At 44.9% G+C, this 72089-nt stretch overlaps 1 protein-coding gene across 1 annotated transcript; it reads right to left on the reverse strand.

Annotated features, from left to right (window-relative positions):
* Positions 1–4968: 4968 nt before the first annotated feature.
* LOC137371789 (uncharacterized) lies at positions 4969–41711 on the reverse strand. The gene is made up of 5 exons (XM_068034663.1): positions 40479–41711; positions 32409–32550; positions 22685–22763; positions 7542–7700; positions 4969–6378 (listed from the first exon to the last, which is right to left on the reverse strand). The coding sequence occupies exons 1-5, from the start codon at positions 41392–41394 to the stop codon at positions 6319–6321; spliced, it is 1356 nt and encodes a 451-aa protein (XP_067890764.1). The 5' UTR covers positions 41395–41711; the 3' UTR covers positions 4969–6318.
* Positions 41712–72089: the final 30378 nt, after the last annotated feature.

Below are 72089 nucleotides of genomic sequence, written 5' to 3' on the forward strand. Positions count from 1 at the left end.
AGGGGCGATTACCGGGACCGCCATCCAATTGAGGATGCGGCCTGTCTCTTGGAGCTGCTGGCCCAATCAGAGTGCTGGCAGCTTGTCAGTCTCAGCAGCCACTGCTCAGGATGCAGGCAGGAGAGGGCGCTTCCATGCTGAAGTGCCCTTGAAGGGTGGGTAGGTATGTTTTTTCATGTGCTGGGGCCAGGCAGGCTGGCCCCGGCGAGAGGCGTAAACCCTCCAGCGACAATGTCGGAACTGTTGGGGGGGGGGGGGGGGGGTGGCTGCGCCCATTGCCACTGGGGACCCCTCCATGGGCCATGGTACAGCCAGAAAGGAAGGCCTCCCTCAAACCCCCAGGAACCCACTGGGAAGCCATCAGTTACCTGGCAGTCTCCCCATGCGGCAGGAGTCCTTCCTGACACCGGTAAAATGGTGGCAGGGGTGGAAAGAAGCCATTAATTGGCCACTTAATTGAATTAATTGGCCACCTGCCTCTGGTTGGTGAGCAGCCGTGCCGTTACCATTCCCGCTTCTGGGAATATGCCGCCATTTGACCAGCCTTCCTGCTTCCCAACCCATCTCCAGAGAGCTGGTAAAATTCTGACCATTATCTCTGTTTCTCTCTCCACAGTGCTTCCAAATCTGCTAAGTATTTCCAGCATTTTCTGTTTTTATTTCACATCAGCTCTTAGCTTGCAGGAGTTCTGTTGAGGCCTTATAATGGTGTTCTTGCTCAGGTCACCATCCCCAGTAGAATGTGAAAGGGACATAATCCCAGCATAACCCAGTTTGGCCTGATGCACCTGAATTATGCCCTGGGCCTGATAGGACATTCAGGCTCATTTTGAAAAATTCCACCTTGGCCAATGGAATCAATTGCCCTGCGATCAACTGCAGAAGACAAGGCAGCCATTTACATTTTAAATCCCCATTCCTCCCCCAAGCAATCTTGATTGTCAGGAATACATCAATGTTCCTAGTGCCCAACATTGCCATGTGTATGTGATGGGATATATACACATAATATATTCATGTTATTTGTATATTTTGGGGCGGCACAGTGGCGCAGTGGTTAGCACCGCAGCCTCACAGCTCCAGCGGCCCGGGTTCAAATCTGGGTACTGCCTGTGTGGAGTTTGCAAGTTCTCCCTGTGTCTGCGTGGGTTTCCTCCGGGTGCTCCGGTTTCCTCCCACCGCCAAAAGACTTGCAGGTTGATAGGTGAATTGGCCATGATAAATTGCCACTAGTATAGGTAGGTGGTAGGGGAATATAGGGACAGGTGAGGATGTGGTAGAAATATGGGATTAGTGCAGGATTAGTATAAATGGGTGGTTAATGGTCAGCACAGACTCAGTGGGCCGAAGGGCCTGTTTCAGTGCTGGATCTCTAAATCTAAATCTATATCTTTTAAATACATCTGCCCATATTCCCCAAGACCTCTTCAACAGCACCTCCTCTGGAAGGACAAGGGCAGGAGGTGCATGGGAACATCACCTCCAAGTATCCCTACAAGTCACACACAATCCTGACTTGGACATACATCATTGTTACTTCATTGTTGCTGGGTCAAAATATTGTTACTTCCTAACTTCACCACACAGACTGCAGTGGTTCAAGTTGCCCTTCTCAAATAATGAGTAATAAATGCTGGTCTTGCTAGTGACAAACATATCCCAAGAATGAATAATTAAATATTCGGAAAGACGTATTCTCTGTCTTTTGTCATATCCACTGTAACTGCCAGTTAAGCACACATCTAATCAGAAAATCTAGGTTCATGGCTTAACCTCTGAACAATTATGTCAATCAAAGCCATTTGTACTTGAGTCAGCATTCTGTTTTGCTGTATCAGGAATTCTATGTAACATGAGTGCACAAGAATTGCTGTGGTACATTAGAATTCTTTTATGCTGGTTGAAATAGGCTTTTGCCTGGAGTGAACTATTGTACCAAAATGACAAGAGAACTTGAGTGCTCTTTTCTTAAATGGAATCAGAGTAACTGAACCTCTTCCCATGATATACTACCACTGTGAACTGTCCTGGCTGACTGATCATCAGTCAAAATAGTGGATAGACTGCCAGTGGAATAAAATGCTGCTCTCAGCACAGAAAGCAATACATCTAGATTCTTGATGCCAATGTCACAGTATCACATCATTCCAGCCATACGCTGTGAGACCAAACTGCAATTATCAGGACAGCACAATAACAGTGTTGGTACTGACTTGTCATATAACCAAAGAATTAATATGTTCAATTAGTTGCAATAGCAGTCCTATCTGTAGAATCAGTAAAATCCTTGCAGTCTCGCTACTATTTGGACAGATTGCCACAATAGGCTGACACTCCAAATAATGGCTCAGAATAAAATACAAAAGAATAATAAAGTGCTTTAAATAATATGCATGCATAGCAACCAAACGTTAGCAGCTGCACTGATGACTGGCGTAGCTAAATGGGCAACACACTGAATTCAAAAGGTGTCACTAAAATTCACTTGGGTAGATGGTATCTTGTAAAATGTAATAATGTTAAAATGGGTCGGCGAGTCAGCAGCCCGCTCTACATCTCTACATTGAAGCTAATGGAAATAAAAATTGGCAGAGATGCAAAATGGGCTGTCAACTCACTATTATTTGTTTTACATTATCGAAAAATTCAAGAGCTATCCCACCAGGTGTTGTATCATATAATACACCTTATTTGTAACAAGTACTTTACATTCTAGTGGGTAGAAATTGATCTTTGTTGGATCCTTGTTCTGGGTGAAAGCCAGGGCAATTTCACACCCGACTTACACCTGCATTAGGGATGGCGTCGTTTTGACAAAGGCAGATTTCCAAGTGTCCCTGGAGCCCCCCAGAAACAGGCATTCGGTCCCTTGCATTTCCAACTCAGGGGCCTCATACCTGTTTGATGCCCCTGCTAGAAATCCATCCTGTCCAAAACGGACATGCAGCCTAAACTGCAGTACTTAAAGAGACTGTTCAACAATCTAACAAAAATGTAAGTTTTTTTTATGCTTAACGTAATGTCGAGCTAAAGGAGTAGGCGAACTCCACCCAGTTCCTACTAGAGCCACTGCAGACAGCTGGCGGCCCACACAAGCCTTTCTCTCATTCTTATTTCCCTTGCCTCCAGAACTTACCTGAGGGCTGCTGCTGGCCAGCCAGCTACCTAAATTGGAAACATACACCATTGCAGGCATGATGCCCATATCCTAGTCCTTTAAGTAATCTTGACCCGGCGATTTATCTTGTGTCCTCAACTGCAGGCTGTCATGAGCAGAGCAATGAGAATTTCGGGGCCAATGACAAGAGATCGGAAACGGAGGAAACTGATTGTTGAGAACTGTCAAGTTATCACATATTCCATTGTTCAGCAATGCTTTGTTCAGACTGCCTTTCTTAGATCTTTATCTCCCTTTCTTGGTGGAGATCTTGATACAAATAAGAGTGTTATTTACTCTTTTCAATGCTTTCCAGAGGTATTTACTGCAGGAAAGAAGCAAAGTAGCAAAGTCGTACCCTGGCCACATCTGCCATACTGCAGCTTATTTACACTAGGCTCATTGGACCAATTTTCACCTGGCTGATGCCCCATTAATGCCTGCAAATAAAATGGGAGCAAGATGAAATTCTTGGGGAAAATGTTCTAACTTACCATTGGAGGTTCACCCGCTCTGATTTTCAAGCAGCCCACAATTTAAGCAGGCAATGTTCCCACCAGAAACAGACAGGGGCCTAAAATATTGACACAAGGGTCAGATGACATAGTTAAGATTGCGTTTTGTCTGTCAATCACGGCTGCTGTTGATAATCCTCAACCCACCCAGGCCAGCAGGTAAACATTTCCAGTGCTACTTAAAAGGATACTCAGGAAGACGACAGACCTCTCAGATTAATATCTGTTGTGGGGAAATTGTTGGGACTGAATGACTGCGCATTTGAACAAGAATGACCTGATCAAAGAGAGTCAGCATGCATTTATGAATGGTAGGTCATGTCTGACTAATCTAGTTGAATTTTTTAGAGCTGGTAACAAGCATGGTGGATGACAGAGTTTCTATAGATGTTGCCTGCACAGACTCCAGAAGGCATTTGATAATGCTCTGCACAAGAGATTGAGGAAAGTTCACAGAATTAGAGATAACGCTTGTGACATGGATTGCCAATTAGTTGGAAGCTAGGAGGTAGAGGAGTAGAAATTCACGTGGGCCTGTTTCTGGACCCAGGCTTGGTGCTGCATGAGCAGCATGTACCTAATCACGTGGGCAGGACTAGGAGACAAAACTAGGGTATGGGCCTTCATTACAATTAAACGGGCTGCCAGCACCAGACCTGCTGGTGATTGGCAACTCACCTAATGGGAGGCTTGACTATCCAGCATTCCTGAAGATATTTAAAGGGAGCGATACAATTCTTAAAGGTGAGATGCACTTTGACTGCAAGCAACTGAAAGGCAGCTCAGGAGATGACAGGAGAAGTAGGTGCTTAGATGACCAGGGAGTAATAATTCCTCTTGCAGTTAGATAGAGGGCATTTTCAGTTCATGAATTTCATCCTTTTAGGTTGTTTGTTTAGTAACTGTTCTTTAGCCTAATGATCTGATTGACAGAGAACAAGAATCACATGGGCTGCACATTTCAGGTCTTAACATAAAGGGGTAGCACCCCGGGATAAGAAAACTGACAGCTGCTGTCAAGGTGGACCATCTTCTGATGCCTCCCAGATTTGATAACTGTCCATCTCTTCAGTTCATGGACACAGCTTGTTAGGTGAGGAACTTTACTACACAGACGTAATATTGCAGGGATATTACACCACGTATTACTTTGTAGAATCTCTTCTATAATAAATATGTAGAATTACTGTGGACTCTATAGTTTGAAATAAAGCAAAACCTAAAGGGAATAATGTGTATTCTGTGTTTCAATAAAGGTCTCAAACAGAAGTAAACCAATAGTTTAACATTACTCTCAAGCTCAATATCCAACTCAAGCTTATTACGATTACCATTTGTAAGATGTTGCCTTACTGCCATATTGTGAACTAATTTATTGATGTCACTCATCAATGGCTGTGAAAGCTGGAATTGCAGGAAACCCGGAGGTCCTACTGTATTTAATGGCAGGACCATATTTGAACCTTTTTTTCTGATTTTCCTGGCCAACTGCTAGCTAGATTGAGCGGCCTGCTAGTTGTCAGGCTTGTAATAGAATGCTGTAGCTGGGGAGGGAGAGATCGGGATGGGGATGGAAGACAATGCATTGGGGCGGGGGAGACATGGGGTGGGGGGGGATCTTCAAACGGCAGGTTAGCCTGGAGATTGGAGGAGACCGATGGTTTGGATCATGGGTCAGTGTGGGGGGAGAGATGGGGCGGGGGGGGGGAGTGGCTTTGCATCATGGGTTAGGGTGCTTCTGATTGTGGCGTGGATTGGGGGGAGGGCTTCAGATTGCAGGTTAGGCTCAGTTAGGAGATCCGGGTGTTGGAGAGGTTGGAGAGGGATTCAGATCAACGTTTGGGGAGAAATTGTGGGGCTTTTTGGATCATGGGTCAGCCTGGGGATGGGGACAGACTTCAGATCGTTGGTAGGGGGTCGTAGATCAGTGTGTAATGGTTCAGATCGTGGCTCAGCTCAGAATTCATGTGAAGGTTCGGATCATGAGTCAACCTAGAGATTGGGGGAGTTTAGATCAAGGGCACGGCAGTGGTGCGAGAGGCTGCTTCGGATTGTGAAGTGGGAGCTGTTGGCTGATTGCGGCAGGTTAGTTTGAGGGGCTGGGAGGAAGCAACAGATTGGACTCAGATTTCACATTTTTCAGTATTTAACCTTATCTGTCCCTCCATTGTCCCAAAAATAATTTTGAGTAAATTCTAGTAATTTATTGCCATTACAACTTGTAGAGAGTTAAGAGATGTGAAGGGGAATTTTACTTTGCTATTCCTGGTAAGGCCAATAAATTTCTTCTTGCACTGCAGTCAGGTTCTGGGAACTATATTGCTGCATTGACCTGCCTAATTATCTCTCTTAGCTATTGCTGACTAACTCATTGGAGCACTTGTCTCCTATAGGAAGTGAAGAGGACCTCCTTCCTTCTGCTCCCTTGTTCCACAGCTTTATCTGAAAATCAGGGCAGTCTGCCCATGGTCGCTGGGCCAGCCGCCTCAATAACACGCCGCCCACTCGCCAGCATCGAGACAGCATCTCTCCTTTCAGAGCTCCAGGCTGACTTTCATCAACAAAAGTCCTGGCAGATTTCCAGCCCTTCAAAATGACTATAAGCAGCGCGATGCAGCTTGTCTTCAGTATTTATGAGAGACTCGATCATAACATCCTGCCACTGTGGTGGGGCGGAGGGGGTGCAAAGCAGATGCCCTGCCCGACCTGTGCCACAAAATGAAAATCAGCATCATGTTCCATTACATTATCAGCAACATTATTTGTTTATCTTCTCATAGATAAGACTTATAAGTATAATTTTTCACCCAAAAAGGGTCCAAGCTGTAAAATATGATCCTGAAATACTGGTGACATATCCTGGAATCCCATATAATAAAACATATTTATTAGGGTCAAAATTTCTTGGACCTCCTCGTCCATGCCATGCACTAGACAGAAGCAGTGCACCTGAAGTGTGCAGGCTTGCAGTTGTTCATGTGGTCATAGTGATTGGGACCATTTGGGTGCTGATAGAGATCGACAACTAGAAGATCTCAATTTAATCTCAAGATCTCGGGGTGGGAGTGGAGCAAAAATGAAACGCAAGCCTATCTGCAGTTCTTCAACTTGTCCTGGAGACCAGTGCAGATCATTTGGTTGGTGGTGGGGCTTTGGGGACAGTCACAATGCCATCCTCCTCTGCCTAATTTACATTTGCAGCTGTAGGCTAGGAAAGACCCTGAAATTCTAGGGCAATACAAAAGGGCAGAGACTTGGCAGCCCTGAAAATCAGCCCCAAAGTAGTGGCCCTGATCATTGGTCTCATTGTTGATTGTTATTTAAATTGTCAGCTTTTTTTGCACCTGGTGTCAGGTTTTGTGAATTCATCAGATTAGCATGTATGTTACACCAGGTATTGTAATAGAGAATGCTAGTGATTGAGAATGACCACATAGAAAAGATCAAAGATATCAACACATTATTTACACAACTCCAACTGGTGCACAACAATGGAGCCTTAATGCATGCAGAGTGCTAGGAATTAATTTGTATTCACACCCATGATTCCCAAATAACGTTGAGCTCCCAATCTTAGCTGAGTCACCATGTGAAGGTATTGAACAGGTGGACATTTCCCTGTGGAAAAAAAAACAGACAGAAGCTCACTCTAAGCCACTCTGTACTTCCCAGTGAGAATAGCCTTGGCTGACTCTTATTCTAAGTATGCCAGCAGGAAAGTAGTCCTCCCCCTCAGCCACTCTCTCAGTAGGTAAGCATGGCATGGGAAGACACAGAAGAGGGTAGAAGGAGAGAACACCATAAAAAGAAAGCAAAAAAAAAACATATATAAAGAAAAAAATTCTACCCTTAAGGAAAAATGTTCTTACTGCTTGCTTCCTGTATTTGACCAGCACTGGATGTTCAGTGAGCATCTTACTGTCTGTGGTGACTGTTCCATAATCCCTTTCTTCCTGATAAAACTGCTTGTTGAGCTGCTTCGCTAGCTTTTCATCGTGGGTTTCCCCCAAGGATTCGGTGTCCTCAAACTGCAGGATACAATCATACAAAATTAGCCCACACAAGTTCTCTTTCAGACTACCTTCCTTAAAGCTATGGTACTGTAATCCTAAAGTCTACCACTCCGGCATGCTTTAAGGTGAATCTGCTGGAAAATTGCTGAAAAAAATCAGGGAGAAACAAAATGGAAGCATGTCCACTTATGGGTTAAATAGCGTCACTGAAATAAAACAAAGAATGCCTGAGGAACTCAGCACATCAGGCAGCATCTGTGGAAAGAGGAACAGAGTTAACAGGAGGAATTTCAATCTTGAGCAGCACGTAGATTCAGGTGTAAATGAGGGATTTTAAATCTGGCAAAAATGCCAGCTCCAAACCATTGACTTTCACATTTAATTCGTTATGTCGGTTGCATACAACCCCTTGGGAAAGGCAGGTTTCCAATGAACCTACAGTAATTGCTCAATTATAATGATAATTTAATACAATTTTAAGTTTAACATCGCATTCCCAGGTTTCCAGAGCTTCCTGAAACTTGCCATTGTAAGTGAGGTGAGAACACTCGAGGGGGTTGACTAAGATTCATGGAAATATTGCAATACTCAGTACTCACATCTGTATTATTACTGACAACAACAATCCAGTAAAATGTCCTAAGGTGCTTCATAGGAGCATTATCAAACAATATTTGGCATCGAGCCACATAAAGGGATATTAGGGCAGATGGCCAAAGACTTTGTCAAAGTGATGGGTTTTAAAGAGAGTCTTAAAGGAGGAAAAAAGACATTGAAAAGTTTGGGGTGAGAATTACAGAGATAAGGGCCTTGGCAGCTGAAGGCACGTCGTCAACGGTGGAGTAATTAAAATCAATGATGTGCAAGGGGCCAAAATGGGAGGAGCGAGATATCTCTGATGGGTGTAGGGCTCGAGGAGTTTACAGGGATAGGGAGGAGAAGGACCATGGAGGGATTTGAAAACAAGAATGAGAATTGTAAAACGTGGCATTAATTAGCCGGGAGCCAATGTAGTCAGCGAGAACAAGGGTGATAGGCGAACAGGACTTGGCGCAAGTTGGATACAGTCAGCAGAATTCTGAATGGCCTTAAGTTTATGAAGGGTGCAAGATGGGAGGCCAGCCAGGAGTGCATTGTAGTAGTCAACTCTAGACGTAATAAAGTCATGGCTAGATCCTTGCAGGGGGGGGGTGGGTGGGCGTGGGGGGGGCACCAGAGATATTAGTGCTGCAGCAGAAAAATCCATTGCAGCTGATTCTCTGCCTGTGGCTGGATAGAGAAGAATGGAACCAAATGAATGCAGTAACACCCAGCTGGACAACAGTGGAGAGATATTGGAGGAGGATTCTGTGATCAGCCATATCAAAGGCTGTAGACAGGTTGAGAAGGAAAATTACATACATTACAATTACATTCATTTGTAACTTTGATATGAGTTGTTTCAAAACTGTGGCAGGGAAGGTATTCAAGCATTGAGTTCCAGGCACAGATTTGGGAGGCAACAGTACAGTTAAGGACTGTGGAGAGGAAAGGTTGGAGATGCGATGGTAGTTTGCAAGAACAGATGGGTCAAAAACAATACAATATTCCCTCCAAGTTCCCACTTGGCAGTCTACAAATACATAAGACAGGTGACTGATGGATTATTTGTCAGGGCCATCAACTATGCGTACTTTGCTTGCGGTGACCCCAGCCAGAACGAGCAGGCACTCGGATTTGTATCTCAGGCTAGTTATCTACAGGTGCTGGGCATCATTAGCAGCACACACGTCAATCCGCGCACCCCTACCTCAACCAAGAGCGTTCATGAACCGCAATGGCTTCCACCCCACAAATGTGCAGCTGGTGTGCAATCACAGAAAGATATTTCTTCAAATGTGTGCCAGATTCCCAGTGAGCTTCCATGATACTTTTTTCCTGCAGCAGTTCCACCCTCCCTGATCTCTTTGCACTTGGAAGCAGAGTTACAGGCTGGTTGCTAGGAGACAAGGGATACCAACTTCAAACTTGGCTGGTGACACCTCTCAGAAACCCAACAAATGATGCCTAAGTGTTACAATGAATGCCATATGACCACCAGATGTGTGATCAAGCAGACCATCGGCATGTCGAAGATGCACTTCAGCGGCCCAGAGAGATCTGGAAGTGCCCTTCAGCATGCATTATCCAGGGTGGCTGGAATGGGCATGGTGTGATGCTCTGCTCAACATTGCAGAGCAGTGAGGTTTACGCCTGCAGGAGGAACAAAGCACAGAGCACAAGTCATCTCTGAACGATGCCGAGGAGGAGTACGAGGAAGACAAGGAGGAGCACCACCTGCTCACATTGCTGCCCTGGATGCCAGGGATACCTTTGTTAATGCAAGATTCACTTAAGCTGCACCAGTGGATCAATGTCAAAACCACATGCAACAACAGTCTTCCCACACACCCTTCTTCATGCCACTGACACAAAGCAGTCCTGCAAACAACCAGCCACCCATTGCACATCCACCAATTGGTCTCCGTCAATTCATGTCTTCCCACTCATCATCAAGCAAGTTAAAATACGACATTCTGTCCAGCAAACATGAATGGGCAAGTTGGAAAGGTGATGCAAACCAATAAAATTTATATGATTCTACGAAGGAACTGTTAAGTTCACAACATGACATTTTCTCATACACCCAAGTGCATATCCTTTTGCAACTACAAAGCCTTACTCTTTATCTTAGTGCTCCTACCTAGAGTAACCCCGGTATGGCTTCAGCAGAGGTACAGACAGTCTGCTCAGATCCCTGCTCTAACTGCTAAGATGCACTTGGTCAACAACCTTTGGTTTTGAAGGCCGTGAGGGCCCCTCCAAAGACTGCTCCACCTGCACCTGTGGAACAGTAGTGTTGACCATCAGGAGGGGAGACAGCAAGTGGGCTACTGATTGAAGTGGGCAAGGGTGAGAAGTCTTTGAGTGGAGTCTCCACTTCCACATCCCCTTTCAACAACATCCCTCTCATGGGCCAACCGCACTTCACTGCTATCTGTGCTGCAGAACACTTCAGTGTAGATCATTGTGGCACTGTAAGGCCAAAGCTAAGGTTAAGATCATCCTAATTTAATGGGGCAGACATGTTGGCAATCAGAGTGTGCATGGCCATGGTCAAAGTGTGCATAGATTCAATTGATTGCTGCATGTGATGTTCCACGGAACTGGTCCTCTATCCAGACAAGAAGACATCACTGCATTGCCCTGTGACATTATCCCACTCGTGCTTGAGGCAGACTGCTCCATTCTCTCTGCAGTCGCAGTCAGTGTGCTTGGAAGGCCTGTCAGTGCATCGTACATTCACTGCTGCTCTTCATTGATTCTCCTTTTCGTCAACGGCCCTCAAGGTACAGCATCTGTGTCCAGCAGAGCAGATCTTGGCACCCTCTGACGCAGACTCTCCACAGCTGTCCTTGTCTCCATCTGCACTCTTGCTCACCAGGTGAAGATCCAACTATCTGTCTGAACGTCCCCACCAAAGTGCAAGTATCTGAGCTGGTGCGTGGTAAACATGAGTCCTGTGACGGTGCACGCTCAAAAGGATTCAGCTCCTCTGAGAGTTGATCATCCATGAGCTCCATGGACTCCCGCTGCATGTGAGAAGGTCTTGGTGGACAGAAAGATATGAATTCGTACTGGCAAGGTAAGAATGTGGCAACTTATCATTATGAAGATGATCATATTTTACTCACTGTTGGAAACAAGTCAACATGACCTGAGTGTTGCATGACATGTGGCCCACTGATATTTAATTGTTTCACCAGGTAGCTGAGAGGTTCCCAACTCCCAAACACTGATGGTTAGGGATGCCAAAATGCCACTGATCTCCATCCAGAATTTCCTCCTCTGCAGATGTTAACTGTGAAATCTGTGGAGGACCACCTCCAGTTCTCTCCCTCTCCCTAGTGTTCTACCGTCACAAGACTCATGCTTACCACACACCAGCTCAGATGCTCGCACTTCGGTGGGAACGGTCAGACGGATAGTTGGATCTTCAACTGGTGACTCTTACTTTGTAAGTGAGCAAGTGCATAGACAGGGACAGCTCTCTTCTTCTGCAATGGGGGAAGAACAGACCTATGGGTGACTGTAATGACATGTGTTTACCCAATGGATGCAGTGCATTTGGTAAGGGTGATTATCAGGGAGAGGCATAAAATTGCACAAGGATGAGTAGTAGTGGTGGGGGATAAATGGAGATGTGAGGAAGTCCATAGAAAGAGAAGGATAGGTGTACTTGCAATGTAAATGGGTGTGAGAAGTAATGTAATGGATTAGGTGTGACAAGGCAGAGTGGAGAGGGGTGATGCACACAACAGGATGTAGGTGAATGTGCAACTCTACTTAACTTCCTTTCCTGGTTAGGTCATTAAAGTGCTTCCTGCACTGAATCCAACATGGCAAAATTCTGCTGTTGACCTCCAGGCCGCCTCCAGCCATGGTTTCTTTGTGGCAACAGCAGGTTTCTTCCTTCTGTTGCTGGGGAATAACGGCTCCTTGCAGCCCCAAGCAGTACATCAAGAGAGGCATCACTGAGTGGACCCTGACCTTTCAGCATCATGAACATATTGTCACAGCTTCCAACTCCAAACTTCTCCAAATTCCATCTTTAGATTGACCCTTTAAATACTGGAGTTGAGATCATGTCATGTGGGTCCTCATCACAGCTGCTGCCATGCAATCAATGTCAAACCCAGAATTAAACTGATATTAAGCTGGCTGTGTTAAAGTGCCACTGTCAGACATGCTGAACGTACTTCTGGGTTTTCCATGTGATATTGAACACTCCCACTCGAATGTGCCTCCATATTCATATCAGGGTCACTGTTTCTGGTCAATGATCTTTTAAAGTCACTGAGTGGCAGAAGGTGGTGATGTCATGGTCACGTGCCTACCACGTGGAGTTGGGGTGCATATTATGGGGAAGGGCATAAATGGAGCAAAAAACAGAGGGACAGACAGTTTCAATACATGATTGCCCTGCTCGCCAAAGGATTGGGGGTAATATCCATCGAGGCACTTGCTGCCTTTATTACTTGTGTGTAAATAATTGAACTTGATCATTAAAATTAAAAATGTCACATGCATTGGTTGTCCTGTTGATCTGATCTACAGTATGCACAGACAAATAACCTGTGAATCAGCTTCAGAATTTTAAAATCAACCAGAAAACTGCTCATGCTGCGTTAAATTCATTTTCTTGCAAGCAAAGTTTCACAAACTTAAGACAACTGTATGAGTAGTGACCTTATTGAAATATATATAATGTTTTCGCAAATGATGGTTGTTGTTGTTAACATAGTCCCAAAGGACCACAGACATCACTCCCATTTGAGAGAGACATTTGGTAATGTACAGCTTGAGAGTCACCACTCCACAAATGTGGGGCAAGGTAAGGAGGTAAACAGGCCTCAATGAACTACCACAGCTGGTATGGGGATTGAACCCACAATGTTAGCATCTTTTTTCATCACACACTAGCCAACTCAGCTAACCAACCCCCCTTAGCTCAGGGCATGGAAAAGCTAAATCTAGAAAACTGAGAAAGCTGACAGGTTCAAACTTTTAAAACACAAATTTAGGCTTCCTGTAAAGAGTGATCAATACAGAGTCATAGAGTTATACAGCACAGAAACAGGCCCTTCAGCCCATCGTGTCTGTGCCAGCCATCAAGCAGCTATCTATTCTGGTCCCATTTTTCAATACTTGGCCCATAGCCTTGTATGCTATGGCGTTTCAAGTGCTCATCTAAATACTTCTTACAGAGAATGAGTTTCCACAAAGCAGTAGAGGCAACAGCCCTGGAATTATTTGATGTTGCCAGGTCGGGGGGTGGGGGTGGTGCGTGGAAATGTTGAGTCATTCTGTATGAGAAAGAATGAAATACCTTTCCTGTTTGTAAATATCTTGTGATCATAGATTTTTGAGAAGTATTCTGTACTTTTAATCATTTTTAGATTCCTACAATCAGGTGAATTAAAAAAGGGCACTGCAACCTTAAGATGCTCAAATACTCAGGCTGTTGCATGCCGTGTCAAAACACAGTAACTCTGAAATTCATGCATTCAGTGCTTATGCATATTTTACCATCCTGAGACAGAACTGATTGCTTGTTAAATTGATGCATTTCACATGATGGTTGACAGGGATAAACCCCTGAAATGGTGTTAACAGTCAAGGGTTATTGTCATCAGAGTACTGAAAAGTTCCATTAATGGCTGCTTGTTAACTTATGCAGTGCAGGCCTTTTTAGCTTTTAGACAACCAATCATTCTCCACTAATGAGCCACCAATTTTAATGCCAATGTCACATCCACAGCAAGGCATCACTAGTATAGAAAAAGAGATAAAAGAAACCTGTGGAAATTTAAACCTGGTCAGTCTTACTATCCTGATTCTGTATAATGAATAGGAAAATAAAATATTAATGTGATTTGGGAGCATTTTATTGATATAACATGGAGACCAAGTGTAAAATGTAATGAATCTCCTGTCTCTCAGTGGTGTGATTATCATAGTAACACTGAATATACTTCCTCAAATGATTGTGCAAATTGGAGAATGGATTGCTAATTTCACCATGGGTACTGGCAATAATACGTTCAAGACTCAATGAACTAGGAGTGCAACAAAATGTGTGGTTTGGTATAAAGGTAAATAATTTGAGAGAAAGACTTGCATTTATATAGCGCCTTTCATGACTGCGGAATGTCCCCAAGTGCTTTACAGCCAATTAAACACTTTTGAAGTGTTAGAAATGCAATATATAATGTTGGAAAATATGGTAGCTAACTTATACACAGCAAGCTCCCCCAACCAGCAATGAGATAGTGACCAGATAATCTGGGGGGTTTTTTCAGTTACTTTGGTTGAAGGCTAAGTATTGGCCTAAATTTAGTGTAATTCATCATTAATGGAGATAGAAGCATGGAGGGAACTCAGGGACACCAATGAAAGGCCCAGATAGTGCTCAGTGACATCAAAAAGACGGAGTTCAGCAAGACAAAGTGGTACCACTGGAATCTTTTGGTGTCCCTTTAATATCCTACTGTCCCTGGAGACTCAATTGTAGATATGAGCTCAGTGACAGCAAATCCACAGCAACTAGGAGTTCAAGTGAAACAAATTCAAGTTTTGTACTTCACAAAAGAGGCTTTTGATACAGCTATTAGGGGCTTTCAATATATCTGTGTGTTGTATCTACATACTTCCACAAGGAGTTCAGAGATATTGATTTACACCTGCAATTGAAACAAAGGGAAGAAGGGTTTGGAATGCTTGGTGGCTTTTCAGCAGAAAAAGCTAAAGAGGTACATATCTGTCAATGGAATTCAGTGACCAATATACCTTACAGCAGAATTTGATGCCATTCATCACAAGGCGTGGAATGATACTAAACTACAGAAAACAAAAGGTATTACAAAATATATGAAAGACTGTTCGATAGCACTTAGAGCATTGCCACATTCCGACACCACGCTCAATGCTAGAAAGACCTTTTGCCCATTGTGAGTGATTATACAAATTATCTTTCAAAAGTAAATTATAGGGTGATTGAAACCTTCTTCTTTGGCCTCCTTGTCTCGGGAGACAATGGGTAAGCGGCTGAAGGTGGTCAGTGGTTTGTGAAGCAGCACCTGCAGTGGCTATAAAGGCCAATTCTAGAGTGACAGACTCTTCCACAGGTGCTACAGATAAGATTGTTTGTTGGGGCTATTACATAGTAGGCAAGACAATAATATATTCATAGGAACAACTTTTTTGGAGAGAGAGGGTTCCAGATTTTGACTACTTTTTGTGAAGAAATGTTTCCCGACATCACATCCCGAACAACCTACCACTAATTTTAAGATTTTGCTCCTTGTTCTGGGCTATCCTACCAGAAGAAATAGTTTCTATCTACCCAATCAACTTCTTCAATCATCTTAAACATCTCAACTAGATTATTCCTTCATCTTCTACATTCAAGGAAATACAAGCCTAATCTGGGCAATCTATCCTCATAATAAACCCTTGCAGCCCCCTTATCATTCTGATGAATCTGCACTGCATACCTTCCAAAGCCAATATATCCTTCCTGAGGTACGATGTCCAGAATGGAATTCAGTAATCCAGATGGGGTGTGAGCAGACCTCTACAGCTGTAACTTACCCTCCACACTTTGGTATTCTATTCCTCTTGAGAGAAAGGCCAACAATCCATTAGAATTTTTAATTATATTTTGTACTTGTCCACGATCTTTTAGTGATTTCTGTAAATGGACTCCCAAATCTCTCTTCACAATTTTTAGCTTCTCATCAATTGGAAAGTACTCTGATCTAGCTTTTTTAGGTTCAAAGCAGATGACCGTACACTTCCCCATATTGAACTCCAACTGCCACAGTTTTTCCTACTCATTTAATCTGTCAACATCCTTTTGCAACTTTCTGCTCCCACTTACACTAGTTACTGTGCCACCTAACTTAGTGTCATCAGCAAACTTAGATATACAGCTGCCTACTCCTTCATTCAAGTACTAATTTAAATATAATGAAAAACTGAGAGCCCAGGACAGATCCCTAGGGGATGCCACTAGTCACATCCTGCCAATTTGAATAGTTACCCAATATCCCCATTCCCTGTCTCCCTACCTCCTAACCGATTCCCTATCCATACAAATTGGTTGCCTCTAATTCATGCAGTCTCATTTTTGTGATTGGTCTCTTATGTAGAATCTTCTGGAAGTTTATATAAATAACATCCATATATACCCCCTTATCGACTATGTTAGTTATCTCTTCAAAAAATCCAACTAGGTTTGTTAGAGGTGACTTATCTTTTATAAATCCATGCCTACTCACTCTGATCAATTCATATTTGTCCAAATGCTGAATCACTCTGAATAATGGTTTCTAGTAACATTCCCACAACTGATGTTAGACTAATAAGCCTATAATTTGTACTTTATCTATCCTACCTTTCTTAAACAATGGAGTGCCACTGGCAGTTTTAGAATCCAAGGGGACAAGTAATGAATCAAAAGAGTTTTGGAGGATCATGACTAATGGATTAACAATTTCCTCACCTATTTCTTTTAAAATCCTAGGGTGGAAACCATGGGTCCATGAGATTGTTTTATGTTCCAGGATTTATGACTATATCATCACAAGGGATCTTTCGTGTAATACATGTTAAAGATTCTACTAAGTTATAAGTTCAAAGCTAAATTTATCTTTCAAGGGATTAAATTCACAGGACAACAGCACTGGCAGATATGATTCATCAGAAGATTCGTACAAACCAGCATGCTTAAACAATAAAAGTTAATTTGGACATTTCAATGATAATCCACATGTATTCTCTTTTTAGCACAGTCACGATAGGCTGAATGGCCTCTGTCTGTGCTGTATGATCCTATAATTTATCTGAGATTATCAGGGGCAGCAGCCATGTTAGTCTAATAATATTCTGTTTTCTAGGTTTAGAGTGGACAATAATAGAGGAAAACCCATGTCCAGAGTCAGCTAGGTCTAACAAAGGCTTTCAGAAGGCAGATTTTAGCCAAGATGGGAATTGTCTGGCGCAAAAATAAAACAGGAAGGGTGGCTCAACAGTGGCTTACAAAAGAAATTAGGGATAGTATTAGGTCCAAGGAGGAGAAATATAAAGTGGCCAGAACAAGCAGCAAACCTGAGGATTGCGAGCACTTTAGAATTCAGCAAAGGAGGACAAAGGGATTAATTAAGAAGGGGAAAATAGAGTATGAGAGTAAGCTTGCAGAGAACATAAAAACTGACTGTAAAAGCTTCTATAGGCAAGTGAAGAGAAAAAGATTAGTGAAGACAAATGTGGGTCCCTTACAGTTAGAAACGGGGGAATTTATAATGGGGAACAAAGAAATGGCAGACTAATTAAATACCAACTTTGGTTCTGTCTTCACAAAGGAGGACACAAATTACCTCCCAGAAATGTTGGGGAACATAGGGTCTGGTGAGAAGCAGGAACTATATGAAATCAGTATAGTAGGGAAATGTTGTTAGGGAAATTGATGGGATTGAAGGCTGATAAATCCCCAGGGCCTGATAATCTACATCCCAGAGTATTTAAGGAAATGGCCCTAGAAATAGTAGATGCATTGCTGGTCATTTTTCAAAATTCTATTGCCTCTGGAACAGTTCCAACAGATTGGAGGGTAGCTAATGTAACCCCACTATTTGAAAAAGGTGGTAGAGAGAAAACAGGGAATTATAGGCCGGTTAGCCTGACATCAGTAGTGGGGAAAATGCTAGAGTCCATTATAAAAGATGTAATAGCAGAGCACTTGGAAAACAATGACAGGATCGGACAAAGTCGTCACGGATTTACGAAAGGGAAATCATGCTTGACAGATCTACTGGAATCTTTTGAGGATGTAACTAGTAGCATAGATAAGGGAAACCAGTGGATGTGGTGTAGTTGGACTTTCAGAAGGTTTTCGATAAGGTCCCACATAAGAGATTAGCGTGCAAAATTAAAGCACATGAGATTGGGGGTAAGGTACTGATATGGATAGAGAACTGGTTGGCAGGCAGGAAACAAAGAGTAGGGATAAATGGGTCTTTTTCCGAGTGACAGGCAGTGACTAGTGGGGTACCGCAGGGATCAGAGCTAGGACCCCAGCTATTCACAATATATATTAATGATATAGATGAGGGAAATAAATGTAATACATCCAAATTTGCAGATGACACAAAGCTGAGTGGGAGTGGAAGTTGTGAGGAGGATGCAGAGAAGCTCCAGTGTGATTTGGACAGGTTGAGTGAGTTGGCAATTTCATGGCAGATGCAGTACAATGTGGATAAATGTGAGGTTATCCACGTTGGTGGCAAAAACAGAAAGGCAGATTATTATCTGAACAGCGAAAGATTGGGAGAGCGGGAGGTGCCGCAAGACCTGGGTGTTCTTGTGCACCAGTCGCTGAAAGTAAGCATGCAGGTGCCGCAGGTTGATAAGAAGGCAAATGGTATGTTGGCCTTCATAGCGAGAGGATTCGAGTACAGGAGCAAGGATGTCTTGCTGCAATTTTACAAGGCCTTGGTGAGACCACATCTGGAGTATTGTGTGCCGTTTTGGTCTCCTTATCTGATTCCTGGGATGGCAGGACTGACATATGAAGAGAGATTGGGTCAATTAGGCTTGTATTCGCTAGAGTTTAGAAGAATGAAAGGGGATCTCATAGAAACCTACAAAATTGTAACAGGACTGGACAGACTAGATGCAGGCAGGATGTTCCCGATGGCAGGTGGGGGGTGGGGGTGTCCAGGACCAGGGGTCACAGTCTAAGGATAAGGGGTAAGCCATTTAGGACTGAGATGAGGAGGGATTTCTTCACCCAGAGAGTGGTGAACCTGTGCAATTCTCTACCACAGAAAGCAGTTGAGGCCAAATCATTAAATATATTCAAGAAATAGTTAGATATAGTTCTTAGAGCTAAAGGGATCAAGGGATAAGGGGAGAATGCGGGAACAAGGTACTGAGTTTGGATGATCAGCAGTGATCGTATTGAATGGCGGTGCAAGCTCGAAGGGCCGAATAGCCTATCCTGCTCCTATTTTTCTATGTTTCTATGTTAAGGCAGAGAAGGCCAGATTTCCCAACTAAAGCTGACGCAAACGAACAGAAAGTGAATATTCCATTCACTATATGATTTTGTTGTCTGCCACAACCACAAAAAGCATTGCAGAAGTTGCAAAAAGTCTGGACTTGCTATTTTTGGTCAGTCACATACATTCCACAAAATAACCCTCCTGATTTGTATTTGATCTCATCTTGCGAGAGAGCTCATCAGTTCTGCTTATTGAAAGATTGGAAAAGTGCACATGGGGCTTGTGTGATTTTAAGGTATCCATTCATACGATAAAAGGAGTACATTGCTCCATCCCTTGGATTACATTTTATAGGTCGATGTTGTGCAGTGCAAGTTAACTTCAGAACATAAGAGAATACAAAATTGGCTTACGCAAGTAACCTGCACCACTGAACATAAGAGAATATGTATGGCAGACCCAAGTTTGTAACAGAAGGTGACAATGACATAATAAGCTGAGTGTGAAGCTAGAAAATCACTAAGTAGTCCATTTATCCTTACAGAATTTTAAATTATTATTTTGAATTCTCAGAAAATAATTCCATTACTGTAAGCTAGAAGTCATACAGGCTCATGTAAATTATTCACAGTAGTGCATAATATTAATAATAATGACTCTTTCTGACATAAGCATTGAGGATTAAAGTATGATTCACACATAAACTCAATTATTTATTGTACCGGTTTGCTGTATTGATGATATCTAAGATTTTTGCTTTAAAACCTGTAAACAGATTATTGAATATCTGGTAATATGATTGGATATATACATTTAAACTATTTGGTTACAGTAGGAACCAAAACTAAATTTCAAAGTAAGCCACGACTTGTAATTTCAGGCAAATCTGATTGCCTGCTGTTAATTGTTAGTCCACAATGAGCTGGCGAGAAGCAGGAACATTTAGCAAAGTATGGAAAACTATCAATACAAACGTTTCTCATGAATGTACAAAGTACCTCAAAACAGGCAACTGAGCTGAGACCAACAAAACTGCAGATAGCTAAGTTTGAACAGCAACTAAAGCTCCTTTATTTTATCACACTTTGGTACTTTAACTAATGGGCAACTCTTACGTTTTAAAGTGTTTTGAAATGTCTTTCAACTAGGATAAGCTTTACATTTAATTTTCCTGGTGTATCACAGTGATAGAGAAGTTGTAATAAAGTTAGGAGCAGGAGTGGGCTCCTCGAGCCCGTTCTTCTATTTAATTAGATCATGGCTGGTCTGTATCTTAAGTCCATCTATCTGCCTTGGTGCCATAACACTTAATACACTTACCTAACAAATATCTGTCAATCAATTTTGATATTTTCAATTGACCCTCAGTCTCAACAGCTTTTGGCGGAGAGAGTTCCAGATTTCCACTATTCTTTGTGTGACGACATGCTTTCTGATATATAAATAGGAAAAAAGTAGAAACCCATACATAGAGTCATAGAGTCATGTATGGCACAGAAGGCATCCATTTGGCCCATCGAGTCCATGCTGGTTCTTCATGGAGCTATCTAATCAGTCCCATGCCTCCGCTAATCCCCGTAGAATATAATGAATTTATTTTATTGAAAAAAATTGAGAAATGCAGAATTGCCTGATTGAATTCAAATCTTGAATTTAGCAGGAGAACAAGTTAGAAAGGAGAAAATGTATTTCTGGTTCCACAGTTGCCATTGTCCAACCAAAGCTGCCATGGCAAATCAGAAACTGATCAAAACATCACAATGCTCAATCGCTCCTGTGCATGCACAGAATGGTAACTGAGAAAATGCTAGAGCCAGATTTTAAAGAATAAGCATCAGGAGGAGAGTAGAAGTGACACAAAACAGAAGATCAAAACATTGGTGGCTCACTCAGAAAGGGAGAGGTGACAACTATGACCTCCCTTACCCACTTGGCAATGGGGCCATTCATTATCTTTGCATTATTAATAATTTGTGATCCCTGTTAACTGAACATTTTAACTATGCTAGGAGTTTAACTCTACAGATTGAAAAAAAGTTTGTACAGGATATTTTGTAAAGATATAGTACTGTTTTATATCCATACTTAACACATGTATCAGCTGTAGCTCAGTTGGTAGTACTCTTGCCTGTGATTTACAAGATTCTGCATTCAAGTCCCACTCAGGGCTTGAATGCAAATCGAGGCTGATGCTCTAGTGCAGTACTGTTTGAGGTGCCAACTTTCAGGTGTAATGTTAAACTGAGGTCCCATCTGCTTGCTTGGGTGGGTGTAAATAATCCCATGGTACCATTTTATCCCTGGTGTCCTGACCAATATTTATCCCTCAATCAACATCACTAAAACAGATTATCTGTTCATTATCACATCACTGTGGGAGTTTGCTGTGTGCGTCCTGGCTGTTGCATTTCCTACATTACAACACTGACATTTCAAAAAGCACTTCATTGGCTGTAAAGTATTTTGAGATGTCCTGTGGTGATGAAAGGTGCTTTTTAAATGCAAGTCTTTCTTTCTTTTACACAATTTAGTCATGCCAGTACTCTTGCCTCTGAGTCCTAGAAGATTGTGGGTTCAAGTCCCACTCCAGGACTTGAGCACAAAAATAAAGGCTGACACTGCAGTGCAGTACTGAGGGAATGTTGCGCTGTTGGAGGTGCTGTCTTTTGGATGAGGTGTTAAACCAAGGCCACGTCTGCCCTCTCAGTTGAATGTAAAAGATCCTACGGCACTACATTGCAGAAGAGCAGGGGAATTAGGCAGATACCCTCGCCAGTATTTATCTCACCTAACATTTCAAAAGCAGATTATCCATTCATTATCACATTGCTGTTTATGGGAGTTTGCTGTAGGCAAATTGGTTTCCATGTTTCCTACATTAAAACAGTGACTACACTTCATAAGTACTTCACTGGTTGTGAAAGCAAGTCTTTCTTTTCAATTAAAAATCAGTCTTGAGCAACATTCCATGTGGAAACTCCAATAGCTCATTGTTCATCATGTAGAGCTGGAAATCCCAGTTGTATCTCTGTTCTATACTGAACGAACTAATCTCAGCTAGGGTAATTATGAAATTATTACAATTGGCTCTGTCACTGAGCTAGAAAGGGGGAAATCAGCGAAATCAGAAGTTGACAGGCACATTGGAAATAAACAGGAGCTTTTTCAAGTTTCTCAATGTGAAATTAGTTTCAATTAAACAGTTGACCATATGAAGATTTAGATGGATTAGCTGATTAAATTATACAGCTGCGCAGATGTGTGGCAATTTTCTTTACAGTTTCTTTTTAATTTGTGCACTCAACAACATGGTATCCCAGGCAACCTTTCAAATAAAAGCTAGCACTCAGAATTTTAAACTTGCTGTGCTGCATGTCCCGTATAGCCCCTAACCAAAGCTTTAAATGCTCTTACCGTTAATAGATCTCTTGGGGCTTTCCCTGTTGCCTGGACCTTCTTTTCTTTTATAGTGACATTATCCATGGATTCACTCCTGTAAAAGACATATTATTGAACAATACTGATGAGGAAATAGTTGGCTAATTTAGAGAATGAGCATGCAATAGTAAAATTATTTGCTCCATATTTTGTCAAGCATGCAATAAAATGATGAATATTGGGTGGAAACCCGCCATTGTAACACTTGTGCACAGTAGCTGTGCTCCATAGCTCTCCTCCACCCCAAGTGAAAATAGCACTTTGCCGAACATTTTTGACAAAAGACTGAATCCTTTTCATTTCAAAACACCCTGGAACTGTCACATTAAAATCTGATGCAGTAAGAGAAAACTCACAGTATTATAGAAACAAATAGCATTTAGATGCCACTTTTTAACTCAAAGCCAGTATGACTCAAAAACAACAACTTGCATTTATTTAGCACCTTTAACCTAGTTAAACACCCCAAAGTGCTTTACAGTCCTGTTGAACTTGAGTTATAGAGTGATACAGCACCGAAACAGGCCCTGCGGCCCAGCGAGTCCACACCAACCATCAACCACCCATTTATACTAATTCTACATTATACCCAGTTTCCCTCTCACATCCCCACCTTCCTTCAATTCTCCAACCTACACTAGGGGCAATTTTTACAATGGCCAATTTACCTATCAACCCCCAAGTCTTTGGCATGTGGGAGGAAACCAGAGCACCCGGAGGAAACCCACGCGGTCACAGGGAGAACTTGCAAACTCCGCACAGGCAATACCCAGAACCAAACACGGGTCACTGGAGCTGTGAGGCTGTGGTGCTAGCCACTGCGCCATAGTTTTAAAAAAATGTTTGTACAGAATATACAAAAACAGACCATTCGACTCACCCAGTCTGTGTCAGTGTTTACCCTTCACTCAAGAAAATAGTTATCGGATCTACCCACCCTGTCCTCATTTCCTTTCAACCCATTTTCCTTTATCCACCTATCTGAAATAATCTTACATGTCAACATAGTTTCTGACTTAACCACTAACTCTGGAAGAGTGGATTCCAAAGCCTCACAACTCTGTGTGATGAAATTTCTACTGCCCTCAGTTCTAAATTTTTTGACATGGAGTGCATAGTCTTTTACATTGGAACACTTACCTGACTCCAGAGAGATTAGGTTTGGTTGGCATCCTTCCATCTGTGAAAAATGATGGACCCGCAGCAAACAATCCATTTAGGTGGGGTGTCTTCTCTTGGTGCACCTTCACTGATGGCTGTGAAGGCTAATCCTTAAGAGGCAGAGTCTGCCACAAGTGCGGCATGTGAAGTTGCCAAGTGATGCTGTGAGTTGTTCTTTTTGACATTGGCGCATATTGCCACACTGCTGTAGCAACTGGTTGTCGTGGTAGTATACATCAGTCCACAGGATGTGTCACCATTTCCCTCTTTTGCCAGTTAGTTACTCCCAAGTGTGACAGGTTCAGTGGGTCTCTTGGAGACAGCGATGCGGATGATTTCCTCCAATGGGGTTCCTGATTGTAGCCAGAGTATGCAAAGGTGGTCAGTCAACAGGCAGGATTTGAAGCTTGCAAGCTGGAATGGAGAGAGAGAGAGAGAGAGAGAGAGAGAGGAACCCCCACTTGGGTCTGCACGTGTCGGAGTCCAGAAGCTTCTCCTTGCTGCTGCAGAGAAACACAAGATTAAAACCACAGATGGGAAGGGGCTTGTCACATGACAGTCACTCTTTGATTCAAGCACAGTAGTTAGCTGTATTTCTTCTTGATAAAAGAAAAGAACAAGCAGTTCTCCTAACCTTTTTGGGTCTTGGTTCTTGCTGGGATGAGCAGACATTTCATTTCCCTACTCACAGGCCTTGCAATGTAGGATACAGTGTTGCAAATTAGGTGTTCATCTTAAGCTGTTAGCAAAGTCATCTTTTATCTGTTCTTTTTAAAACTTTGTTAAATAAATTCAGACCTCCGGTCAATGGCTTAAAGAAAATTATCATTCAACAAAGCGTTGGCATGACATAGTCGACATTTAGGGCCTTCATGTCACACTTGCAAGCATCCTTGAAGCAGAGCTTTGGATGCCCCACGGTCGTCTGGCCCTGGCTACCACACCATACAGAAGGTCCTTGGGTATGCGACCATCTTCCATCCTGCAGATGTATCCAATCCACCGAAGCTGCCTCTGTTTGATTAGTGCCAACATACTTGAGAGCTCTGCCTTTGAGAGGACTGCCACATTTGTGATTTTGTCCTGCCAAGATATACTCATAATGCACTGCAGACAGCGAAGATGTAAATTATTGAGCTTCTTTTCCTTGTAGCTGTAAGTTGCCCATGTTTCACAGCCATACAACAAGGTGCTGAGAACACAGGCCTTATAAACCATCGCCTTGATCCTAAGGGCTAGCTTGGTGTTATCCCATGAGGGGTTCATGAGTCAGCCAAAGGCGGTAGCTGTTTTTTTGGGCTGCCAGATTCAAGGTTAATTAGCCCCAAAAATATGCACTGTGGAATTACTGGAATTTTAGCAGCTAAAACTATGCAGTATATGAATACTGGGCACAGATATGCTTCTATTTGTCCAGGTAGAATCACCCTACCTGTGAGGCATTAACTAGTGAAGTATCATGAAAACCCTATATGCCAAATGGGAAATATTAATTTCATCGGTTGGAACTTTGCCTTAGATTTTTACTGGAAATTCTTACAAATAACCTTTGTAAAAAAGTAGACTGGCAGCCAAGATGGCCACTGCAATTTACATTTGAAACACCAAGAGATTAGACTAGAGACAACACCACTGACTCAACCTAGCCAGAATAATGGGGTACTCTCTGATTAAATTACCTGAAATGGCCTTATCAACACAGTCATCAGGGGCCATCGACATCCATTGACTTTGAAAGAGCCAACCCCTACCAAGTGTGATTGGACAACTTGAGGGGTAGATCCTTGAATCTCACAGAAGATTCCAGAAAAACCTCATCAAAACCATAAAGAGGTTTTGGTAATGTCATGTGACTGCTTGTACAGCTCTGAAAAGACTGTAAGCTCTGTCAGACAGAAAGCAGAAGGTAATAACTGAAAAGCCATCCAACGAGCAGCTCTCTCTCTCCAGTAAAAATCCAGAGAAGGCCCGGCTGCAACTGGTAAAGCCTCAAGCCTACAGACCACCACAGCCAACAACCAGAGGACAAGAATGGAGCCCCCTCTTCTGCCTTCCAGAGCCCTGAGAAGCAAGCCCGCAACCGTGCACGTGGCCAAGTGAGGACTTCAGGACTACAATTTCAACTGAGGACTCTGGGACTGATATACCTTATTTGAATTCCATTTATTTCAGACTCTATTGCAACCACCAAATCTGTTTTCCCTCTGTTATCTATTTGTGTGTGTGTGTCTGACTCTTGTGTGACTGTGTGTATATGAATGCGTAGTGTATTTTAGTAATTTTAACTGTTTTAAAGTTTTAAGAGTAATAAACTCACGTCTTTCTTGTTTAAACTCAAGAAAACCTATATGAATGGTTCTTTATTTATATTTAGAGATACAGCACTGAAACAGGCCCTTCGGCACACCGAGTCTGCGCCAACCAACAACCACCCATTTATACTAACCCTACAGTAATCTCATATTCCCTACCACCAACCTACACTAGGGGCAATTTACAACAGCCAATTTACCTATCACCTGCAAGTCTTTGGCTGTGGGAGGAAACCAGAGCACCCGGCGAAAACCCACGCGGTCACAGGGAGAACTTGCAAACTCTGCACAGGCAGTACCCAGAATCGAACCTGGGTCCCTGGAGCTGTGAGGCTGTGGTGCTAACCACTGCACCACTGTGCCACCCATAATTTTGCAATTACATTACAAGAACAGGAGAAAGCGCTGACTGAGGTAATAAGTTCGATCGCTGTGCTAAAAAAGGATGAACCCTGTTGCGGTCAAACCAGAGAAGGAGCAAAAGGGGAGCCTGAGACCCCCTCCTCAACTGGCCATAACAGAAGCCAAGTGGGAGAATTCCAAGTCCCTCGTAAACAAATGGAGGGCAGCAGAGCTCACCATAAGATGTGTCAGCACTTTGTTGCCATCCTCCTGACCATATTAGGGCACACACAACATCCCATTGAACATTAGTTCATATTCTCAAACCTGACCTCGAGATACCTTCCAGATGTCTCACAGTTTCCTTATAAGCTTTGTGAGAAGACCTTTAGCATATTGACTAGTGGCATCCATTGACTTTTGCTGAAAAATTCATATGAGGCTATCAGGGGAGGTTCACGATTGGCTATGATGCTCCCTACAGTCAAATAGCCAGTTTCTACACACACACATAAAGGAAAGGGAATTGTGTGTGTTACCAGCTTTTGGAATCATACCCAGTACAAGATATCACCTTCAATAGGATAGGAGAGGTAAAACCTGAGAAGGTAACAGTGCACGGTTCTTATTTTGGTGTTTTTCTAAACATGGCTAAAAAAAAGTGGTGAAGGTTGTCAGTCTAATGGCTGCTTGCATTTTTATGGTCTTGAAAAATGATGGAAACTCACCATAAAGACAAGTCACAGAATCACAGAATTATTGCAGCTATGAAGGAGGCCAATCAGCCCGTCGTGTCTGCACCGACTCTCCAAATGAGTAATTCACCACCTTCCTCACCTTCTCCCCGTAACCCTGCACGTTCTTCCTTTTCAGATAACAATCTAATTCCCTTTTGAATGTTTCGATTAATCCTGCCTGTGCAAGATAGTTCACTGCTTGGTGTAATGTTTTGAAATGTATAAGCTTAAGTGGAAGTGATTATAATAAGTAATAATGCTTTAAGATACTGTTAAAGTAATTGTAATATGTGTAAGCTCATTTAAACATGCTATGAGGCTGAGAACGAAGCCTGATACTGAGCCAAGGTTTTAAAAAAAGCTGGCAGCAAAAGACAAACCTTGAGTTAAATATGGAAAGGATGTAGTGGTATGTTAAAACTAACAGATAATGAAAAACAGAACATTAATTAAGTTACAATTAAAGCAGAAGGTTTAAAGCTTCTAAGATCTGTTATCACTAGAGTAAAAGACATTGTAACTCATGTAACAACTGTTTGTATGAAGTATCTAGATAAGGAATAAATAAGTTGCAAATAAATGGAACAAAGTGATGTCAGAAAATTAAGCATAAATTTAACGTTAAGGTTTTTAAAAATGATGATTAAACATAGAAACATAGAAAATAGGAACAGGAGAAGGGCATTCGGCCCTTCGAGCCTGCTCCGCCATTCATTATGATCATGGCTGATGATCCAACTCAGTAACCCGTTCCCGCTTTCACCCCATACCCTTTGATCCCTTTAGACCCAAGAGCTATATCTAACTCCTTCTTGAAAACATACAATGTTTTGGCCTCAACTGCTTTCCAGTGAATTCCACAGGCTCACCACTCTGGGTGAAAACATTTCTCCTCATCTCAGTTCTGAAAGGTTTATCCCGTATCCTTAGACTATGACCCCTGGTTCTGGACTGCCCCACCATTGGGAACATCCTTCCTGCATCTACCCTGTCAAGTCCTGTTAGAATTTTATAGGTTTCTATGAGATCCCCCCCTCACTGTTCTGAACTCCAGCGAATATAATCCGAACCAACTCAATCTCTCCTCATACGTCAGTCCCACTATCCCAGGAAACAGAATAAGTGAGATAGCCCAGGTGATAGTCAGTTGCCACGTAGGCTCAACGGAGAAAAAGGTATAATAGAACAGCTATTGAACATGAGAAGCAGCATGAAAAATCCAGAGGAAGAAAGAAGAGAATCTTCAGTCAACAGAACACAGCAAGAGAAAGAGAGACTATGCCACAATTACTTGCAGAGCTACTGCCGAGGTTTTGAGGAACAAACTGTGACTATTGTCTTTAAGTATTACTTCTTTGCATTGAATGTAAATACTTAATAAATCTGCTACACTTATAACCTGGGCCCATAGTGGTTTGTTGTACTCACGGACAAGTCACCCTTGTTGGTTTAAATTGAATCCTGAAAGCAGCAGGAAAGCTACCCCTGCACCACACTCTCAGGCCGTGCATTCCAGACCTTAATCACTCGCTGTGTGAAAAGTTTTTCCTCATGTCAAGTGCTTGATTTTGTGAGTGGTAGACATCAAGCAGCATGTTCTAGCACTAAGTGAAGAACAAATGTTGGGAAATGTCAGAGCTAATCGTTATTTCTGGATTTAACAATTGTCCACAAAATCCCTGTCAACACCACTTAAAACATCAGCCACTAGAAAATTGTTTCAGTGATGTATTTTGTCAATATCAGTCTTTGCCCCTATAATTTTCTTTCCTCTTCTATTTAAAAGTGCTAATTCCTTACCCTGGGTCCTTGCCCAAGCAGTCATTCTTCATGTGTGAACCAAGAATTTCTTCCTTAATAAATTCCAGTTCCTAGTAGGCATGGCTCACAGCAAAAAGTGTTCCAAATTTGGTACAAACTAGCACTAAATTGGCAATGTCATTCAAAGGTTGTAGAAATTAAAGTAGGAAGCAATTTTCTTTGATTGTTGAGGCTGTGTAGAGAGTGTATTACTGTGCGCGTATTTGTGAATTGCCCATATTGGGAGCACTTGATGCTGACACTGGCTGGCTAAATGATAAGTGTTCATTTCCTGGCACTGACACCACTTCCTGAATGAGCATCACATTCATAGAAAAAGGACATAAAAGAAACAGGTTAAGAGAGATGGCACACTGGTGCAGCAGTTTGGGAGTTCAAGCCAGCAGAATGTGGCAGAATATGGAATTTCTTCTACAATCCTCAAACAGTGAGTTGTTGCTGTATAAAGATTTCCCTCTGGTGCAGAAGGGAAAAATGAAGGGTTAGTTGTTGTGGCTTGCTCTCGTGTGCATCTAATTGATTATTTATAGATAGAGGAATGAGATTAGGTCACAAATCTCCACCTGTAGGCTAAACATGGAAGGAGGATTCTGGTGAAGGAGAAAATTGATATGCTTTAAACCAGTTAAGATGAAATTAGTCATGTCTCAGTGGGTACCACTCTCACCTCTGAGTGGGAAGATCAATGATTCAAGTCCCACTCCAGAGACTCGAGCACATAATCAAAGCTAACAATCGAGTGTAATACTGAGGGAGTGCAGCACTGTCAGAGATGCAGGGCTGAATTTGTTCTGGCGACCGGGATTCCGGCGGCAGGCCAGAAGGTCGAGGAAGACCCTGCCTTGGTACTCCATCAGACCATAGTTGATATTTCATGGCTGGCAGGCAATTAACTGCCTGCTGTCCCTTTAAGGGATGAGTTCCCACCTCCCAGAGCTGCCAGTCAATCAGAAGGCTAGCAGTACCACCGGGAGCAGTAGTCACTGCCTGTATTGCAGGAGGCCCTGCAGTACAGAGGAGAGCGAAGACCCCGGGAGAGATGAGTGGGATCAAGGTCACCGGGGCAACAGGCAGGCTCTGGCAATAGGGTGGGGTTGGTGAGGATGGTGGTGGGGGGGCGTCTTCCTGTGTGGGAGGGGTGCCAGCCATCGCCACGGGAGGAGACCTCCGGGGTCCCTAGATTGCCTCCAAAGGAGGGAAGCCCCTAACCATGTGGGGAGGCTGCCAGAATTTACCTGGCGGTGTCACTGTTATTTCTTGTTCCTTTGGTATGTGAATGGTCTAAGCTGATTGCATATCCTACCCCCAACCTCTGCAGGATACCATGTTCCCGAGGCATGATTGAGGACTCTGATCTTCTGTCCTACTCACAATCAAGTTAATTCTCTTCCTGTTTGCCTGTCACGATGCCTTCATCTTCCCTTGTTTAGAAAACTTAGAAAAATGATGACTGGCAACATCACTAATCGCCAGCAATACCTCTGGCTTCCGGGTACTTGCTGCACTGACCGGAAGCCCGAGGAGAGACTCCTGGTCATATCGTCTCATCGTGTCAAGACTTTCAGCCTTTGTGTTGTCCTTTGCATGGACCAATCCAATATACTCATCCTGGGTATTTCCTACCATCTTTGGTGCATTACTGAATTCATGTATTGTGACAATTCGTAAATCTTGGCATATTGGAAGTCCCGTGACAGCTGGTCCAGTTGTGTCTACAATATAAAACATTTGTGGTAGCCATTCGGTGCTCCCATAACTACACTGCAAGGTTATCGTTCCAATGCACTTTATTGGAGAACCATTGTCGACAGTCAGCCTAGCCGTGGTGGGTTGTACCATAGATTCTGATTTCTTTAAGTACATGTTCTTCAGTAGATGGACGGGCAGAAAATTTGCGCTTCCTTCAGTGTCAATATTTACTCTGAGCTCATTCCTTCCACTTTTCTGCAGACATATAATCCCAATCATGGCGAATGCCTCAGATTGTGTGATCCCAATTAACTATGTGAAATACTCGCGTTGTTCGCACTAGTGCATTCTTCATCCGTGTCCTGACAATCAATCTATCTGAAGACCTGATGTAACTTTTTGAGCTTTTGTTTTGTGTTGGCACACCTTTTGTTGCATTTGCCATCCTGGCTTGTAGACTTTCTCTCTGCATGTGGTCTGCCACTATTCCTGTGCACAGTACCTGAACTCGACCTTCTACTATATCCTTGCATGCCATAAACTTTGCACAGGTCCTGGTACGCCAAACAACTGTGAATTGAGTGAGTCAGGTCACATTTGCCACAAGGCTTAGCAGACTCTTGACCCTCAGTTACCATATTAATTGTCGTAGCCACCCCCAATGTTTGTAACTGTTGGCGCCCAGCCATGGTGGCTTCAAATTTCCTTTCAACATTGAGTAGTGTTTCTATGGTGTGCCCTTCATTCGTTTCTAGCAGGTGTTTTTGAATGGTCTCTATTGGAGTAGACACGATTACTAGCTCTATAACTCATTCCGACAATTCAATATCTGCAAAGTCGCATTCTTGAGCTTTGTCTTGGCACCTTGCAACAAACTGGTCAATGGATTTATCTTACTTTTGCCGGTAGGTCAGACGCTCAAGCCTATGTACTTGGAAATTTACTTTCACCTTGAGTTGCTCCTCCAGGAATGTCCATGGCCTGGTAGGATCGTTCTGATCCTCAGCTGACAACCCTGATCTGTAGATCCATTGCAAGCCCTCGTTACCTAATGTGAACTTGCTTTTGATAGCTTACTTCTCTGGTTCACTCACTTCTTAATCCAGAAACACAGTTCCATTTATTGTCGAAACAATTTAAATTCAAACGCTTTGTCTGACGCCTTCCAGTCCATAACTGGATACCTGAAAGCCATTTTCTGAATGATCCTGCTGTTTTATAAAAATAGGACAGTTTTCTGTTTCTTTTTTTAGACAGGTTTGTTTTTGCAGACCTGCCCCTCTTAAGAGTGAGAGGACAGCAGCTGGCTTTTGTTTACACAACTTGTTTTTTTTAAACTGAGAGAGCAGTTCTTTGGTTACACAGCTTGTTCACTTTTTTAAAAAGAGAGAGCAGTATTTTTGCACAGGGCTGCATCTTGCAGTACCAGCAGCCGCCACAACAAGCCTTTTACTTTGTGCTGGACAACCAGTGGCGCTGTTGAGCTCTTCCTGCTCTATTCGGCTTAAGCCTTGCCCACAAAGCAAAAAAAAAGGGAAAGCTGAAGTAGTTATGGCTGTACTACTTTTTTACAAATGTTTTGACCCATTGCCAGATTAGTTGAAAGCTCTGATCTGGAAAATGGCCTGCTGTACTCACAAAATGTCATCATCTCCCAGGGTCCTGTCTGTGGTCCTTGCTCGCTGCACTGTTTTGGGGTCTCCTGCCAACTGCTCTCCTCCCACATCTTCAGCCACTCCAGGTAAGCAATTAGCTGTTCCTTGTTCTCGCTTGATGTGTTCTTCAGAAAAAAATCAAACATTGCCACAATGTAATATTTGGTGGTCTTCAGAAAAAATATATCCCAAATAGTGCCACGATGTAATATTACTTGTTCCTTTGGTATGTGAACGATTGTAAAATTCAAAGAGCTGCAAGCAATATCCAAAGAAAATATGGGTTTTCATTCTAACTTAACTAGAACATATGCATATATTATATATATAAAGCTACTGCAAGAGCATACCAATACACAGTTTACTCTGTTGGGCTCCATCCACAACCCCCTGGTAATGTATGATGTGACACCAATTTCTTTGGTGATCTTCTCTAACAGCTTCTTAAGGTGGTCCTCTTAAGGTTGTCCCACATGGTCTCCACATGGTGGCAGGCCCTTCAGCCTTCCATTAAATTGAGGTGGAGACAGGAAGAGGTTTTTAAGTGACCATTAATTGGCCACTTAAGGGCCTCAGCTGGCCTGGGGCAGGAAGGCCAAGAACAGCCTTTCCCTCCCTGGACTAAATTAGAAGGTGTCAAGAAGGCAACGGGCACTCCGCACCCCTGCCTTCCCGCACAATTTTATGGGTTCACCCACCTCTGTTCCTGTCCCTATGGGGCATATAATATTCAGCCAGCACACATAGAGCTGGATTTTATGGTCCTCTGGAAGGCGGGGTTTCAGGTGGGGGAGTGGCCGGACAATCTGCTTGGAGATGTCAGCCATGGAACCCGATGCTGTAATGCTACTTCCCAATTTTGTCGGAGGCAGTGAAGGGCTATGGCAGCCCTGAGGTGACAGCGTGATCATTGACACCTGTTAAATACTATTCAGCGTACATTTGAATGTCATTCATTGCGATCTTACTAGGAATTCACAATCTTGTGTTGGATGCACAGCACTCACATGCCTTCAGTTTTGCATCTTTAAAAAGTTGGCATCACCGAGACGAGAGTCCTCAGTGCCCCGAGAGGGTGAGAAAGTTTATCGGTGTTATCTGGGAGAAGTGGATGGGTAGGAGGACTCTGCAAGTGGTTTGTTTGTGAAGCGGGTTGGGTGAGAACTGGGCAAATGGCTTGTTTATGGGGGAGGGGAGAACTCAGCAAGTGGTTTATTTATGGGGGAGGGGGAGAACTCGGCAAGTGGTTTGTCTATGAAGGGGGTGGAAAACAAGGCGGCTGCTTGCAGAGAACAATTTTTTTTTTAAACAACACAGAAGTGAAGCCTCAGGGAGATATTGATGAAAGCACACTTGTTCAAATGCAAGGCTGGCAGCCTTTAAAAGATGGCGCCAGCACCTGCTCCAACACCAGGTGAAACCTCGAGCAGCATCGCCATTGCCACCCCCACCACAGGATTGGGGAGGACGACTGCCATCATTATGTTAAATGGCCATGCAGCTGTTTACAGGCAGGAGTGCCACCATTTTGCACACCTGCTGCTGCTCTCGGCAGTGGGATAATAAAATTCAGCCCATAGAATCGAGGCCCCATCTGGCCCTTTCGGTGAACATAAAATATCCCATGACGCTATTTCAAAGAAGAGCAGGGGAGTTCTCCCTGCTGTCCTAGCCAATATTTATCCTTCAACCAACAGCACTAAAACAGATTACCTAGTCATTATCACATTACTATTTTTGTGACCTTGCTGTGCCCAAATTAACTGCCCCGTTTTCTACATTACAACAGTGACTACAATTCAAAAGTACGTCATTGGCAGTAGAGCACTTTTGGATGCACTGAAGTCATGAAAGGCACTATATAATTGAAAGTTAATTCTTTTCTTTTTAATTATTTTGCTTTGGATGAAACAAGGTATGATTTATTTCAGAAGCACTTTTGTTGAGCCATTGATAGCTCCTTGGTCCCATATCCATAGAAGTGATACCTGTATGTTTAATTCTTGTGCTAATACTTCAAACCCCTCTTGCGAATGTCACTTCACACTCTCTTTCTAAGTTTCTGCATTACCACTGCAATACGTATTTGCACAAAAGCTCATTCACATTAATTTGACAGTACTTCACTCATTATGGACATCATTCCCGACATGTTAATTCAGTTGGAAAATATTGAAACTCCTGCATCAGCAAATGACGTATAGGCAAAAAGCAAAATGCAGTAATACCCAATTAACAGAAACCATAAAACACAGTGAAAAATCAGGCTCCCACAGACTGACAGTTCACTTCTGTAATCAGGCTCTTACTCTCAAAAGTAATTTACATTTTATTGCAATGATTTGCTTTCATTTAATTGGTTACTTTGCTAAATCAGTCAGGTACACAGGAATGGAAATTTAGCTTTCATGGTAAAATTCTCAATGAAATGGAGGAATGCTGGGCTAAAAATTGGTTTGCCCCATTTTCCGGGTGCAGGGATCATGATTTGTGATCTGCCTGCGTCGGTTCTGGGAGAAACAGAAAGCACATAACTTTCATGCTGCCTCCTCATTTGAATGATTGTGGCTTGCAGTCCTCTGCAACCTACGCTGCTGGCTGGCTGGCTGCACGCAAAACAAGAAGCACGTGTTCGAGCTAGCTGCCAGCTCTGAAAGGCAGTCTGTCCCTTTTAAGGAGGTTGCAAGGGAGAACTGAAAGGCTGTATTTTATGGGCCCCCTTGAGGCGGGGTCGGAGTCGAGGAGCTCATTGAATCACGATGGGTGTTGGGGGATGGAGGGCCTGTCGCCAAGCGATTTTGCTGGGAGCAGGAGAAGTCAACGATGGCCTTCCTCCCAGAGGTCAATTGAGGCCCTTAAGTGGCCTATTAATGACCATTTAAGGGCCTCTTCCCACTGCCGCTGGGATCCAACCTGCAGTGGAGGGTACCTCTACTATGTGAGGAGAGCACTTTGTAAAACGAGGTGCGCTCTCTGTGGGCTTGGGGGAATCCCTCCTTTGTAGGCAATCTGTGGCCAACAGAGGACCCCAGTTGGTAAAACCTGCAGCTCCATGGACTCCCCCTCCCCCTGGACCTCATGCCCACGCTCCCATCCCATCTCACTTACCTGATATCCAGGGTTATAGTGTTGGGCCTGGGTCCAAGGCCTCTGCAATACTAGCTGTGGCCACCACTCAGTGACGCTGCTCATACTGCTGAGCTGCTGGCCCTGTGATTGGCTGGCAGCTCTTAGAGGTGGGACAGGGATCCCGGTGTGGGACATTTAGGTTTGAAGACACCAAAAGATCGCTTGAGTTGGGGGGTGGCACAAATAGCCCAAGGCGAGGCACCCCCGCCTTTTCAGCCTGGCACCAAGAGCCACACTTCCTCCACAAAATCCAGCCTGAAGTCTGCAAAAAAGTCATATTTGAAGATTGAAGGTGAAGAAAAATAGAGCATCAGCCTAGGGAGAGGGCTCCGAGATTCAGCGATTCCATACTGGAGGCACTGGTCACAAAGGTGGACTCAATGAGAGAGGCTATGTTTCCATGGGGAGTCAGGAGGACTTCACGCCAGATCCTCTGAAGGGATTGGGAGCAGGTGGCAAAGGAGGTCACAGCACACACAAGAGGAAGAGAAAGAGCAACCCCACACCAGTGATGAGGAAGCACTGTCACTTGATCTGACAGTTGCAGCTACAAGTTCAGATCCTGATACTGCACGTGACCTAGAGAGTCGGGATCTGTACATGGCGAGTCACGGAGCATGAGTGGGCTGCACCCAGGCTGGGCAAAAGGGTAGCTTATGTGCCAGTTCCACAAAGGGTGAGGTTGTAATTACGTTCTACCGCAGGGGACAGATGAGAACTTCAATGGGGCAGCCAATAGGAGAAGGCTGATGAGCATGCACAACGAGATGCTTGGTGCATTGGCAAGCATGCCAGATAACCTCTGTCACTGTCGAGAAGCATGGAGGAGTCCAGCTCCGATGCGGCACAGGGCATCGTGCAGACCTTAGAGCCTATCCTTTGAACCATGGAAGTGGTGGCCAACTCCATGATGACACTCGCAGACCCAACCGTGATAAAGCGTCTGGTGGCCGCTGTCTCATCTTCCATCGTAGTCCAAGCAGATGCTACCCAAAGTCTCAGTGCTGCAGTGGAAACTCAGACTGAGGTCATAAGATCCATAATTGCTTCTGTGCAGGCTAGGCCTGCTGCCATCATGGCTGCAGATCTCCGTGATCAAATGAGCTGGCAGGGTCTCACAGCAGTTCAGAAATCTGTGCTCCAGCAGATTACTAGCCTTGTGGAGACACTATCCTGTGGGAGTAGCAGTGGCTCTGTAGAGCATGAACTTTTTTTTTTTATTTTTATTTCCAAAATATACTTTATTCATAAACATCTGTAAAATTTACATTGCCAGACAGTTTCCAAACAGCACCAAAAAATACAAACATTGCAAGGGAGATCAGTTTCCTTCAATACTGTCATGAGTTTCTTCCCAACCCTTCCGTTTCACAATTGTCATGTCAATTACAGTTTTACATTTACAGCAATTGAGAATATTAACGATACAGTTCGAGGGGTTTCCCATGGATCCAGCCCCTCAGTCCAGCTTGGTGGGGGAACCTTACACAGTGGTCTTTCCCCATTGAGCCTTTGCTGCGGCTGCCCCAAGCTTTAGTGCGTCCCTCAGCACGTAGTCCTGGACCTTGGAATGTGCCAGTCTGCAACATTCGGTGGTGGACAACTCTTTGCGCTGGAAGACCAGCAAGTTTCGGGCAGACCAAAGGGCGTCTTTCACCGAATTGATAGTCCTCCAGCAGCAGTTGATGTTTGTCTCGGTGTGCGTCCCTGGGAACAGCCCGTAGAGCACAGACTCCTGTGTTACAGAGCTGCTTGGGATGAACCTTGACAAAAACCACTGCATCTCTTTCCACACCTGCTTTGCAAAGGCACATTCCAGGAGGAGGTGGGCGGCTGTCTCTTCCCCACCACAGCCAACGCGGGGGCACTGTGCGGAGGGGGCGAGACTTCGGGTGTGCATGAAGGATCTGACGGGGAGGGCCCTTCTCACCACCAGCCAAGCTGCGTCTTGGTGCTTGTTTGAAAGTTCTGGTGATGAGGCATTCCACCAAATGACTTTGACGGTCTGCTCGGGGAACCATCCGACAGGATCCACCGTTTCCTTTTCCCGTAGGGCCTTGAGGACATTCCGTGCAGACCACTGCCTGATGGACCGGTGGTCAAAGGTGTTTTCCCGCAGAAACTGCTCCACGAAGGATAGGTGGTACGGCACGTCCCAACTGCATGGAGCGTTCCGCGGCAATGTGACCAGGCCCATCCTTCGCAACACCGGGGACAGATAGAACCTCAGCACGTAGTGACACTTGGAGTTTGCGTACTGGGGGTCTACACACTGCTTGATGCAGCCGCACACGAAGGTGGTCATCAGGATGAGGGCCGCGTTGGGTACATTTTTCCCGCCCTTGTCCAGAGATTTGAACATCGTGTCCCTCCGGACCCGGTCCATTTTAGATCCCCAGACGAAGCGGAAAATGGCTCGGGTGACTGCCACGGCGCAGGAGTGGGGTATGGGCCAGACCTGCGCCACGTAGAGCAACAACGTGAGCGCCTCGCACCTGATGACCAGGTTCTTACCCACAATGGAGAGAGATCGCTGCCCCCACATGCCCAACTTTTGTCGTACCTTGGCTACTCGCTCCTCCCATGTTTTGGTGCACGCCCCGGCCCTTCCGAACCATATCCCCAGCACCTTCAGGTAATCTGACCTGACGGTGAAGGGGACAAAGGATCGGTCAGCCCAGTTGCCAAAGAACATGGCCTCGCTCTTGCCGTGGTTAACTTTGGCTCCCGAGGCCAGTTCGAACTGGTCGCAGATGCTCATCAGTCTGCGCACGGACAGCGGATCCGAGCAGAAAACGGCGACGTCATCCATGTACAGGGAGGTTTTGACCTGAGTGCCTCCGCTGCCTGGGATTGTCACCCCTCTTATGCTCGCATCCTTCCTAATAGACTCAGCAAAGGGTTCAATACAGCAAACAAACAAGACCGGGAACAGAGGGCAGCCCTGTCTGACTCCAGATTTGATCAGGAAACTTTCCGATTCCCACCCGTTGATTGAGACTGCGCTACTGATGTTTGTGTAGAGCAGTTGGATCCAATTGCAGATTCCCTCCCCAAACCCCATTTTGGAAAGCACGTCCATCATGTAGGTGTGCGATATCCTGTCAAAAGCCTTCTCCTGGTCCAGGCTGATGAGGCAGGTGTCCACCCTCCTGTCCCGTACGTAGGCGATCGTATCCCTGAGTAGCGCGAGACTATCAGAGATCTTCCTGCCGGGTACAGTACAGGTCTGATCGGGGTGAATCACCAACTCCAGAGCAGACTTGACTCGACTGGCTATGACTTTGGACAGAATCTTGTAATCAACATTAAGCAGTGAGATGGGCCGCCAATTTCTGATTTCTGCCCTCTCCCCCTTCTGCTTGTAAATGAGGGTGATGATGCCTTTTCTCATGGATTCTGACATGCTGCCGGCCAGGAGCATACTCTCGTATACTTCCAGCAGGTCCGGGCTGACCCAGTCCCACAGGGCCGAGTACAACTCGACCGGTAAGCCGTCGCTCCCGGGAGTTTTACTCGTCTCGAAAGACTCGACGGCCTTTGTCAGCTCATCCAGAATTAGCGGCTTGTCCAGTCTCTCCCTCCTGCTGTCATCTAAGACCTCTGTGATAGATGACAGGAAGGACTGGGAGGCTCTGCTGTCTGTGGGCTTCGCGTCATACAGCCCAGCATAAAAGGATTTGCTGATCCTTAGTATGTCGGACTGCGAAGACGTTACCGAGCCATCTTCTTCCTTCAGGCTGCTGATAACAGAGCTCTCTCTGTGTACCTTTTGGAAGAAGTAACGCGAGCACGTCTCATCCTGCTCGATGGAGCGGACTCTGGACCTGAAGATGATCTTGGAGGCCTCCTTGGCAAAGAGCGAGGCCTGCTGGCTCTTCACCTCTTGGAGGTCCTCCTTGACCTCGACCCCCATTGACTGCAACCGGAGTAGATTTTGCATAATTTTCTGGAGTCGGGACAGTTCCCTCTGTCTCTCTCTCGCCTTCTGAACACCTTTGTGGATGAAGAACCTCTTGATGTTCTCCTTAATCGCTTCCCACCAGTGAACTGGAGACTCAAAGAGGGGTTTCACGGTCCTCCAACCATTGTAATCCCTTTTGAGTTCCTCAACGTTCTCTGGGGTCAGCAGTGTCGCATTGAGCTTCCACGTCCCTCTGCCAACCCGCTGGTCGTCCTGTAAGTGACAGTCGGCCAGTAAGAGGCAGTGGTCGGAGAAGAACACCGGCTTGACGTCGGTGGATCCAACCGTGACAGCACGGGACACAAACAGGAAGTCAATCCTGGAACGGGCAGACCCGTCCGATCTTGACCATGTGTATCTGCGCTGCGCTCCGTCTGCAGGTTTGCTGAAGACGTCGTGCAGTTTGGCATCCTTAACTGTTTCTATTAGGAATCTGGACGTAGCGTCCAGTTTGCTGTCGTCACTGCCGGATCGTCCAGCCGCATCGATGATGCAGTTGAAGTCACCGCCTAGGATGACCGGCCTGGACGTCGCCAGCAGCAGTGGGAGCTGCTGGAAGACGGTCAGCCGCTCGCTGCGTTGTACCGGGGCGTACACGTTGATCAACCGGAGCGGAGCGTTGTTGTACATCACGTCTGCTACGAGGAGGCGGCCGCCCACCACCTCCTTAACTTCGGAGATGGTGAAGTCACCTCCCCGCAGCAGAATACCCAGGCCGGAGGAGCGACAGTCATTACCCCCCGACCAGATCGATGGCCCGTGGGACCACCATCGCGACCACTGCCTGTAGGTGCTGAGGTGTGGTATTCCACACTCCTGCAGAAACAGTAGGTCAGCTTTGACCTTGGCAAGGTAATCCAAGGTTGAAACACATCGCATAGTAGATTTAATGCTACGCACATTAATGGAAGCAATTCTTACACCCATTTTTTACTAAAAATTAGTTGTTGCTTCCCATACCATTTGTCCTCGCAAGTCCCAGTGCTTCCCCTTCGGGATGTTCCTGCATACCCATTGTATGCGCAAGCAGTTTCACGTTGGTTGGGCTCAGAAACCCCTCCTGATTTTTCATGCAGGGTTTGTGCCGCTCGGGTGACATCGGGGGGGTCTTGTAGGCAGAGAGCATTGGGTTGTCCTCAGCTGCTTCCATCTGTTCCTCCTCAAAAACATCACAGCTCCCGGTCTCCCGGAGCTCAGGTGCGCCAGACGTGTCTTTGCTCCCGGTGTCCCGGAGCTGAGATGCGTTGGCCACGTCGTTACGTGTGGGGAATTGGGGTTGGGGCATGCCGGGCCCATCACAGCTTCCAGTGCCCGGGGGCTGGGATGCTTTATCATCCATCTCGGAGTTCTGCCGCCTCTTTTGAAGGGGCTGTCGTTCCAGCATTTCCCCGTCCAGTGAAGAGGAGTTGTTGCAGTCTGATTCAGAAGAGAGCCTCCTCTTGCCACTGGTTTGGGTGGTGGCTTTGGGATGTTTTTTCTTTGTGGTTTTCCTCTGGACCACTTGCCACTGACCTGTTTGTCCATCTGCTGCCTCCTCCTCCATTGATTCTGTCTGTGGAGTCGGGGTTTCCGGGCGCTGGGTAGGTGCTGGGCCGTTGGTTTCAGCCGCCTCCCCTTCCTTCTCAGGTTGAAGTTCCTCACTGCGGAGAAGGTTGCTGGTCTCCTTTCGAACAGCGGACGCCATCATCGAACCTTCTCCCGGCCTTTCCTTGGACCTTGCCGCCTGAGCATAGCTGAGGCAACGTTTGGGGCAGGTCTTGTAGAGATGGCCTGCCGCACCGCACAAGTTGCAACACTTAGTCTGCTTACAGTCCTTGGTCTGATGGCCTTCCTCCTTGCAGTTCTTGCAAACAACCGTGCTGCAGTTGGCTGCCATGTGACCAGTTTTGCCACAGGTGCGGCAAACTCTGGGCTGCCCAGCGTAAACCAAGAAGCCTCGACTTCCCCCGATAGCAAAGCTGGAGGGAGGGTGGATGATGGCTCCACTGGGATCTGTAGAGCATGAACCTGCTGTCCTCTCTCAAGGTGACAGCAATCATACTCCAACACTGCCACTTTGTCAGTGTCAGACTGCTGCCATCCAAGTCAAGGTGATGCCGTCCAAAGGTGGGCCCTCAAGGCCCAGAGCTTTTTGAGGGCGTCCTGCAAGGCCATCTGCAGTCTCCCTCAGTGAAAGTCAGCAAGCTTCCACTAGCCTGGCTAGAGTCACTGGAATAGCACTGCATAGAAGCACAAAGACAGGCAAGGGCACACATTAGACAGACACTAAAGGAAAACACAAGCATGAGTGGTTCATTGTTGTTTGTGTTACGAACAGGTAGTTAATCTTTTTTTTCTCTGAACAAATTTCCCTGTTTTTCCAACCACCTGTCCATAAATAGATTAGTGATTGAATTTCTTTCCCTCCCTTAAACCCGAATAATAAGTGACCACATCAACAACACGGTTTTTAAAGTTAAAACAAAGAAGGAGGATTTATTAACACACTCATAAACTCGGGAAGGGGTTTAACTTCACTGCATGCTTACAAACATTCAGGGAAAGGTTAAAGGCATAAAAAAGGCAAGGGGATTTACTAAATAGAATCTTAAACTACCAAGAATTTCAGTTAAAACTAGTGAACTCATTGAATGGCGGGACAGGCTCGAGGGGCTGAATGGCCTACTCCTGTTCTTATCTTCCTATGTCCATTAAATTAGCAGAAAAAAATTCCAAAAATTGGAGATCACTGATTAGAAATGCCGAATAGGGGAGGAGCTGTTGGAAATATCTCTTCTCTTACAAACTTCTTCTTTGCACTCTGAGATAAAAATGGAAGGAGCTCGATTTTTGCTGAAGTCACCTTTTCCTTAGGTGGAGAGGAAGCTAGCAGAAGGCAGGTTTTCTTGTTATTTTTTGCAGACTGCGTATTTAATTTTTCTTCCCTGTTTGAAGTCTGTGTCTTCCTTTTTTTTCTGGCTTTTGCTGACTGTCTTAGAGAGATCTGTCCAGCAGGCTGTGGCTTCTCTGAACAAAAAGCAGCTGTGCAAATGAACAAGCTGTACCTTCAACTGTTACAGTTGCAAATTCAGGCAGGTTGGATAGTGTGGCTCATGAACAAGCTGTACCACATGATCTCTCTCCTCCATGATGACAATCAGAATGTAAAAGTAAAACTTAAAACATGCTGTATAAAATGGCAGTTGACATTAATACTCAAATGCACAAAAGACAATTTACAGAGGGTTCGTATCTATTCGTGACATTTGTGTAATTGGATGTGTTGTTAAATAAAGGTGTTATATAAAGGTTTCTGTTGGTAGCTTTTATAATTGGATAGTGGCCAAGGGAACGCTGTGATGGCATGCCTCAGATGAATGCAATGGTGGGGATTGGTGGGTCCTTGTTGAGCAAGGGAAGCTGTATTACTAGAAGTGGAGCCTGATGATCTACTCTCTGACAACCCATCTGGTTGCAAGGGGTCCAGGATGCCATCTCCCTGCCTCCTCCTCCTTCCATTTGCCAATGTATCACCTTGCTGCATCCTCTGCTCCATTTCATGGTCATATTGCAGACCAAGAGTCCACCACAATCCCCAGGCCTGAGTCAGGTATTCCCCTGTCCTCTCTGGCTGTAGGCACCAGCTCTCAGAAATCAACTCCAAAAACACTCCAGAGTACCTCCAGACACTTCAAAGTGGCAGAAGTTCTTCAAAATTACCGTACCTGCAAGTTGGCTGCCTGGCCCTTTAAGTAATGCTGTTTTTGGGCCCCTCTTGCAGCTGAACACCTGAACTTTGCTGATTGATGTGCAAACTCATTCAATGGACATCTGTAGTCCAAATGTGATAAACGGGCATCACATCAGCCAGTAAGGCTATGTAATGTCAGGATGGCACGGTTCAGCTGCTTCCAGCACATGCAGGGATCACCCACTCGAGCACCCTTCTCAAGATGCCACACCACATGGCTCACGCCGGAAACATCTGGCAGCACAATGCACACCTTCAACAGGACGATCAGCTTCCATAGCGCTGTCTTTGGTGACGCTATAGATTTGAAGCTGTAGGTTCAAGGAATGTAGATACACAGACGCATAAATGCAGGACTGGCAGCAGATAAAGTCATAGAGTCATAGAATTATTACGGCACAGAAGGAGACCATTTGGCCCATCAAGTCCATGCCGGCTCTCTGTACAACAATCCAATCAGTCCCATTCCCCTGCTCTATGCCTGTAGCCCTGCAAGTTTACTTCCTTCAGGTGCCCATCCAATTTCCTTTTGAAATTGTTGATCATCTCCGCTTTTCACCACCGTCATAGGCAGTGAGTTCCAGGTCATTATCACTCGTTATGTAAAAATGTTCTTCCTCATGTCCCTCCTGCATCTCTTGTCCAAAATCTTAAATCTGTGTCCCTTAGTCCTTGTACCATCAGTTAGTGGGGAAAGCTTTTCTTTGTCTTCCTTATCTAAACCTGTTATAATCTTGCACATCGCTATCAAACATCTCCTCAATCTCCTTTGCTCCAAGGAGAACAACCTTAGTTTCTCCAACTTAACCTTGTAGCTAAAATCCCTCATCCCTGGAACCATCCTGGTAAATCTCCTCTGCACCCTCTCAAGGACCCTCATATCCTTTCTAAACTGTGGTGACCAGAACTCGATGAAATACTCTAGTTGTGGCTTAACCAGAGCTTTATAAAGGTTCAGCGTAACTTCCCTGCTTTTGTACTCAGTACCTCTATTTATGAAGCCCAAGATCCCATATGCTTTGCTAATCACTCTCTCAATATAAAAGCAAAGTACTGTGAATGCTGGAAATCTGAAACAAAAACAGAAAATGCTGGAAATACTCAGCAGGTGAGGCAGCAACTGTAGAGAGAAAAACAGGGTTAATGTTTCAGGTCACAAATGGCAAAGATTAGAAACGTAAATAGGTTTTGAGCATGTGAAAGGGGAGAAGAAGTACAAAAGGGAAAGTCTGTGATAGGGTGGAGGGCAGGAGAGATTAAATGGCAGAAAGTTTCCTGGTACAAAACCAAGGAAAGAAACAAAAGATGTGCTTGAATGAGGTATAGATGGGAGGAGAGCAGCCGCCTGAACACAATTTAAAGGGATTAAGAAAGAAACAGTGGAGTGGGGGGAAGCAAACCAGCAAAACAAACACAAGAAAAGTAAAAAATAGTGCCAGAGGCAATGATCTAAAATTATTGAACTCAATGTTGAGTCCGGAAGGCTGCAAAGTGTCCAGTCGAAAGATGAGGTGCTATTTCCAGAGCTTCATTGGAAAACTGTAGCAGGCCAAGGTTAGAGTGGGAGCAAGGTGGTGAATTAAAATGACAAGCGACAGGAAGCGCAGGGTTGCACTTGTGGACTTATTTATTTAGAGATACAGCACTGAAACAGGCCCTTCGGCCCACCGAGTCTGTGCCAACCATTTATACTAACCCTACAATAATCCCATATTCCCTACCTACACGAGGAGCAATTTACAATGGCCAATTTACCTATCAACCTGCAAGTCTTTGGCTGTGGGAGGAAACCAGAGCACCCGGTGAAAACACATGTGGTCACAGGGAAAACTTGCAAACTTCGCACAGGCAGCACCCAGAATCGAACCCGGGTCCCTGGAGCTGTGAGGCTGCAGTGCTAACCACTGCGCCACTGTGCCGCCCAACTGAACAGAGTTGTTCCAAAAAGCAGTCACGTAATCTGTATTTAGTCTCCTCAATGTCTTGGAGACCACATCGTGAGCAATGGATACAGTATACAGGATACAGTATTGTCGACAGGAATAGTGCCGGAAGACTGGAGGATAGCAAATGTTGTCCCCTTGTTCAAGAAGGGGAGTAGAGACAGCCCTGGTAATTATAGACCTGTAAGCCTTACTTCGGTTGTGGGTAAAATGTTGGAAAAGGTTATAAGAGACAGGATTTATAATCATCTTGAAAAGAATAAGTTCATTAGCGATAGTCAGCACGGTTTTGTGAAGGGTAGGTCGTGCCTCACAAACCTTATTAAGTTTTTCGAGAAGGTGACCAAACAGGTGGATGAGGGTAAAGCAGTGGATGTGGTGTATATGGATTTCAGTAAGGCGTTTGATAAGGTTCCCCACGGTAGGCTATTGCAGAAAATATGGAGGTATGGGGTTGAAGGTGATTTAGAGCTTTGGATCAGAAATTGGCTAGCTGAAAGAAGACAGAGGGTGGTGGTGGATGGCAAATGTTCATCCTGGAGTTTAGTTACTAGTGGTGTACCGCAAGGATCTGTTTTGGGGCCACTGCTGTTTGTCATTTTTATAAATGACCTGGAAGAGGGTGTAGAAGGGTGGGTTAGTAAATTTGCGGATGACACGAAGGTCGGTGGAGTTGTGGATAGTGCCGAAGGATGTTGTAGGGTACAGAGGGACATAGATAGGCTGCAGAGCTGGGCTGAGAGATGGCAAATGGAGTTTAATGCGGAAAAGTGTGAGGTGATTCACTTTGGAAGGAGTAACAGGAATGCAGAGTACTGGGCTAATGGGAAGATTCTTGGTAGTGTAGATGAACAGAGAGATCTTGGTGTCCAGGTACATAAATCCCTGAAAGTTGCTACCCAGGTTAATAGGGCTGTTAAGAAGGTATATGGTGTGTTAGCTTTTATCAGTAGGGGGATCGAGTTTCGGAGCCACGAGGTCATGCTGCAGCTGTACAAAACTCTGGTGAGACCGCACCTAGAGTATTGCATGCAGTTCTGGTCACCGCATTATAGGAAGGATGTGGAAGCTTTGGAAGGGGTGCAGAGGAGATTTACTAGCATGTTGCCTGGTATGGAGGGAAGGTCTTACGAGGAAAGGCTGAGGGACTTGAGGTTGTTTTCGTTGGAGAGAAGGAGGAGGAGAGGTGACTTAATAGAAACATATAAGATAATCAGAGGGTTAGATAGGGTGGATAGTGAGAGTCTTTTTCCTCGGATGGTGATGGCAAACACGAGGGGACATAGCTTTAAGTTGAGGGGTGATAGATATAGGACAGATGTTAGAGGTAGTTTCTTTACTCAGAGAGTAGTAGGGGCGTGGAACGCCCTGCCTGCAACAGTAGTAGACTCGCCAACTTTAAGGGCATTTAAGTGGTCATTGGATAGACATATGGATGAAAATGGAATAGTGTAGGTCAGATGGTTTCACAGGTCGGCGCAACATCGAGGGCTGAAGGGCCTGTACTGCGCTGTAATGTTCTAAATTCTAAATATACTTAAATTGAAAGAGGGACAAATAAATTGCTGTTAGGGGTGTTACATAGAAACATAGAAAATAGGAGCAGGAGTAGGCCATTCGGCCCTTTGAGCCTGCTCCGCCATTCATTATGATCATGGCTAATCATCCAACTCAGTAGCCTGTTCCCGCTTTCGCCCCATACCCTTTGATCCCTTTAGACCCAAGAGCTATATCTAACTCCTTCTTGAAAACATACAATGTTTTGGCCTCAACTGCTTTCTGTGGTAGCGAATTCCACAGGCTCACCACTCTCTGGGTGAAGAAATTTCTCCTCATCTCAGTCCTGAAAGGTTTACCCCGTATCCTTAGACTATGACCCCTGGCTCTGGACTCCCCCACCATTGGGAACATCCTTCCTGCATCTACCCTGTCAAGTCCTGTTCGAATTTTATAGGTTTCTATGAGATCCCCCCTCACTCTTCTGAACTCCAGCAAATATAACCCTAACCAACTCAATCTCTCCTCATACATCAGTCCCACCATCCCAGGAATCAGTCTGGTAAACCTTCGCTGCACTCCCTCTATCGCAACAACATCCTTTCTCAGATAAGGAGACCAAAACTGCACGCAATATTCCAGGTGTGGCCTCACCAAGGCCCTGTATAATTGCAGCAAGACATCCCTGCTCCTGTACTCGAATCCTCTCGCTATGAAGGTCAACATACCATTTGCTTTTTTTACAGCCTGTTGCACCTGCATGCTTACCTTCAGCGACTGGTGAACGAGAACACCCAGGTCTTGCTGCATATTCCCCTCTCTCAGTTTATAGCCGTTCAGATATTAATCTGCCTTCCTGTTTTTGCTACCAAAGTGGATAACCTCACATTTATCCACATTATACTGCATCTGCCATGCATTAGTCCACTCACTCAACTTGTCCAAATCACCCTGAAGCCTCTCTGCATCCTCCTCACAGCTCACCCTCACACCCAGTTTTGTGTCATCTGCAAATTTGGAGATATTACATTTAGTTCCCTCATCTAAATCATTAATATATATTGTGAATAGCTGGGGTCCTAGCATCGATCCCTGCGGTACCTCAATAGTCACTGCCTGCCATTCGGAAAAAGATCCATTTATCCCTACTCTTTGTTTCCTGTCTGCCAACCAATTTACTATCCATTGCAATACACTACCCCCAATCCCATGCGCTTTAATTTTACATGCTAATCTCTTATGTGGGACTTTGTCGAAAGCCTTCTGAAAGTCCAAATAAACCACAACCACTGGCTCCCCCTCATCAACTCTACTTGTTACATCCTCAAAGAATTCTAGTAGATTTGTCAAGCATGATTTCCCTTTCGTAAATCCATGTTGACTCTGCCGGATTCTACCACTGTTCTCCAAGTGCTTTGCTTTAAAATCTTTGATAATGGACTCTAGAATTTTCCCCACTACTGATGTCAGGCTGACTGGTCTATAATTCCCTGCTTTCTCTCTACCTCCCTTTTTAAATAGTGGGGTTACATTAGCTACCCTCCAATCTGTAGGAATAGTTCCAGAGTCTATTGAATTTTGGAAGATGACCACCAATGCATCCACTATTTCTAGGGCCACTTCCTTAAGTACTCTGGGATGCAGACCATCAGGCCCTGGGGATTTATCAGCCTTCAATCCCATCAATTTCCCTGGGGCTCTGGACAGTGGGAAGGGAGGAGGTGAAGGGGAAGATGTTGCATCTCCTGCGCTTTCATGAAAAGGTGCCGAAGGAAAGGGTGAAAGTGTTGGGGCTGACTGAAGAGAGGATGTTGCGGAGGGAATGCTGAAAGGAGAGGGGAGGGTAAGATGTGTTTGGTTGTGGCATCACGCTGGAGGTGGCGGAAATGGAGGAGAATCATCCATTGAATATGGAGGCTGGTGGGGTGCAAGCTCAGGACAAGGGGACCCCTATCATGGTTCTGGGAGGAAGAGGAAGGGGTGAGAGCAGAAGTGCATGAAATCAATCAGACAAGGTTGAGGGCCCTGTCAACTATGGTGGGGTGGGGGGGGAGGAAATCCTCAGTTGAGGAAAAAGGAAGACTTACCTGAAGCGCTAGTATGGAAGGTTGCATCATCCGAACAGATGCGACGGAGACAGAGAAATTGGGAGATTGAAATCGAGTCCTCGCAGGAAGTGGAGTTTGAAGAAGTGTAGTCCAGGTACCTGTGGGAGTCTGTGGGTTTATCGTGAATATTGGTTGATAGCCTATCCCAGATATGGAGGAAGGGAAGGGAAGAGTCAGAGACAGACCATGTGAAGGTGAGAAAAGGGTGGAAATTGGAAACAAAGTCAATGAAATTTTCCAGTTCAGAGTGAGAGCAGGAAGCAACACCGATACAGCCATCAATGTACCAGATGAAGAGGTGAGGGAGGGGGACCTGTGTAGGACTGGAACAAGGAATGATTAACATATCCCACAAAAAGGCAAGCATAGCTAGGACCCATGTGGATACCCATAGCAACACCTTGTATTTGGAGGAAGTGAATGGAGGTGAAGGAGAAGTTGTTCAATGTGAGAACAAGTTCAGCCAGGTGGAGGAGGGTGATGGTGGATGGGGACTGGTTGGACCTCGGTTCAAAGAAGAAGTGGGGAGCTCTCAGACCTGGTCGGGGATGAAGGTGCAGAGGGATTGGACATCCATGGTGAATAGGAGATGGTGAGGGCCAGGAAACTGAAACTGTTGAAGTGGCGGAGGGCATCAGAGGAGTCATGGATGTAGATGGGAAGAGACTGGACTGGGGAGTAAAAATAGAGTCAAAATAGGAAGAAATCAGTTCAGTGGGGCGGGAACAGGCTGAAACAATGGTTCTACCAGGCAGTCTTGTTTGTGAATTTTGGCAAGGAGGTAGAAGTGGGCTATACTGTGTTGAGGAACTATAAGGTTGTAGGCCATGGTGGAAAGATCTCCAGAGGAGATGAGGTCAGTTACAGTCCTGGATACAATGGCTTGATGTTCGATTGTGGGGTCATGGTCCAGGCAGAGATTGGAGGAAGTGTTAGAGAGTTGATATGTCCTGCCACCTTCAAAGATCTATGCACTTGAACCCCAGGTCCCTATGTCTTTGTACACTCTTTAGAGTAGTTCCATTTAAGCTACATTGCCTCTCCCTATCCTTTCTGCCAAAATGCAGCACCTCACACTTCTCTATATTAAATTCCATCTGCCACTTATCTGCCCATTCTGCTAGTCTATCTATGTCCTATTGCAGTCGATTGGTATCATCTTCACTGTCTGCCATACCTCCAGGTTTGGTATCATCAGCAAATGTTGAAATTTTACTCTGTATTCCAAAATCCAAGTCATTTATATATGTATATCTAAAAAGCACTGGTCCTAGCACTGAACCCTGGGGAACACCACTGTCTACCATCCTCTAGTCTGAAAAACAACCATTTACCATGACTTTGTGTTTTCTTCCATTAAGGTAATTTTTTTATCCAAGCTGACACTGACCCTCCTATCCCTTGAGCCTCAATTTTGTTAACGCTTTCTTAAAATCCATATAGACAACGTCCATTGCTTTTCCTTCATCAACTTTCTCTGTTAGTTCATCAAAAAAATCAATTAGATCAGTCAAATATGATCTGCCGTTTATAAATTCATGCTGGCTGTTACTAATTAACTCAAACCTCTCCAAGTGCCTGTTGATTTCCCCCCCCCCCCCCCCTCATTATCATTTCTAAAACCTTATCTATAACTGATGTCAAATTGTAGTTACTAAGAATGTCCTTACACCCTTATTTAAATAAGGGTGTCACATTTGCAACTTTCCAACCCTCTGGCATCTCCCACATATCTAGGGAAGATTGGAAGATTATGGCATCCCCTTCACTATCTCCACTTCCACTTCCTTGAGCAACCTGGAATGCAAGCCATCCAGACCGGGTGACTTATTCACTCTCAGCACAGCCAGCCTTTCCAGTACATCCTGCCAATCAATTTTCACCCCATCCATTACCTCTACCATCTTTGCTTCGATTGATATTTTGTCAGCATCCTCTTCCTCAGTAAACACTGATACGGAGTACTCAATAAGTACTCTAGCAAAGTCATACAAAAGGTAAATGAGATTCTAGGTTTTATGTACATGGCACTGAATATTAAAATAAGGAGGTGATGATAAATCTGTAGAAAACACTGGCAAGGCCACAGTTGGAGCGTGTGTGAAGATTTGGGAACCCCACTATACAAAAGATATTGATGCCAGGAGAAAGGTATAGCATAGGTTCATTAGGATAATACCTGGGATGAGAGGATACAGTTATAGGAACATAGGAACAGGAGTAGGGCATTTAGGTCCTTAAGCCTGTTCCACCATTCCATGCGATCATGGTTGATCTGTGACTTAACTTCATATATCCACCTTTGTCCCACATCCTTTAATAGCTTTGGTTCACAAAAATCTATCAATCTCAGTTTTAAAATTAGCAATTGATCTAGCATCAATTGCCATTTTCAGAAGAGAATTCCAAACTTCTACCACCCTTTATGATAGAAAACTTGAAAACTAGGGCTGTATTCACTAGGGGCAAGAAAGTTTAGCGCAATTTATAAGGAATGTTCATAATTATAAAATATTAATGATCACAGGGAAAGGGCAGATAATTGGAATTAGAGTAGATGGCCTAGAAATTTGACTGTGCTCAGTTTGGGGATGCCAGGGAACAATCCCGGTGCCTGAATGATGAAACCCGAGATGCACCCAATATTAGGCCTCATTATCATCACTGGCAGCTTGCTAACAAAGTGGGACCGAAGATAAAGACACTGAGATGCCAGCAATGGCCCTCAAGTAAATGGTGAAAAGGAATCAGGAAGAGGGTGGGGGGTGGCAACAGAGAAAGGGGCAATGAGGAAGACAGGGCAATCAGGTTAGGAGATAGCGGTGGGTGGAGTATGGATAGTGGCAGTTGGGAGGAGGTTGTTTTAACGACCACCTATAGTCCTCCTGTGGATCTAGTTTTACTGAGTGCAGCAGAGGGGGTCTCAAACAGTCATTAGGTCCCTTATTTCCATATGTAAAGAGTCGAATGCTTCAGGCGTGGGCACTGTGCAACAAATTTTTTGGCCTTTACCAATATGGCAAACAGTGCAATTCTGGCTCCTAATGAGTGTACGTTGCCTTCTCACCGTATTGGAGGTTTAGGAAACAATTTATGACCAAATTTCTATGCGGTTAAGAACATACAAACATACGAATTAGGAGCAGAAGTAGGCCATTCGGTCCCTCTAGCCTGCTCCGCCATTCAATAAGATCATGGCTGATCTGTTTGTGTCTCGAATTCCACACTCCCATCTACCCTGATAACCTTTGGTTCCCTTGCCTAACAAGAATCTATCTATCCCCACCTTAAAATTATTCAATGACCCCGCCTCCACCACCTTCTGAGGCAGAGAGTTCCAAAGTCGCACAACCCTCTAAGAGAAAAAATTTCTCCTCATCTCTCTCCTAAAAGGGTGACCCATAATCTTAAAGTAGTGCTCCCTTGTTCTGTACTCACCCACAAGAAGAAACATCCTTTCCACATCCACCTTGTTAAGGCCGTTCAGGATCTAATATACTTTAAACAAGTCTCCTCTCATTCTTCTCAACTCCAGTGAATACAAGCCCAGTCTGTCCAACCTTTCCTCATAAGACAACCCGCTCATTCCAGGGATCAATCCAGTAAACCTTCTCTGAACTGCCTCCAACGCATCCACATCCTTCCTTAAATAAGGAGACCAAAACTGCATACAGTGTTCGAGATGTGGTCTCACCAATGCCCTGGATAACTGAAGCATAACATCCTTACTTTTATTTTCACTTACTCTCGTAATAAAGGATAGCATTCCAGTAGCCATCTTTATTACTTGCTGTACCTGTATACTAACTTCTTGTGACTCATGCACTAGAACACCTGGAGTCCTCCGCACCTCGGATTTCTGCAGTCATTCTCCATTTAAATAATACTCTGCTTTTTTATTCTTCCTACCAAAGTGAACAAATTCCCATTTTCCCACATTATACTCCATCTGCCAGATTTTTGCCCACTCACTCAACCTATCTATATCAGTCTGCAAGCTCCTTTTGTCCTCTTCACAACATACTTTCCTACCTATCTTTGTGTTATCTTCAAATTTAGCTACCATGGCATCGCTCCCCTAATCTAAGTAATCGATATAAATTGTAAAGATTTGAGGCCCCAGCACAGACCCCTGCGGGACTCCTCTTGTCACATCCTGCAAATCAGAAAAGGACCCATTTATGCATACTCTCTGTTTTTTGCCAGCCAGCCAATCTTCTATCCCTGCTAATATGTTACTCACTACACCATAAGCTCCTACTTTGTGCACCTTGTCAAATTCCTTCTGGAAATCCAAGTACAGTGCATCAACGGGCTCCCCTTTATCCACGGCACATGTTTGTCCTTCAAAGAACTCTAATAAATTGGTTAAACGTGATCTCCCTTTCACAAAGCCATGCTGACTATTCCCGATTACCTTGAGTTAGCTTTGATGTACAGCTAGGCTTGAGTTGCCTAATGATTTCCGCGTCTGCTGAAATTTCTATGGGTCTAAGGTTTTGATAACAACTGGTTGGTTGACAGACTTTGAATATAACTAAAATATAAAGACTAGAAGGTCCTAATTCAATTCCTGGGATGTGCTGTGTTAGCCAACTGTGGTTTCATTAGGGGTACTGAAATTGGCTGGAAAATGTGAATGTGTGGCCATCAAGAGAAGACAAGATCAGCTGTGATGTTTCCTCCCTTCTATAAAATGAATCGGCCACTGGCATTCCGGGTGGCACTTGCTGCCCTTCCTCCACCAATTTTTCAGCACATGTGGAGGAAGAACAAATGAGAGAAATACATCCTACACTGTATTTCCTGTCATTTGTGCCATCATATTTTTAACCAGAAGAGAGCCTAGCCAGTTGATTAGTAACATAGACCACAGGAGAAATTAAAATATTTTTGAAACATTAGTTAAACCCTCAATGATAGCTTCAATATCTACCACTGCCTAATTTTTCTCCCATTCCCTTTGGACTGTTTCGTGTAAGATCAGCTATGGTCAAAGATATGGCTGTGTGGCATCCGGAAGTCTCAGACTTTAGAGATGCACTCCAAATCTCCAAAGCAGAAAATCTAGGCCTCATCTGGAGCAATAAATCAGCAAAGGAGGAAGAAGAGGAAAGAACATTTTGCCAGGTAAATGCCTGATAATAATCATCTCAAATAAGAGAAAGCCCAGCCACCTACCAGTGACCTTCAATAGTAGCACATTACCAGGCTCCCCACTCCATCACTGGGGCCCCCACTATCACCCAGACACACCACCATTGCCCAAACCTCTAACCACCATCGAGACCCCATCATTGCCGAGAGCCCCACCGTTACCCAGATCCCTCACCCTTATCGAGTCAGCCATCATTGCCCAGACTTTCCATCATCGTTGAGTCCCTCACCATTTTCCAGATCCCCACCATCACCAAGACTCTCACCGTTTCCGAGATCTCCATCATCGACATCTTGGAGGTTACCACAGCACAAAAGTTTAAGTGGAGGAGCCATCTCAACACAGTGGCTTCAAGGGCGCGGCAGAGGCTGAGTATTCAGTGATGATTGGTTCACTTTCTGACCTCTCAAAGCATCTCCATAATCAACAAGGCTCAAGTCAGGAGTGTGATTGAATATATATCACTTTCCAGATGGATGCAGTCGCAAAAACATTCAAGAAGCTCAGCGCTATCCAAGACATAGCAGTTTGCTTGATCAGTTCCACTGCCACTGGAATGGACATCCAAACCCTCCAACATTAGCACTACTGGATGCACTGCAACAGCTAACCTATCTCACTTCAACAGTATCTTCTAGCCTTGGGACCTATACCACTGAGAATTTCATAGGAAAACCATCACCTCCAAGTTCCCCATCAAAACATCTACTGCCCTGACTTGGACATTTTTTTGCCATTCTTCCATTGTGACAAGATCGATGTTCTGGAATTTCCGACCTAACAGTATGATGAGAAGGAATATTGTGATTCAGTCCTTCAAGGAGAAGGCCCAGGGCTGCTGGAGATGAGTGATAAATGTAGTCTTGCCAGCATTGCCCACATGGGACATTTTTTTTAAACTGAAAGAAAAAAACTATTTGGTGTCGAGAAAAAAGATACTGGAAGATCAACACTGCTCTACATTAAAAGGATGTAAACAAGAGTTTTGCAGCATGCTTCTGTTTATAAATTATGTAGTACACAATTCCATTATTGTTAAAATAGCACAAAAAATGACAACCACAGAACCCCTAATGACTATTTAATCAGTGCTAAAAGAACAGTGTTTAACTGCTGTCTGGTGCCCTGGTTTGATGTGAATTATGTTGCACTCTAATCTATACAGCTGTGTCATTTCCCTGTAAAACAATATCGTTTCTGAGTAAAATTCAGTGTCTTCATGCCAGATAACCTTGATTTAATATCATAACCCTATAACATCTGCCCTCTCCTCATATGATGTGATGGCAGACAGTAACTCAGTGCAGTATGGAAAGATTTAGGCAGTGACACAAAATACTAACTACAGTAATAAAATGCAAGCAGGAGGATGCTTAGATGGTCAGAACAAAATCCTGGAACATAAGAACATAAGAAATAAGGGAAGACATAGACCATACGGCCTCTCGAGCCTGCTCTGCCATTCAACACAATAATGTTTGATCTTCACCTTCAACTCCACTTTCTCCTTAGCTCCCCATATCCCTTGATTCTCTGAGAAACCAAAAATCTATCTATCCCAGCCTTAAATAAAAACAATGATGGAATACCCACAATCCTCTGGGGTGGAGAATTCCAAAGATTCACAACCCTCTGAGCAAAGAGATTTCTCCTCATCTCAGTCCTAAATAATTGACCCCTTATCCTGAGACTGTGGCCCCAGTCAGGGTTTTCGTTTTAATATTCAACTGTCATTTAAATCCTTAAATTCAGTAATTCTCGACGATAGAGTAGAATCTCCCCCACTTGTTATTCTCTACATAATGCAGTAAAATCAGGAATACTATGGGTCTGCATGATTTCTGGTCCACTGAAGATGGCATTATTAAAATGTACCAAAGTTTGAGAGCCCAAACTGTTAAATAAGATGGTCTCGAAGCAATTTAAACTGATAGGCCCCAAGAATTCGACTGTGAGTTACATTGGAAAAACAATAGTCCATTCAGCTCATCAAGCCTCTTCCACCATTCAGTTAGATCATGTCTGACCCACAACTCCATTTACCCACCGATGCTCCATATTCCTTGATGTATATACCCAACAAAAATCTTGGAGATGTGTCAGCTTTGTGGCAACGAGTGAGGAATCATACTCTCTGATGGTCTGCAGAGCTGAATTCATCAGAATTTGGAGGGGTGGCTCACAGTCGAACTCAAGTGTATTTCCTGTACAAAATATGAGTAATGTGCTTGGAAATAAATAAAAAGTTTGGCAGTGCTCAAGGGTTTCTATTTCGATGCAAGCAGTATAGCAAATAAAGCAGATGAGCTGAGGGCACAGATAGACACGTGGCAGTATGATATCATAGCTATTATATCATAATAATAGGTATTATTCGTGCCCTATTATTCTTGCACTTCTCAGAGATTTGCCTACATATCTGCTCTTCTATCTCCCAGCAGTGTGATTGCCCCTTTTTTGTTCCTTAGCTCAATCCATATGGCCTCATTTGATGAACCTTCCAACATATCATCCCTCCTCACAGCTGTAATAGTTACTTTGACCAAACTTGCCAGTCCCCCTCCTTTCTCATCCCCCTCCCTATTGTGTCTGAAAATCCTGTAACCAGGAAAGTTGAGCTGTTCTCAAAAGGGGCAAGGCTAATTTTACTTACCTGAGGAGCAATTTAGTGAAAGTGGACTGGAAACAGCTACTTGAAGGTAAATCAGTGCCAGAGCAGTGGGAGGAATTCAAAGGGGAGATTCAAGCGGTTCAGAGTAAAAATTTGCCCACAAAGAAAAAGGGGGAGGCGGCCAAATCTAGAGCCCCATGGAAGTCAAGGAGCTTCTTCTTCTTCTTCTTTGGCCTCCTTGTCTCAAGAGACAATGGGTGAGCGCCTGGAGGTGGTCAGTGGTTTGCGAAGCAGCGCCTGGAGTGGCCTGTTCCACAGACGCTGCAGATAAAATTGGTTGTTGGGGCTGTTACACAGTTGGCTCTCCCTTTGCACTTCTGTCTTTTTTCCTGCCAACAGCTAAGTCTCTTCGACTCGCCACTCTTTAGCCCTGCCTTTATGGCTGTCCACCAGCTCTGGCGATCACTGGCAACTGACTCCCACGACTTGTGATCAATGTCACAGGACTTCATGTTGCGTTTGCAGACTCTTTAAAGCGGAGACATGGACAGCCAGTGGGTCTAATACCAGTGACGAGCTCGCTGTACAATGTGCCCTTGGGGATCCTGCCATCTTCCATGCAGCTCACATGGCCAAGCCATCTCAAGCGCCCCTGGCTCAGTAGGGTGTATATGCTGGGGATGTTGGCTGCCTCAAGGACTTCTGCATTGGAGATACGGTCCTGGCACCCGATGCCAAGGATTCTCTGGAGGCAGTGAAGATGGAATGAATTGAGACGTCGCTCTTGGCTGACATACGTTGTCCAGGCCTCGCTGCCATAGAGCAAGGTACTGAGGACACAGGCTTGATACACTCAGACTTTTGTGTTCCGTGTCAGTGCGCCATTTTCCCACACTCTCTGACCAGTCTGGACATAGCAGTGGAAGCCTTTCCCATGCGCTTGTTGATTTCTGCATCGAGAGACAGGTTATTGGTAATAGTTGAGCCTAGGTAGGTGAGCTCTTGAACCACTTCCAGAGCGTGGTCGCCGATATTGATGGATGGAGCATTTCTGACGTCCTGTCTCATGACGTTCGTTTACTTGAGGCTGATGTTTAGGCCAAATTCATTGTAGGCAGCCGCAATACTGTCAATGAGTCTCTGCAGACACTCTTCTGTGGGGGATGTTAATGCAGCATCATCAGCAAAGAGGAGTTCCCTGATGAGGACTTTCCATACTTTGGTCTTCGCTCTTAGACAGGCAAGGTTGAACTTGCCGTCTGATCTTGTGTGAAGGAAAATTCCTTCTTCTGAAGACTTGAACGCATGTGAGAGCAGCAGGGAGAAGAAGATCCCAAACAGTGCAGATGCGAGAACACAACCCTGTTTCACGCCACTCAGGATAGGAAAGGGGTCTGATGAGGCACAGCTATGCTGAATTGTGCCTTTCATATTGTCATGGAATGAGGTGATGATACTTAGTAGCTTTGGTGGACATCCGATCTTTGCTAGTAGTCTGAAGAGACCACGTCTGCTGACGAGGTCAAAGACTTGATGAGATCTATGAATGCAACGTAGAGGGGCATCTGTTGTTCATGGCATTTCTCCTGTAGCTGGCGAAGGGAGAAGAGCATGTCAATGGTGGATCTCTCTGCTCGAAAGCCTCACTGTGCCTCAGGGTCGACACGCTCAGCCAGCTTCTGGAGCCTGTTTAAAACGACTTGAGCGAAGACCTTTCCCACTATGCTGAGCAGGGAGATTCTATGGTAGTTGTTGCAGGCACCGCGGTCACCCTTGTTCTTATAGAGGGTGATGATATTGGCATCGCGCGTGTCCTGTGGTACTGCTCCCTCAGCCCAGCACAGGCAAAGCAGTTCATGGAGTGCTGAGAGTATAACAGGCTTGGCACTCTTGATTATTTCAGGGGTAATGCCGTCCTTCCCAGGGGCTTTTCCACTGGCTAGAGAATCAATGGCATCACTGAGTTCCAATTTTGTTGGCTGTTCGTCCAGCTCATCCATGACTGGCAGAGACTGGGCTGCATTGAGGGCAGTCTCAGAGACAACATTTTCTCTGGAGTACAGTTCTAGGTAGTGCTCCACCCAGCAGTCCATTTGCTGCGTTGGTCAGTGATCGTGTCCCCTGATTAGACTTGAGGGGGGAAATCTTCTTGTTGGTTGGCCCAAAAGCTCTCTTAATGCCATCATACATTCCTTTGATGTTTCCAGTGTCGGAGGCCAGCTGAATACGACTGCATAGGTGTTGCCAGTAGTCATTTGCGCAGCGCCTGGCTGTTCTTTGTGCAGCGTTTCTGGCTACTTTAAGTGCTTAAGATGTTAATTCACTGGGGGCTTTCTTGTAGTTCAACAGTGCAATGCACTTAGCGGCTATGACAGGTTACAGCTTTTCAAAGTGAGATTGAAATCAGTCTGCATTCTGTTTCTCACGTTTGCCATAGGTGGTCATTGATGACTCATAGATGGCGTCTCTGATGAGGGCCCACTTGGTCTCTGCATCCCCTGTAGGAGTGTTTTGAAGGGCTTTTTCAAGTGAATTTAGAAACTTATCTAACAGCGGTGGATAAGAAATTCTGTTAGTGTTGTCGCGCGGGCGGCCCTTCTGCTTGGAGTGATGCAGCTTCTTTTGTTTGAGTCTAACCTTGCTGCACACCAGGGAGTGGTCTGTGTCGCAGTCCGCACTGTGGAAGCTGCGTGTGATTTGAACGCTGGTTAAAGAAGCTCGCCTTGTGAAGATGAGGTCCAACTTGTGCCAACGACGTGATCTTGTGTGCCTCCATGAAACCTGGTGACAGGGTTTGAAAGTATGAAAGAATGAGTTAGTGATGCAGAGGTTATGATAGGTACACAACTCCAGCAGTCTCTGTCCATTCTCATTCATCCTTCCAATGCCATAGCGCTCAAGGCAGGAGGGCCATAAGTCACAGTCAGCCCTAACCATGGCGTTAAAGTCCCCCAGCAGGAAAAAATGTTTGGTATTGGGAATGCTACCAATGATATTATGGAGTTCCTCGTAGAACTGGTCTTTAACTTCATGTGGGGAGCAGAGTGTTGGAGCATAGGTGCTGAGTATGTGGACTGGACCAGAGGCGGTGAGCAGTCGGATGGACAGTATGCGTTCCGAGCCATTTGAAGGTGGCTCTATCATGCTGAGCAAAGAGTTTCTGATGGCGAAACCCACTCCATGCTGTCTTGGTTCTTCAGTATCCTTACCCTGTCAGAAGAAGGTGTAGTCTTGCTCTCTTAGAGATCCGCTCGCAGGGAGGCGTGTCTCCTGAAGTGCTGCAATGGCCACATTGACTCTACTGAGCTCGTTGTTAATGATGGCGGTCTTCCGAGAATCGTTGATTTGTGTAAGGTCTTCTGACATGCCAGGACACATAGTTCTGACGTTCCAGCTTGCAAAGCAGGTGGACTGTGGCGGGACAGAACCTTACTGACCGGGGGCTGCAATTTCTACGCCAATTGGGCTGGACTTATAAACCGTCATTCTGCCGTCGCTGTGAGGCAACTATGGAGTGACCTCTCCATGGCGCATGCCTGGGCGGATGTATGTAGATTGTGAGTTGCCCAAGCATCAAAACCCCCCTCTCAGCCTTCCTGGTGAGGTCCAAAGATAGTGCAGAGCACTACGTTTGGCACCGGTGTGGCTGCAGGAACTGCCGGAAACATGCCAAAGGTGACACACGACCGCCTTCAGGTTTAGACACCAATACCTTCCCCCCACCCCCTCGCACCCCCTTCCCCTGCATCCCCTCCCCTACCCCCCTGGACCCTCACTTCCCAGCTCCCCGTCGCACCCCCTTCCCCCCACCCCTCCCCCTGCACCCCTCCCCCTCACACCCCTTCCCCCCACTTCCCAGCTCCCCGTCGCACCCCCTTCCCCCCACCCCTCCCCCTGCACCCCTCCCCCTCACACCCCTTCCCCCCTCGCACCCCCTTCCCCCCACCTCCTCCCCCCGGCATCCACCGCACCCCCTTCCCCCCATCCCCCCATCCCCCCATCCCCCGTCCACTCTTCCCTCTCCCTCCATGAAATCACACAGCTTACTTGATAGGGCCCCTGCTCAGGGATAGGAGCTAACAACCCCACTGTCTTGTGGGCGTCTCGGGAGAGACCAAGGCTAAGGGAGTAAACCCTAACAGAAAATCCGGAGCGGAACCCCGAAGGTGGTCAAGGAGCTTACAGGGTAAGATAAGGCAGAAAAAGAAAGCTTATGTCTGACACTGAGAACTCAATACTATAGGAAGCCGAGAGGAGTACAGAAAGTGAAGGGGTGAAATCAAAAAGGAAATTAGGAAAGCAAAGAGAGGGCATGAAAGAATATTGGCAAGCAAAATCCAGGTGAACCCAAAGATGTTTTATTAATACATTAAGAATAAGAGGATAACTAAGGAGAGAGTAGGGCCCATAAAAGACGAAAAAAGTAACCTATGTGTAGGGGCAAAGAAGTTGGTATTGTTCTTTATGAATACTTTGCGTCTGTCTTCACAAAAGAGGGGGACGATGCAGATATTGTAGTTAAGGAAGAGGAGTGTGAAGTATTAGATGTGATAAACATAGGGAGAGAGGAAGTATTAATGGGATTTGCATCCTTGAAAGTTGATAAATCTCCAGGGCCGGATGAAATGTACCCCAGGCTGTTAAAAGAGCAAGAGAGGAAATAGCGGAAGGTCTGACCATCATTTTCCAATCTTCACTGGATACAGGTGTGGTGCCGGAGGATTGGAGAACTGCTAACGTTGTACCTATATTTAAAAAGGGAGCGAGGGATAGATCAAATAATTACAAGCCAGTCAGTCTAACCTCAGTAGTGGGCAAATTATTGGAATCTATTGACAGACAGGATAAACTGTCACTTAGAAAGTATAGGTTAATCAAGGATAGTCAGCATGGATTTGTTAAGGGTAGATCTTCTTTGAACAACTTGATCAAATTTTTTGAAGAAGTAACAAGGAAGATAGATGAGTGTAGTGCAGTTGATATTGTCTACATGGATTTTAGTAAGGCTTTTGACAAGGTCCTATTGGCGTTTCGCAGGGCTCAGTTCTGGGTCCCCTGCTTTTTGTGGTATATATTAACAATCTGGACGTAAATGTAGAGGACATGATCAAGAAGTTTGCCGATGACACAAAGATTGGTCGTGTGGTAGATAGCGAGGAAGATAGCTGTGGGTTGCAAGAAGATATTGATGGTCTGGTCAGATGGGCAGAAAAGTGGCAAATGGAACTCGACCCGGAGAAGTGTGAGGTGATGCATTTGGGGAGGTCAAGCAAGACAAAAAAATACATGATTAACGGGAAAATCTGAGAAGTGCAGAGGAAGTAAGGGACCTTGGAGTGAATGTCCACAGATCCCTGAAAGTAGCAGGACAAGTCGATAAGGTGGTTAAGAGGGCATATGGAATCCTTTCCTTTATTAGCCGAGGTATAGAATATAAGAGCAGGGAGGTTATGCTGGAACTGTATAACACATTGGTTAGGCCACAACTTGAGTACTGTGTGCAGTTCTGGTCACCTCATTACAGAAAGGATGTAATTGCACTAGACAGGGTACAGAGGGGATTTACGAGGATGTTGCCAGGACTGGAAAAATGCAACTATGAGGAAAGATTGGATAGGCTGGGGTTGTTCTCCTTGGAACAGTGAAGGCTGAAGGGAGATCTGATTGAAATGTACAACATTTTGAGGGGCCTGGATAGAGTGGAGGTGAAGGGTCTATTTACCTTAGCAGAGAGGTCAGTGACTAGAGGGCATAGATTAAAAGTGATTTGTAGAAAAATAAGAGGGGAGTTGAGGACAAATTCTTTTACCCAGAGGGTGGTGGGGATCTGGAACTCACTTTCTGAAAGGGTAGTTGAGGCAGAAACCTTCAACTTATTCAAAAGGAGTCTGGATATGCACCTCAAGTGCCATAATCTGCAGGGCTACGGACCAAATGCTGGAAGGTGGGATTAGACTGGGTGGATCGTTTTTCGGCCGGCACAGACGTGATGGGCCATGTGGCCTCTTTCTGTGACTTAAACTTTCTATGATTCTATGAAATGCCTTTAAAAAGACAAAAATTTCTCATGATTGTCACGAGAGGCTGAATTTTGTAACTAAGTAAGAAAGGTTTGGATCTCTAAGCTCATTGTCATGGAGCTGCATTGATGGCTCATGTATCATTTGCATAACAGAGAAACATAGAAGATAGGAGCAGGAGTAGGCCATTCGGCCCTCGCACCAAGTCCTGTTCACCTATCGCCACTGTGCTCATTGACCTAAACTGGTTCCTGGTTAAGCAACGCCATGATTTTGTAAATTCTCATCCTTGTTTTCAAATCCCTCCATGGCATCACCCCCTCTTATCTCTGTTACCTCCTCCAGCCCTACAACTCTCTGAGATCTCTGCACTCCAATTCTGGCCTCTTGCACATCCCCTATTTTAATCACTCCACCATTAGTGGCTGTACCTTCAGCTGCCTAGGCCCTAAGCTCTAGAATTCCCACCTTAAGCCTCTCCACCTCACTACCTGTCTCTCTCCATCTTTACGACACTCCTTAAAACTTATCTCTTTGACAAAGCTGTTGGTCACTTGTCCTAATATTTTATGTGGCTCAGTGTAAATGTTTGTCCAATAACGCACCAGTGAACACCTTGGGACGTTTTACTATGTTAATGGTGTCATATTAATGCAAGGTGTTGTTGTTGACCAACTTTCTAGAAAGTCTTCCCTGGAGAACCTGGCATAGGCATCAGAAAAGGGGAGAAGGGCATTGCAATGAGGATCTAAAGACAAGCTTACAGTTTCAGTGAGACTGATCTCCGAACCCTTCTTGAGAAGACTGAACGCAGAAGAGACATACTGCTGGGTCTTAATGGAAGGAAATCTAAATAAAGATGTTTCTCAGGCTCAGGAAGGAGGTGGCAATGGCACTGACTACCAATTCCTTCACTCCCACAACTACAGAACAGTACCACAGGAAATTTAAATGAGTGGCTTGAAAAGTAATACACAGACTACTCTTCCTTTCCTTTCTTGGGGACCTGAGGCACCTGTGCACTATTTATTCTCTAGGATCTTGCAATATATGTAGCCGTTTCCCCTCACAGTTGTTACCTGAATGCACAGTCGTAAAAACCCTTTCCTCCTAATTAGCAGGGTGATTCATCAGCTCTTACATCAGCCCTTCATCTAATTCAATCAATCTTGTTGCAGGAATGAGGCAGAGACCGTATGAGGCACCCCAGTGATAAGGAGCTCACCCCTTTTGAAGACCAGGAAACAGAGCTGCCAGGGAGGAAATCTATTCTTGTTGTGGGAGATGGGCAAGTTGTTGCCACAGAGCTGGCGTCCAGTCAGTGACTGGAAGTATACAGTCACCGTACAACCCTGTGAAAAAGTTATGAGCCACAAGCTTCCATACCCTTGTGTCTCTTTAATTCCAAGGAGTAATGCTTACCCATTCTTAGCTTGTACCCAACTTTTCTGTAGATTTGCTGCAGTAACAGAAGCTGAGAATGAGGAAGATGATAAGAAGGAAGAGAAAGAGGAACAGGAGGACAGATGGAACTGCATCCCCATCAACTATGAGGTGATAAAGATGAGGAAGATGATGATGAAGAGAATGGGTCAATGTCAAGCCCATCCATTAGTTTTTGGACCAAGATCCTGGCCCATGATCCTCTGCCACAACCCCCTCAATCTCATAGAGTCATGGAGTCATAGAGTCGTACAGCATAGAAACAGGTCCTTCGGCCCACCGCGTCCATGTCGACCATAATGCCTATCTATACGAATCCCACCTGCCTGCATTAATTCCATATCCCTCTATGCCTTGTTCATTCAAGTACCTGCCCAGATGCCTCTTAAATGTTGCAACTGTTCCTGCCTCCACCACCTCCTCAGGCGGGTCATTCCAGATACCCACTATTCTTTGTGTGAAAGATTTACCCCTTTGATCCTCTTTAAACCGCCTCCCTCTCACCTTAAATCTATGCCCTCTAGTTTTAATCACCCCTACCATGGGAAACAGACTCTGGCTATCTACCCTATCTATGCCTCTCATAATTTTATATACCTCTATCATGTCCCCTCTCAGCCTCCTTTGCTCCAGGGAAAACAGACCCAGCCTATCCAATCTCTCTTTATAACTCAAGCCCTCCAAATCAGGCAACATCCTTGTGAAACAAAAACAAGAAATGCTGGATTCACTCAGCAGGTCTGGCAGCATCTGTGGAAAGAGAAGCAGAGTTAACGTTTCGGGTCACTGACCCGAAACGTTAACTCTGCTTCTCTTTCCACAGATGCTGCCAGACCTGCTGAGTGAATCCAGCATTTCTTGTTTTTGTTTCAGATTTCCAGCATCCGCAGCATTTTGCTTTTAACATCCTTGTGAATCTTTTCTGCACCCTCTCTAGCTTAATCACATCTTTCCTGTAGTGCGGTGACCAGAACTGCACACAGTACTCCAAATGCGGCCTAACCAACGTTATGTACAACTGTAACATGACGTCCCAACTCTTGTACTCAATGCCTCGGCCGATGAAGGCAAGCATGCCATACGCCTTCTTCACCACCCTGTCTACCTGTGTTGCCACTTTCAGGGAACTATGTACTTGCACCCCAAGGTCTCTCTGCTCAACAACACTCCCCAGGGCCCTGCCATTCACTATATATGTCCTGCCCTGGTTTAACTTCCCAAAATGCATCACTTCACAGTTGTCTGCGTTAAATTCCATTTGCCACTCCCTTGCCCACTTTTCCAGTTGATCTATAATATCCTGTTGTAACCATAGACAACCTTCTTCACTGTCCACTAGACCACCAATTCTGGTGTCATCTGCAAACTTGCGAATCATGCCCCTTGCATTCACATCCAAGTCATTAATATATATGACAAACAACAGAGGGCCCAGTACCAATCCCTGCGGCACACCACTGGTCACCCGCCTCCAATCTGAAAAACTACCCTCCACTACCACCCTCTGCCTCCGATCACCAAGCCAATTTTGTATCCAATTTGCTAGCTCACCCAGGATCCCATGTGTTTGAACCTTCTGGACCAGCCTACCATGCGGGACCTTGTCAAAGGCCTTGCTAAAGTCCATGTAGACAACGTCCATTGCCCTGCCCTCGTCAATCCTCTTGGTCACCTCCTCGAAAAACTCAATCAAATTCGTGAGACATGATTTCCCATGCACAAAGCCATGCTGACTATCCCTAATCAGACCATGCCTTTCCAGATGCATATAAATCCTATCTCTCAGAATCCCTTCCAATAACTTTCCCACCACTGATGTAAGGTTCACCGGCCTGTGGTTCCCTGGCTTATCCCTACTGCCCTTCTTAAATAAAGGCCCAACATTAGCTATCCTCCAGTCTTCCGGTACCTCACCCGTGGCTAACGATGATACAAAAATCTCTGCCAGGGCCCCAGTAATCTCCTCCCTTGCTTCCCATAGCATCCTAGGATACACCTGGTCAGGCCCTGGGGATTTATCCACCTTAATGCGCTTCAAGACCTCCAACACCTCCTCCTTTGTAATGTTGATATGCTCCAGGATATCGGTGTTCCCTCCCTTGAACTCATTAGCTTCCACGACCTTCTCCACGGTAAATACAGACGAGAAATATTCATTTAAGACCTCGACCATTTCCCGTGGCTCCACACATAGATTGCCACACTGATCCTTAAGGGGACCTACTCTCTCCCTAGCTACCCTTTTACTCTTAATGTACTTATAGAATCTTTTAGGATAAAGCATTCTCCTTTATCTTATCTGCCAGGGAAATCACATGGCCCCTTTTTGCCCTCCAAATTTCCTTCTTAAGTGTAGTCCTACATCCCGTATACTCCTCAAGGGACTCGCTCGATCCCAGCTGCCTATACCTGACATATGGCTCCTTCTTTGTCCTGGCCAGGCCCTCAATATCCCTCGTCAAACAAGGTTCCCTAAACTTGCCTGCCTTTCCCTTCCATCTAACAGGAACATGCCGGCCCTGAACTCTTCCTATCTCACTTTTAAAAGCCTCCCACTTGCCAGACGTCCCTTTACCTGTAAACAGCCTCTCCCATTCAACTTTTGAGAGTTCCTGTCTGATGACATCGAAATTAGCCTTCCCCCATCAACCTGAGGACCAGTCCTATCCTTTTCCATAACTATCTTGAAGCTAATAGAGTTATGGTCACTGGTCCCAAAGTGCTCCCCCACTGACACATCAACCACCTGCCCATCCTCATTTCCTAAGAGGAGGTCGAGTGTAGCCCCTTCTCTAGTAGAGCCATCTACATACTGCTTCAGAAAACTATCCTGGACACACTTAACAAATTCTTCTCCATCTGATCCCTTAGCACTAAGGCAGTCCCAGTCAATATTAGGGAAGTTAAAATCACCTACTTTTGCAACCCTATAATTCCTACACCTATCTGTGATTTCCCTACATATATGCTCCTCTACTTCCCTCTGACTATTGGGGTGCCTATAGTATAATCCCATCAAAGTGGGTGTAGTTTGTTTTCTAATTTTATTACAACAATTTACTTTATTTTTCTCTTTTGAAGAACATAAATCTATAGTTTGGTATGATTGCAGTGAGAAAACACATTGAGAGATAATTCAATACTGTTGAGATTTGTTAAGTTTTCTTTTTGTCTCTGGGGCCTATGCTGGGTGCCTAGCAGGTGCCATTAGCTTGATCCTGACAAGGCCTTGCTCTGGGTTCAGGGTGTGAAAGGAGAGGTGCAGCTACAGCCCTGCAAACCATTAACAGGAAGACCCCAATCCCCAAAGGTTATCTGGAGCAAGCTACTTCAGCCTGCCTGCGTGACATCTGCAGATCCTCTGATCTATTGAGGGTCCCAGTACAAGCTCAGTCATCAACTTTCTTCAAGTGCTGATCTAAGGAAATTGAGGCAAGAACCCAAGAATGCTCCCTTCTGCCTCAATGTAGTAAATAGGCTAGCCTGCACCTACTGGAAGGATAACATTTAGGGAAGCTGCAGAAATCCCTTAGCAGGTTAGCGGCTGCAGCGACCTGTAGAAACATTTTGCTGCTGGGAATTGAGCATTTGCCTCATGCAACAAAGAGCAATATCTCCCCTATTGTTCCTTTGCAGTAGAGAATAGGAGATTTATATTGGTTTTATTGGAATGTTCTGTGCCAGAAGTTTTATTGTCTAGCTGCTAATGATGGAACATGTTGTGACATAGGACAAACCCACCAATAGAGGTCACTGCTGGTAAATTCAGTATTTAATTTTTTAAGAACTGTTTTGCATATGTTCCCCTTCCGTAAACAGAAATGTTTGGTTCAGTCACTACTGTGAATGAGATTGTTTTCATGTCTTCAAAGGAAGGATTCACAGGCTGATTGGTCTGACAGTCCTTTCATGGCCATAACCATCTTTATATCAGACTCTTGGTCCTATACAATGGGAGGGTTTTAAAGGCTGCCACAACCCATACAAGGAGGGGTTGGATGGGGGTGTTGGTTGGAGATACCCACTCCCACTAGACTTGAGTATTCCACTGGATATTAATTCAGAATTCAGAGCCGGAACTCCATTTGCCTGGAATAAAGGGAGCAGGGTTCAAACCCTCTACATTCCAACTCAAGTGCGAATGCTACCACTAAGCCAATGGCTCAATCCACTGTGAATAAGGTGAAAAGGCTGTTCATCACAACACACTGATTACCTATCTACTCTGCCCTCCACTTCTGCATAGCAATAGTTTGAGATCAGGAACTCTGGGCACAAATTTGCATCGTGTTTTATGTCGTTTCTTTTGAAGCTGAATGATACTAAACGGTCTTGGAAATCAGGTGTGCAGTGGTTAGCACCGCAGCCTCACAGCTTCAGGGACCCGGGTTCAATTCTGGGTACTGCCTGTGCAGAGTTTGCAAGTTCTCCCTGTGATGGCGTGGGTTTCCGCCGGGTGGCTCTGGTTTCCTCCCACAGCCAAAGACTTGCAGGTGATAGGTAAATTGGCCATTGTAAATTGCCCCTAGTGTAGGTAGGTGGTAGGGAATATGGGATTACTGTAGGGTTAGTATAAGTGGGTGGTTGTTGGTCGGCACAGACTTCGTGGGCCGAAGGGCCTGTTTCAGTGCTGTATCTCTAAATAAAAAATAAAAATAAATAAAGTGATCACCCCTTTCTTATTTCAAAGTTCTACCCATATGGCCTCGCTGGACATTCCCCCCAGGATATTCTCTCTAAGTACTGCCGTGATGTCCTCCCTAATCAATAGTGCAACTCCCCCTCCTCTCTTACCTCCACCTCTGTCATGCCGGAAGGATCGGTACCCCGGAACATTGAGCTGCCAGTCATGCCCATCCCTCAACCACGTTTCCGTAATAGCTATAATATCACAATCCCATGTACCGATCCATGCTCTGAGTTCATCTGCCTTACCTGTAAGGCTTCTTGCATTAAAGTAAATGCAGTTTAGCCTACCAGACCTTCTATGCTCCCTGTCCTGCCCCTGCCCGGCCTGTCTACTGGACTTGCTTGCTTTACCCTCTATATTTGCCTCAACTATCTCATCGGAGAGACTTCTACTTTGGGTCCCACCCCCCTGCAAGACTAGTTTAAACCCTCCCGAGTAGTACTAGCAAACCTCCCCGCAAGGATATTGGTCCCCCTCCAGTTTAGATGCAACCCGTCCTTCTTGTACAGGTCACCTCTGCACCAGAAGAGATCCCAATGATCCAAGTAGCTGAAACCCTCCCACCTACACCAGCTCTTCAGCCAGGCATTCATTTGCCCAATCCTCCTATTCCTACCCTCACTGGCATGTGGCACAGGAAGTAATCCTGAGATTACAACCATCGAGGTCTTGCTTTTTAACCTTCTGCCTAACTCCCTATATTCACTTAGTAGGACCTCATCTCTCTTCCTGCCTATGTCGTTAGTACCAATATGGACCACGACCTCTGGCTGCTCACCCTCCCCTTTCAGAATTTCCTGCAGCCGCTCCGAGACATCCTTGACCCTAGCACCAGGGAGGCAACATACCATCCTGGAGTCTCGTTTGTGGCCACTGAAATGCCTATCTGAACCCCTTATGATAGAATCCCCTATCACTATAGCACTTCCAACCCTTTTCCTCCCCTGCTGTGCAGCAGAGCCCACCGTGGTGCCACGAACTTGGCTGTTATTGTTGTTGTTGGTGTTGGGGGGCAGGGGGTGTGGTGGAGGAGAGGGATGGAATTTGATAGCATTAGTGAGGATCTGACAATGAGTGATTCGCAGAGCACAAATAGTGACGAATGGGTGAGAATGTGCCAGTTTCCCAGTGCATGCAAGGGAGAAAGCTACTTATGGCATTGGAATTTTGGAACCCAGAGTACCTGCCTGAATAGAAGAATGTTTGAAGAACACCATACCTATGTGCAAGCTCTGAGGCCAGTCTCCAAGGATCTGTAGCAACTGACTGCTGTGGCTTTACAGTTTACAGCCCTATTATGTGGAAACCAAGGAGACATTTCTTCATTGCAAGCATCAATTGTGCATGTGACAACTTCATTAGTATCTGGAGCATTTCCCATTAGACTGCAGCTCTGGTGGCAGTAGGGGACAGATTACATCAGACCCACCATACCACCTTTTAGACCCTTGGTCACCTGCCTGCTCTACTGTATATGACTATGAAGGTAATTACCACACTAAACTTTATGGCACCAAGTCATTTCAGGCAGCTACCGTGTATCTCTATAATATAGGTCAGAGTGCAGTATGGATAGACATTCATCAAGTGACTGACGTACTTTACAGGTGAGCTGCAGGCATCACCCAGTTTAGCATCATAGCAAACAGTAGCAAAATAGGGCTATTTGCTTTGAAGGGGTAGCCAGATTTTCCATGGTCCAGGATGTAATAGAAAGTAGCATGAGGCTTTTTGAGCAGCAGAGGAGCATTGAAAGAGGTACACCAAGAGGACCATCGGAGTCTTACATGTAAGTGTTACAAAAAGCACAAAAAATGATTAGCTTTTTTACTGAGTCTGTCCCATTCAGTCCAACTGCAATTAAGCAACAGGATCCCAATACTCCACACCCACCAGCAACCATGTAATTTTCTCAGAGAGGCAAGCAAATGATTTACATCATCAATATTCCAGGAAGACCCTGAACCAAAGAACCGTTTTGGCAGAGGATAGTGTTTGATGTGGTCCAGTCAGATCTGGAAATGTATGGCTAAATCAGTTGTGCACCATAAGTTTGAATCTGCGTTCTTTGGATTTAAAGGAGCAAAGATGGGAGCCACATCAATGGGGACAGCCAGGATGGGACAGAGTAAGGTTTTAATGAGGACAAGGGCATCAAAGGTGGAGCTGAGAATGTGATTGATCAGATCTGTAGCTGAAAAAATATTGTGGTAATGGAAGGCCAAAAGCTGGACAGTTGGAAATTTGAAAGTACCATTGCAAGTGACTTGGGCGAGAGTTTTTTCCAGAGGGATGTGGAATGAAAGAGGTTGTACAGGTGTATAGGGAAGGGGATGTAATGGAGAGAAATACAAGGAAGTGATCAGAGATGACCTTTCATGTGATTGAGATAATGGAAATAGAGCTGCCATGTGGGATGATAAGGTCAAGGAGGTGGCTATGAATATGGTCTCACCAAAACCCTGCACAATTGTACTCCAATCCCCTTGCAATAAAGGCCAACATACCATTTGCCTTCCTAAATGCTTGCTGTACCTGCATGCTAACTTTTTGCATTTCTTTTACAAGCACACCCAAGTCTCTTTGAACAACAACAGTTACAAGTTTCACACCTTTAAAAAAAATTCTGCTTTCCTGTTCTTACGAAAGTTGATAGAATCACTTCATAGAGGGCAGATCTGAGAAAAATCTCTTTTCCAATTGCTAGAATCAACATTTGTGGGCATTCAAAAGCTGTGAACTTCACCATATCCTAGTTTAGCAAGCCATGCAGGTAACCTTTTTGCAATCTTAAGTCAGGTGCAATGTTGGAGTTACTGGGATAGCACTAACTTGTTATTTACCACTTTAAGGGCAGGTGCCAGCAGCCACTCCTGCTGGAATTTATTGTGTATTTTAAAACGGTGGCATGTGTGACAAATACCCCAAACATTGGAACTACACTACCTTTGACCCAGAAAAAATTGTGCCATGTCAGGACGGCGATGTCAGCATCAAACACACTCAGAGCAGATATGACATGGGTTAGATGCTTAGTTCTTCATCCTCAGAAGCAGAATCTTACTGCACCAATGAGATATTTTCCACTTCTCACCCCAGCTTGTTTGATCAAGGTTAACAATTTAGTAACAGTTTTTTACTGTACAATCTTGTCCACTAGGAAAGGCATCGAGACTGAACATCTTTTCAGATAAGAGCTTGACAGATCACAAATAGAGGAGACTTGCTTCCTATTAGTCTGAGCTGGATTGGAACCCAACTCCCTAGGGTAAATAGTCTATGTCTAAGCTGCTGTATCATCAGGCACCCAAATGTAAAGATTTTAAATGTAAGATTTCTCAAAGAATTCTATAATAGTTTCCAATAGTAAA

Source organism: Heterodontus francisci, chromosome 7, assembly GCF_036365525.1.
Source record: "Heterodontus francisci isolate sHetFra1 chromosome 7, sHetFra1.hap1, whole genome shotgun sequence".
Lineage (NCBI taxonomy): Eukaryota > Metazoa > Chordata > Chondrichthyes > Heterodontiformes > Heterodontidae > Heterodontus > Heterodontus francisci.

Bases quoted from the DNA above. Each gene is read 5' to 3' on its own strand.
- LOC137371789 (XM_068034663.1), bottom strand. From the start codon at position 41,394: ATGGCAGCCAACTGCAGCACGGTTGTTTGCAAGAACTGCAAGGAGGAA. The intron at 32,551-40,478 runs GTATGGGAAGCA...TTTTTTCTGAAG, and splicing joins GGGACTTGCGAGGACAAATG to AACACATCAAGCGAGAACAA. The intron at 22,764-32,408 runs GTGAGTACAGCA...TGTCTTTTACAG, and splicing joins CTGGGAGATGATGACATTTT to GAGTGAATCCATGGATAATG.